The sequence below is a fragment of the Podarcis erhardii genome, assembly GCF_964252035.2.
Source record: "Podarcis erhardii genome assembly, chromosome: 10".
In the NCBI taxonomy this organism is placed as follows: Eukaryota; Metazoa; Chordata; class Lepidosauria; order Squamata; family Lacertidae; genus Podarcis; species Podarcis erhardii.
The window spans coordinates 49463507-49535595 of record NC_138500.1 but is presented as its reverse complement, the minus strand read 5'-3'; the positions used below and the strand labels follow the sequence as shown (position 1 = coordinate 49535595).

Here is a 72089-nt window from a genome sequence, read left to right as displayed (position 1 = left end):
AAATGATGGTTTGAACATCATAACTTAGGAATTCACTGATATTCCTGTCTAGGCCAACATAGATAAGAGCATGACTTATGGCCATCAAACACTCTTATTTTCTCATAATGCTTTCTCTGGAGCAATTTCTTCCCACTGCCTTCTTCAGTCAAGATGCCAACATATCTGTGACTCAAATATGTCTTGTTTAATTGTCATTATTACAGAAGCTCCCAATATCACCATTGTGGAGTGCAAACAGCAGTTGATAGCAGTATTACCCTTTCACATTATAACAAAATAGGCAGCTGTGTCTAACTAAAATGGAAATCCATGCTGTCTTTAATTATAGGAAGGTTCTTCCTCATACGAAAGTACAACAAAACAGGATTGTAAATAACATGCTGTCTGTTGACTCCAGGGTTGCATCCAGCTGCATCCACTTTCTGTACCTGGACCCGCAAAAGTTTAGCTTAAAGAACAGCCAAGAAGCTTTTCTTCAGTGGTGAGCAAATGAATCAAGGGGAAGTAGCAGGCAACACTGCAAGAGGCCATTGCGCCCAGTAGACTTGAGTTAGCTCTTCTTTGCTTCCAAATTGACTGCTACTGCCTCCTTATACACACTCCCATTCTATTCCTTCCCCTCCCTGCCAAAAGAGCTTAAAAACTCTTAAAGTTGACAAAACAGAGAAGGAAACTTGAATATACCGTCATTCATTTTGTTTTACTTTTTTTTTACTCCATTCCATTTGCCTTGGTGGGGGAAAAAATCATTCACATTTGTATATGCCTTGCTGAAAGAAGGAAACAGGGCTACTTTTATTTTAGTCACCTTCAGCTTAACTCAAGTCCCTGGCGAAGGGCTGCTTGTTTCTATATTGCAAAGAGAGCCATTAATAACAAGGCTGTCTGAAAGATGCTTTCCTTAGCATCCCAGATGCTATTCTACTTGCCCTTCGGAAATGAAGGGACCAAACTTTTATTGCTGCCAAGTGTCACGATCAGTAACTTTCAATCAAAGGGGCTGTTTTACTGTTTGTTTGTTGACAAGGGGCTATTTTATTCCTATAAGATGTCTGTGGCCTGGCAGAAGATTTGTAAAATATACACTTGGGGATGAACAATGTGGCTATGAAAGAGCTGTTGTAAAGATTAATGGATAGAAGTGCTATTGCCTTTGGGATAAGAGATAATATCTTCAAGGCTTCATGGTCAGGAAGTGCAGTAATTGTGAAATGAGCACTCAGTTTGGCTACAGATCTCTGTGTTTAAGGTTCCCTGATGCAAAAGAGAACCTTAAAAAGAGGAATTGCAGGGATGATGTAAGCTCCACCTAGCACAAATTTATTTTCTACAAAACTAGAGAAAGTATGGAATCCCTGGACTTGGCTACATTTGGTCACCCTGGTGGCCTGCCTCCTTCAAGCTGATCTACCAAACCTTAAATCCAGCGTGGTGTAGACATAGACTTGAGGGGTCAGGAGTCAAATCCCTGCTTGGGTTAGGCTGGCTGAGCTATAAGACTGTCTCACAGCATTGTTTGGCGTATAAAATGGGAGGCATGTACACCACCCTGAGCTCCTTGGGCAAATAATCTTGCATTGGAAGCAGAGCTAAATTTCAGCTGGAGCTTACCGGCATATCGCCTGTGAAAATAAAAAATAGTACTCCTGAGCAGGTAGAATTTTTCCTATGATGCGATCCTATATGCACCTGGGAGCAGGTAAGGTAAAGGACCCCTGGACGGTTAAGTCCAGTCAAAGGTTACTATGGGGTTGCGATGCTCATCTCACTTTCAGGCCAAAGGAGCTGGTGTTTGTCCACAGACAGCTTTCCGGGTCATGTGGCCACCATGACTAAATCACTTCTGGCACAATGGAACACCGTGAACAGAAACCAGAGTACATGGAAACGGCGTTTACCTTCCTGCCGCAATGGTACCTATTTATCTACTTGCACTGGCATGCTTTCGAACTGCTAGGTTGGCAGGAGCTGGGACAGAGCAACAGGAGCTCACCCTGTGGCGGGGATTCAAACCACTGACCTTCTGATCGGCAAGCCCAAGAGGCTCAGTGTTTTAGACCACAGTGCCACTCGCATCCCAAGTCCTACTTAACTGGGATTCTATTATTAAATTGTCATGCCCCCGCTGTGGCAGGGGACTTCTTTGGCACTCTCTTCTACACCATCTTAATCTGCGAACGGGCTCCCCCATCATTCTCAGACTTGACCCCCATGCCACTGGTGGAAGGAGATTGAATACAACTTGACCTTTGTATAGCTGGCTTTGGGAGACAGGATTTCCCCCAACCCTGCATGAGGTCATGGCTTCATGCAGTCAGGAGTCCAACTGCGCTGCTCTTTATACATCCTTTGGCCAGATCTTCCCCGTAAAAGAGAGAATTTTAAACTTTATTGTGACCTTTAATTAAAAGATACTGTGAGCAGCTTTAAGGGAAGTGAAAACAGATGGTCTTGCTAGTAATTCACTAAATTGGGCTTCATCCGGATTTTGAGTTCAATGACCAGCTGTGCTACGACCACATCACTTGGTAATATTTTCAAGATCGGAGGGTTTGAAGCCTCTGAAAAAGTATGCTGGTAATATGTTTGCGTCTCTTGTATATTGGGCATAGGCTTTATTGTGTCATGTAAATTACAAGCACAGTTGTATTAGCATTCTATAAAGCTCAGATCTTTGGGAGAAGATAAACTACTGACCAGATAATGGCCCAATTCACACATGAAATTTTATATGTGCAGAAGGCACATAACTTTTACTCCTGAATTTTGCAAGGCCACACTTTCTCCTGAATGGCCCCAGATAGTGCAATAAGAGACTTTCCATGTCTTTAACTATGCCTTGAAAGTTCTATTGCTTGATAGTTATAGTGACATGTGCTGCTTTTGTTGAACCACACTTTTTTATTATTCTGCTGGGCTGGTCAGGAAGGGAGATTTATGGATAAATGCCTTTGCCATCTCACACTTTAAAACTGTATCTCAGCGTCCAGTCACTATCCAAAGCATCCTACTTTGTAAAGAAACAGAAAGCAGCACACTCTTGCCTAAGGTCATGTTCTATGGATGTTCTTTGTGCTCCAAGAACCGCTGTGTCTCTCTAGAGAACCGTCTCATTAGGCAGCATCTGTCTTGGATACCACCACAACAAAGAAACATAGAGGTTTTTAAGCGAGGTGCTGGTACTCAAAACACGCCTTTATCTACAGCAGCCATATGTTCAAAATAATGGGTTTCTTATACAAGGAGTGTATTTGGCAGAATGAGAGCAAATGAAATGATGGGCTGACAAGGAAGTGGATTTCATTCCTTTAACAGGCATGTGCAAATTTGAATGAATGTAAAAAGTAGCTCTCACTAAAGCACTGTGTGCGTTCCGGGTCATTGCGCACTTGGGCGAATTGCATGGAACCAGAAACCCATTGAAAAAGCCTGCAAACACCCTGTTCTGCTCCCACCCTATTCTGCCCTTTTAGTAATGCTTCATTGATGTCTTTATGATGTTTCCAGGTCACTTCCAGGTGGGATCTTCTTCTACAACCACCACCACAGGGCTACCTGAAGAAAAGCGGGAGATCTAGCCCGGAAGGGAAGATTTAGTTTCCAAAAAGTGTTTCTCCCTTGTAGGTTATATTGCCTGATATATATATATATATATATATATATATATATATATATATATATATAGTTTTAATTGGTGCTTTTTGTGTTAAACTTTGTATGTAAACTGCTTTGAGGCTGTCTTGATAAGCAGTCAATTTATATCTGTCCTAAGACTTGTGTCTATTAGTTCTACTCAAGCGTAGACCCATTTGAATTAATGGATGTGACTAACTTAGGTTCATTTAGTTTAATGAGTCTACTCAGAGTTGGATACAACCATCTATCTATATACATTCTTTCAAGGATGATGAAGAACAAGAGTTTGGATTTGATATCCCACTTGATCACTACCCTAAGGAGTTTCAAAGCGGCTAACAATCTCCTTTTCCCTTCCTCCCGCACAACAAACATTCTGTGGGGTGAGTGAGGCTGAGAGACTTCAAAGAAGTGTGACTAGCCCAAGGTCACCCAGCAGCTGCATGTGGAGGAGCGGGAATCGAACCTGGTTCACCAGATTACGAGTCCACTGCTCTTAACCACTACACCACACTGGCTCATTTATCTCTTCCCCAGCTCTGTTTTGTTTGAAATAATCAATAGAACACCTTTAAAGATCTTCACAGTGATTTATTTTTATTTTTTTCATTTCTACTGAGGAAGCAGAGAATAGAAGGCCTGGGCTGGGGTTTTTGATCACTGGAGTCCAAGAGAGCTTCCATTCGTAATGGGAAAAACTGAAAGCAAATAATGTATTTTTTTTTAAAAAAAGATCAACCTAAAGATGATTCCCTGTGAGGAACAATCTGCTGGATACTGTTAAGATAAGGTATGTTGAAAGAACAGAAGAAGAAAGAACAGACAATATATATATATTACTAAAGTCCAAGTATTAAAAGCAGTTCAAAGCAGTGTGCATTAGGTTATCTGATTTTAGCTTTGACAATCTAGTCACCAGGTTGATCAAGACTTGTTCAAGGCCTCCTGATGAACTTTGTAGCTGAGCTGGGATTTCAACCAGGATTTTTTCACGGTCAAACCCTTCTCTTTAGCCAACAGCCCACATGGCTGCTACCTAGTGACATCTGCTGCTCTGAGACTGGAGGCTGAATCGGGCTGTAAAGCTAAGATAGATAACACTGGACCGAGGAATGGCAGGATTCAGCAGAAACAGCCTGAGATGAGACCAGTTTTCTGGATACAGCAAAGTTCCCATGCTTTATGGGTATAAACAGCTTCTTAAAATGTTTCAGCTGACTTATTCAGTTGCTTTAACATTTAAACGGTAGTTTCTGTATTTGGGAAACATTGGTAAGTATAGTTGGCACAAATTCTAGCATACATCTACATTGGCTTCAGAATAATTGGGTTACAGTCATTTGGAGAGCATGTTTGCAAAGAAACATCCACCTTTGCCCATTTAGCATCAAACTGTGCATGAAGTAGTACAGTGGTACCTTGGTTGTCAAACGCCTTGGTACTCAGATGTTTTGGCTCCCGAATGCAGCAAACCTGGAAGTGAATGTTCTGGCTTGTGAACATTTTTTGGAAGCTGAACATCCGACGTGGCTTCCACAGCTTCCGACTGAGTGCAGGAAGTTCCTGCAGCCAATCGAAAGCCACACCTTGGTTTTTGAAGTGTTCCAGGAGTCAAACAGACTCCCGGAATGGATTAAGTTCAACAACCCAGGTACCACTGTACTGTGAAGTGCAAATAATGAAGTGATTTTTGGTGCAGGATTTCATACCTCTACGTGTTCTCCACTAAGCTTCAGAGGACTGTTACAGAATTAGCCCAGAGGTTGCAGAGCTTATGAGTATTGAGGTTGCAATCTTATACTCCCTTACCTGGTATTAAGGTCCCCAGAACTCTGTGGACATTCGGAATAGATATGTATAGGATTGTGTTATAGATATGGTAAATCAATACTCTCAAAGACTACAATGATTGTCGGGCTAGGCTTTCAAGTTCTGTGGGTAACTGTGTATTAAGTATCTTACACAGGAAATGTACTTGTTTATCTTCCTTATATAAATAATTCAAACTCATTACCAAAAAATTAATTATATGGCTGTGGAAAATATTCAAAAGATGTTGCCATATCCATATTGAAAGTCCATGCTTGGATCTGAATAAGATAAAATAGGCAGGCCTTCTGCCATAAAACTGCTTAACTGTCTTATCAGTTGCTTACACAGCCACCTTTATCTTTCTGTTCCAGGAAAAGAGAGCATAAGAATATTTGAATGCAAGCACATCCATTGAACCAGTGCTTGGTGTTAGTACTATTTGGAATAAATGGACATGGGTCAGTTATCACAGTTTGTGTGATAAGTTCTGGACATATTTGCAGAGAGCTGGACATGAACTTTTCACTGCAGTTTGCATATCAAGCAAATCCCATTCTGTGTATAATGTTTCTTGTAAATAATGGAAGCCATTTCCTTTTCAATATCTTCTTAGTTTCCTTGTTTATGTACAAAAAGCAGGAGCCCTTATCGAGGTGTTTGGTTTTCTTGGAAGCTTTCATAAAATATACATTGCCTCCCTCCTCTATAGGCTGCAGCTCAAATTCATGGGTTGTCTAACTCCATGCACACAAAGGAAATTGTAGCCATGAATGTGATTTATTTATCTACTGCTTTTCAGTGAATCTCACCAAAAAAATTGTATAAAAGATTAAATAAAAAGCATAAATAATATGTTTAATAAAACATAAAAGTCAAGCTATAGAGATGTTGTTTTTGTTGTTTTGAAAGCCCAGTTTCTTCTACCTGCAGGGCAAGATGATAGGAATGGTGGTGGTGGTGACCAGAATTGGGGTGGGGCTTCAATTGGCTTGCATTTCAATGCAATCTTCCCTGATCTCCACTTTCCAAACCGATAAGGAAACAGAAACACTTGTAATCTTCTAAACCCGTACTTCTCCAAATTTTGTGATGTACCATATTTTTCGCTCCATAAGATGCACTTTTTTCCTCCTAAAAAGTAAGGGGAAATGTCAGTGCATCTTATGGAGCGAATGTGCGGTCGATGGCTGGCTCCCTTTCCAGCCCTGCCCCCTTGCCCAGGACTCCATTGTTGAATGTTCTGTAGACAGAGGCTGTTTGTTTCCCCAGCAACATGTGACTGGCCAATTAGATTATCTGTCTGGAAAATGTAGAAACGGCTCCCTTTCCTTTCCTAAAGAAGCTGCAAAACTGTGAGCTGAACCCCATAAAAACAGGATTTTTTCCCTTTCCAAAGTTAGCTCAACAACTTTGAGCTGATCCTCAAAAAAGGGGCTTTTCCCTTTTGCAAAAGAAGCTGCAGAACTGTGGTATGCAACAACGGCAGCAAGGATACTCATCGCTAAGTACTGGAAAACTCAAGATCTACCCACACTGGAAGAGTGGCAGATGCAACTGATGGACTATATGGAACTGGCCGAGATGACTGGCAGAATCCGAGACCTGGGAGAAGAGAAGGTTGAAGAAGATTGGAAGAAATTTAAGATTTATTTTAAAAAGCATTGTGATTTGGCTGAATGTTAAGATGGAGGCTAGATCATAAATAATTGACCACCACTAAATTAGATGCAATTAGGATGATAAGTGAGATTAAGGAAAAATCATAAACCCTTGGGAGAGCTATTAGATTATATTCTAAAGGAATGGGACATAAGAATGTAAACAAGATGATAAATTGCGGGCAAGAATTGACAATGATGCAAGTGGGAGCGGAAGACGTGAGGGAGTCCAAAGAAATTAAGAAATTATGTTATGATATATGTTACATTGTTTATTATATTTGCATTTGTGTTTAAAAATCTTAATAAAAATTTATTAAAAAAAAAAAAAAGAAGCTGCAGAACTGTGAGCTGATCCCCCCCAAAATGGAGCATTCCCCCTTTCCTCCTCTAAAAACTAGGTGCATCTTATTGTCAGATGCGTCTTATGGAGCGAAAAATATGGTAGTTCTCTAGCCAAAAAGTGTGCACAAAAAATGCCTGTTTTGATGTGCATAACATAGAAAACAAATTTAAATTAGGGGAAATTGCTTGCAAAAATGCATATATTAGGCATAAAATTGCATACATTGGGAGAAATGCATACAAAAAGGCATATGGATTTTCATGCCCACATAGTCCCAACCTTACCACCACTGTGTCTTATCCCAGTAAGCAGAAGTAATGCCTGTTCTGGAAATGTGTCTCTGCCGCAGGGTCTCAGCATGTCAGCCGCTGCTGATTGCACCACACATTTCCCTTGGTGCATTTGACTGGAGAAGGGTGGAAGGTGAATGAGTATATACTTAACAAATTCGATGAAATTCAGGCAGCATACAGAACCCAAAGCATCACCCATTTCCCAGTTGTGTAGGGCAGTAAATAAAACCACATCATTCGACTTGTAAATATCTCATTATTATTCAGAACTGCACAGTGATGTTTAGCAGCAGAAGGCTGGTATCACTCTTTAACCCATACTTCAGGGAATCCGAGGATAAAAATATGACCAATAAACAGATATTTGCAACTAAGGTCATGGACAGATTTGAGCTGTTATACAAAGTCCTAATTAATTGCCAATTCTGTCAGGTATAAGTCTTCATTAATAAATAGATATGTAAGCTTTTGCCTTGAAACCAGCCTTTCCTCATTAGTTGTAGCGGCTTTGCCATTTATATTCATGAACTGCATTTGACAGGTTTGATGATTTTAATGAGCATTTTCAGTGTATTCAGGCAATGCAGGCAGAGAGGGAGAAGGAGGTCCCAGAGACATTTTTCCTTTGCATGATCATATGGATTTCAAATTGTACGGATTTCATTAAGACTTGAGGAGGTGGACAGGATTGTTGCCTCCAAAGATTTGTTGCTAGAATACAGTAGCCAAGTGCAACCCATTGTTTTTAATTCAACTTTATTATTATTATTATTTGCTTTTTATTTTTTATTAGAGCTTGAAAGAAAAAGCTTTAATAAACATTTAAAAGTTGTTCAGTTCAACATTGATTGATTTATTTATGAACTCTCAGCCCACCAATCAGGGCACAGCCCTTCCAAAGCAACTCACAGAATTGAAACAGCATTAAACAGCTAAATGTGCAATAATGACTCCACACCCAGTCTTAAACAGCAACAGTTAAAACATTCGTCACATCAACAAAAACCTGACTGAAATACATATATACTCAGAGTCTGTTTGCTGGGCGGTCGTGACCATTTATGTTCAAGATGGCATTGGACACACTTATACAGGATCCCACTTTCCATACTGTTTTGGTGTTGAAATATTCTTTCATTTCCACTTGGTGCATGCACCATAACTTGCTGCTAAAATCTTGTAACTTTTCATATCACAGATGTTCTCGGTTGTTGTTTTTGGTTGTTTTCTCCTGCTCTTTTTGTGCTGCAGTGCAAACATTTCCCTCTAGGCAGCAATAATATGACAGCATGATGGAAACATTACAGAACTGATAAAGTGGAATATCGTGTGGATGAATCACTAAAGCACTTTAATAATAAAAAATGTTTATTTATACCCCACCCTTCCTGGTTCAAGAACCGGGCTCAGGGTGGCTAACAACAAATTTAAAACACTTAATTATAAAAGCAGCATAAAATATAGTATAAAAACATGAATAACAATAAAATTCAAAAATCAAAAATCAATTAGATAATCCCCAGGGCTAGCTGGCTGAATTGGTCCTACTTGGGCCAGCGAGGAGGCCAGGGGAGAATTAGCTGTGGGGTCTCAGAGCAGGTGATCTTCATAAAAGGGGAGGGGGAGGGAAGAGAGGAGAAGGGAAATGAAAGAACAGGCTGAATTCAAATTAAAGGCCAGGCAGAATAGCTCTGTCTTACAGGTCCGACGGAAGGAGGTTAAATCCTGAAGGGCCCTAGTCTCATGGGACAGAGCATTCCACTAGGTAGGAGGCATCACTGAAAAGGCCCTGGCCCTGGTGGAGGATAGTCTGACTTCCTTAGGTCCCGGGACCTCTAAACTATGGTTATTCATGGACCTTAAGGTCCTCTGCGGGGCATACCAGGAGAGGCGGTCCCATAGATATGAGGGCCCTAAGCCACAAGTATTGTGCCAACAACATGTTGCAGAATACACAGTGGGAAAAAGCTCACCAAGCTGGAGGGGCCCTCAAATGAATATGGGGGAACCATATTGCAGAACTTCCGTGACACTTAGGTAAGTTTACCGGGAGTTGTATGTTAATACAGAGATTAAGTTGAGCATGCCTGTATATGCACTGAAGAATAGAATCAGAGAGTTGGAAGTGACCCCAAGGTCATCTGGTCCAACCCCCTGCAATGCAGGAATCTCAGCTAAAGCATCCATGACAGATGGCCATCCAACCTCTGCTTAAAAACTTCCAAGGAAGGAGAGTCCACCACCTCCCAAGGGAGACTGATCCACTGTCAAACAGCTCTTACTGTCAGAAAGTTCTTCCTGATGTTTAGTCAGAATCTCCTTTCTTGTATCTTGAATCCATTGGTTTGAGTCCTCCCCTCCAGGGCAAGAGAAAACAAGCTTGCTGTATCTTCCACATGGCAGCCCCTGAGATATTTGAAGATGGCTATCACATCTCCTCTCAGTCTCCTCTTTTCCAGGCTAAACAATACCCAGCTACTTCAACTGTTCCTCATAAGGCTCAGTTTCCAGACCCTTGATCAACTTGGTTGCCCTCCTCTGCACACGTTCCAGCTTGTCAACATCCGAGAGTGGGGAAGCTGTATCTAATGATGTGGAAAGTGGCTTTTCGTACCTCAGCATGGCTGCCCCAGCTGTCAAAATAATGAATTGTTTCCATGGCTTGAAGTGGACTGTGTACAACTACATTACAAAAACACTTCCTAGCTATTGTTGTTGGAGGTGTGGGAGGCTTATGGAGTTCGTGTGGTTGCTCTCTAGTAAGAAGGAAAAATATAGCCTTCAACTGTGTATAGTCAGAATGCCTCACCTGGATGTTGCTTACACAAAACCAGCCATCACACATGACAAATAATACAATGAGATGACCGAGTCACTTCTTTGTTCCAAGGCTCTTTTTCAGAGAACAAAGGCTGTTTTCTAGCCTGACACTGACCAATAGGCTTACTACTCAGCGTAACAGTGGCTTCTAGCTTTCATGGCTATGTTCTGCCTCCACTGCTGGAGACGCGTGTCTCTGAATGTCAGCTGCTGGGAATCAGAAGCAGGGAGAAGAAGTTGCACTAAGGTCCTGCCTTTTGGCTTCTGATAGGCATCTGGTTAGCCAGATGGACCTTTGGTCTGACCCAGCAGGATTAGAAATGTATCCACAGTCATTTTATTCTTTGGACCCATTTAATAGACAATCTTGGCAATTTCTGTTGCAGAAATGTCTCCCATGCTACAGAGGTCTGAGTGGTCTCAGCTAGAAGTTGGACATTTCGTGCTCTCAGTCCTGTGCTATGAAATACTCTTCCAGCAGAGGTGTTAAGTTTCAAGCTTCTGTTATTGTATAAGTCTTAATCTAAGCATCTCTTGAAGACCTTCTTATGCCAACAGGCCTATTCAGCTCAAATTTTCCTAAGATTAACCAGTCGTTTTAATGATGATATTGAATTTTTTATGGTAGTCTATTGTCAAAGCTGACACAGTAGTTTCTAAGGCTCTGAAATACCACACACACCCGTTTAGGGTCTTGGCGGCTATTCCAAAGTCTGTGCTCTATGGAGCAGTTGCTGCAACAGGGGCCCACGCCCCCTCCACCAGCTTATGTATCTTCCTTCAATCGGCTGCACACACACAGAGCCAGAGACTATGCCCTGCATGGAAACTGCCTCTGCTCTTCCCACTTCAGTTCTCTCCTGGTTCTGGTTCTCCTGGTGTAGGAGAGGGTGGGAAAACATTCAGCCCTTCACTTGCCTGGCCTACCTCTTTGTCCTCTTCCTCCAGCTCTGAAGCTTCCCCTGCCTCTGATTCTTGCCTCCTGGCTCGTACAGGTCCCTGCAACTTACTGCCTCCTTCTCCTGAGTCAGACTCCAGCCCAGCCTCCCCCAGTGCACACTTGCCAGCATCTTGCCAGTCAGTGCTATTTTTCTGGAATCAGAGGTGCCAGAACTCACCCTGAACGCTTCCCTCGTTCTCTTATAATGGCAATGGCGCCCACCTGAGAGGTGCTGGAACTGAGCTGAAAAAAATGCGCTACTGCCAGTCCCTGACGCTGCCTTGATGATTTAAAGGAGATGGTGGTATGCACTTTTTTCTATCCAAATAAATAAAAGGGTTTAGCAATTTCACTTTCACATTGTTTTAAAAATAACTTGTCCACATTTGAAATCTGTCCAAAAACCCCTTTAAGATGTATGGTTATTTTATAGATTCCTCTTGTGATGCACCATGCTAGATCGAGTGAAATACTATGACTATGATGTGATTTTACTCAGCATGAAATGATAGAGAAGGGTGTGTCGTGAAATACTTAACAAAATGAACCATATGTAGTGCCTGCATATGCTTTAAAAATAATGTACTCTGAACAATAGCAGAAAATGAAAATGGCAAGGGATCAGAAATTTTAGGTCTGCTTATTGTAGTGCAATTTCATGAGCAATCTTACTTTAATACTTGTTACACTCTTAGGTGATATTTTAGTCCAGTTCATTTGTTCCATTTCCACTGCTGCAATCCTACTGATGTATGAAGTACTAATTGCGATGCTTATGACTTTTTCCACATTTAAAGAGCTGTAGGCTTGTAGAAGGTGGAATGCCGTGATTTCCCCTCAAATCCTGAAGTGACAGTAATTTTTTTACTCTTTAATTTTCTTCCATGATAGATTTCTAAACTGTTCTGAAGTTATCGTTATTCAGACTAGATTCTGATTTGCTAGCAATTCATCTACCAAGATGGAAAACTGAACCAAGTAAGCCACTAATCAGAATTGCACAAAGCCTTTATTACAAAAAAAAAAAAAAACCTTGTACCTGAGTTTCATTTTTGGGTGCATGGTGTATTAATACCTGGGCACTTCTGGAGAAAAAACACACTTTTATGTTGCTGGAATTTTGTTTTGTTTTTTTCTTTCTTAGCAAGCATGACTTGAATTGTGCTTATGTACTTCCCAAAGACAACTTATTGGTTACTACAAGAAACTAGATAGGCCTTGGGTCTGATCCAGCTATCACTTAGTGCCTGGTGTCATCACTATCTTGTCAATTTAGATATTCCTCCTCATTAAATGATTGCACAGTTTCAGTTTCCCAGTTAAATGTTTTCGCTTGGTTCATTTAGCAACTGGGCCTTGTTGCATGGCAAGAGCTGGACTCTAGTCCTCAGAAAACCTGCAGATGTTGCTGTTGTGAATCCTCATCACATGCTATGGTCTTGAACAGGCATCACCAACCTTTTTGGGCCAGTGAGAATGTCTGGAATTTTGAGAAAGTGTCGTAAGTGCCAGTCACAAAGTGGCTGCCATGAGGGTGTAAAATAACACAAAACGAGTGCCATGTCTAAAAGAGAAGAAAAAGAGGCAGGACCACAAATCGGTGTGAGTATGCCCTCTATCAGCCACCCCATCAATGAGAAAAGGGCATCTACATCAGCCACCAATGCATTTGCATGCAGTGACAAGCTCTTTTTACTTCTCCTTTGTTTATAGCAGATGAAAGGTGCCTGGCATGCAATGAAATGTGGGCATGTTTAAGGGTATTTGTAAGAGAGGCTGTGTGAGGGCCAGCAGAAAGCTCTAGTTACAAGCCAGAGGTCTTTGACCTTTGTGTGGTTCCTGTGTGTGCATGTTTGTAGCTTCCTCGAATTAAAAGCCCACCACAAGGAAAGCTACCAAAGGAATAGTCAAATATATTATTTTCCCCTAAGAAGTCAGTCAGCAGTGAACTTTTCAGCTTGCTTTGATGACTGAAGAAGAACTTTTCTATTGTGGTTACTATGGTGCTCAGAATCTTCAATTGCTAACTCTTTTGCAGCTTTTAAATTGCAATTCAGGCACAGAGTATATCTACTAAAACATGCATGAGGGAGTAATTGGGGTACTGTTCATTCAAATAACAGAAGAGCGATAACTTTATTCACACACTCCTGAGGGTTTCACTCATTTCAGTAGATACACCCTGTGTTTAGAAAATGAAGACTTCCAGTTGGGTTTTAATGCAAGATGCCAGAGCAATTTAGATGCCAACTTAATACCTATCATTTTGCACTCTTCTGTGCACCAGGCAATAAATTTACTCGATGAGTGGGCAGACCTATAGTCTTTGGCATAAACCCCAGACCTTCATGATTGCCACATAGCTCTACAATAAGACCTTTAATATCAGGCATGTCTCTATGTTATTAGAACATTTGTAGAATGTGAAATATGAGGAGAGCAGTTCTTTCTGTTCTCTTCCTGCAATTTAAAAAGCTGTGGATAGACAATAGACTGTGAGGTAATAATGGCTGTTTCTTTAAAGGTAAGTCCCATATTTAAAATCAGTTAGCAACCAGCTGCCTAGCAAGCAATGAAGAAGACAGAATGTGTGAAATCCATCTTATGATGAGATATTTAGATGGTTTCTGTGATGGCTTCTTGTAGACAGTAGGGTTGTTTCCAATTATTTCAAAGAAGAACCACTGAAATCAATGGACAAGTTGGTAATATCCATTGATTTCAATGGTTCTACTCTGAATTCATTTCATAACTAATAAAAAATGAACTGAATAGACCCTATTTGGTTTATTTCAGTCACTACTAAATGAATGTTGTGGCTAACAAATAGTTACAAATGAGTACAAACTGCCATTATCATTACCTCATTGATCAATCTCATTCCTTGCTTTATTTTGGGGCATTCCTGGAGGAAATGTGAAGGGTTGCTATTTTTAATACTGAAAAGATGCTATGTCTAGGGCATAGTGAGGGAGAGGGAATTGGAGGTGACCATGAAAATCAACACTACCATGAAAGATTTTCAGAGTAAAATGGGAAAGAAAGAACAACAAAGAAAAATAAACAAATGGGAGTAATGGGAGTGAATGTAATTTTAAAAAATGAATAACAAAACCAGATTGATTTCAATTGGTCTACTCTCAGTTTAAATTAATTAATAATGAAATAAATGGTTTCTAATACTGAAAAACAATAGAAGAATGCTGATATTAGTTTCTTGGATTTATTTTCTACAGAAAACCTATTTAACAGAAATATATATTTGAGATTTGATATAGTTCACATATCAAATTTCTTGTAGGAGCTGTTTTTATTGTTAAGATGTAACTTTTCAACAGATCAATCCCCACCCCCTCACCAATGCAGTTTAGAATATTAAGTAATCCTTTTATAGACAGAGGCTACACTAAGGAAGTCTGTAGCAGTCATGTCTGCTTCTACACGATGATCCCATTTTTTAGTTTCTAACTTTGGGTATGGAGCCAGTTGTGCATGCCTTCTAGTAGGTTCTGCATTTACCATATCTTCATCCAAATTAGATGTCAGGGCAATGTGGCCCAACTCAGGTCTTTTGAAATGCCTATAAACGACAGTATTAAGTGGGGAAGGGCAAGCAACATGGTCAAACAAGAGGGAGGAGTTGAGCATTTCCACCCAGATTCTTCCTCTCTATAAAAGCATTTCCATCTCTACTCATTCTCCACTTTGCCAAACTGAGTCCCACTACCAAATTCTTGCATTCAGAGATAAGCCTTGTATTGCTTCTCCCTTCCTAGTTCCCCATTGCCTGACGCTCAGCATCAGAAAGGAGCCTACATGATACAAACTCCTCCACTGTGCTTTTAGTTGAAGCATCTTAAATTGAAAACTGCAAGGATAACAAGGGCTGTCTGGAGATGCAGATTATCTAGACTTCTTAAAATGAAAGAGCAGATACTCTTTGACTAATCCATTTTGTTCTCCCTAGAAGTGGCATGGATATAACAAATTGCAGTCTGAATAAAACATCCTTCTGCCGTTAGCTGTTTTCTTGGGGGAAATTGGGTGGTTATTAATACACCGGAGAAGCAATACATCAGGAAGATGTAATTGCCACTAATTGCAGTGCTTCTTCATAATCAATAAGTCAAACAATTGCTTAGTATCTATTGTGCTGATAATTAGTCTTTTCTGTTTTTCACATCTGCTGCTCAAAGTGAGATATATTTAATCAACAAGTTTCTCCAGAGAGTGATTTATTTCCTGATGGTTTCTCACTTCATTTTGTAATCTCTGTTCACAGAAAGGCAATAAATGGCAGTTTTCCCTCTCTCTCTTACCTAACGGATTGCTTCACATAAAAATAAAAAAGCACATTTACATTGCATAAAATAAAAGGCACATTTATGTTTATGTTGAAATGAACAATAGGAATGCATTGTGGAGCGTATTTGATTGCAGTCAATGAAACATTATGAATGCAGCTTTCTCCTCTTGTAGATGCTCATGCTACTAGTGATTTCAGAGACAATAATGACGTAGGTTTATGGACCACATAGAATAATGAAGAAATATCATTCTGGATTGAGAAAAGACTATCAGAATGTCATCAGTGGGATGGAACTTCTACCACTTCAGAAAAATGGGCAGTACTAAAAAACATCTTGCCTCTTGAGTCAGAAGTTCCCGAACATTTATCAGACACAGGATGGAGGCTCATGCAAAAGCTACTGCTAGACCAGTTTCATAAGGTTAACAATGTATGCCAAAGTTTGCAAATTTCATTGAACACATACGCAAATATTTACAGCTCACTAACGCAATTCGTATCAAACACTTGGGCTAATTTTGATAAATTGAACACCAAGGAAAATTTACTCTACCAAATGTAGAGTACAAAATGCCAAAAGAAGACAGAGTGTACCAGCAACAACAACAAGACAGCACTGAAGCCTTAGACAAACTTTCTATACTCTTGAAGCCAGAAGAACAACAGCAATTTTTCATTTTTTGGTGAACCTGCAAACAACCAAAGAGCAGGTTCACAATGGCATTGTGATGTTGATGCAACAGTATACAAAGGATGTTGACCTTAGTCTAGCTGATGGACTCTTGCACTTCCACCTGTACAAGCTCACCCTGAAAAAGAAAATTTCAGCCACCAAGCTATATATCAAATAATATTCCAGGAAAAAAATAAGACAGCCTTTCCAAATGTGGAAACAGTTTTCAGATTGTTCCTGTGCTTGATGGTTACAAACTGTACTGGCGAAAGATTGCTTTCTAGACTAAAAAGAGTAAAAAATGATCTATGGTCAACCATGTCCCAAGATCGGTTGTCTGATCTAAGCATTCTTTGTTCAGAAAATGATAAACTGTGACACTGACTTTAATGATATAATTGATAAGTTTTCATCCAAAAATGCTTGAAATTAACTGTTCTGACTTTGTATATAGTGTAATGTTATAACATAGTTATGATTTCCCTATGAATGTTCTGTGTGAATTCTATACTTTCGTAAATTTATTAAAGTTTATACATTTATAAACAATCTCTTTATCAGTGCTAAAACTTAAGCAATGTTTTACTTTCACTGAACAGATTAAGAAGAGAACTAAGTTTTGTTTCACATGATCAGATGCTGTTAAGTTTTGGCCTGCCAAGCTTTCTTAGCCCAGGCCTTCCAGTGCTTCAATATGGGCCTTACATCTTATTGGGGAGAAAGCATCTTTCCCTTTGCTATCCGTCTTGCAATATTAGCACATTTAACTGCAGCACATAGTCATAAAAAACGGCAACTCTTCAATCTAATGGGCAGGGTCAGAGTTTGAAATCAAACCATCTAAACGAGATGGGGGGGGACCTTTTATGGCCCAGTGGGCCAGATCTTTCTCTACCCCCACCCCTGCAAGCTAGCTTTGACAGGTGACAGGTCCACCCACCTGCCTGTCATCTGACATCAGGTGACCAAGGTCTGTTGAAGTTGACCTGTGGGGGTCAGAAGAGGTACCGTATTTTTCCTTGTATTGGACGAGGTTTTTTGACACAAAAATCATGTCAAAAAACTAGGGTCGTCCAATACACGGATAGTGGCATGGGGGGAGATGCTGCTGCATGGGGGGGCAATCTGGGGGCGCTGGCTGACTGGAGCGCAACTTCCCTCGATGCTGCTGTGCGAGGGAAACACTCTCTACCTGTGTGCGGGAAACTATCTAGAGAGTGTTTCCTGCGTGCAGCTGCATGGGGGGAGAGGCTCAACCACTTTGGGCCATCTCCCCACATTTTCTTAAAATTGAGTCCCCCCAAATGGGGGGGTCCGAATACAGTGGTACCTCGGGTTAAGTACTTAATTTGTTCCGGATGTCTGTTCTTAACCTGAAGCACCACTTTAGCTAAGGGGGCCTCCTGCTGCCACTGTGCCGCCGGAGCCCGATTTCTGTTCTTATCCTGAAGCAAAGTTCTTAACCTGAAGCACTTTTTCTGGGTTAGTGGAGTCTGTAACCTGAAGCATATGTAACCTGAAGCGTATGTAACCCAAGGTACCACTGTACACGGGGGCTTCTGATAGATGGAAAAGTATGGTGTTCCCTCCAGCACCCAGCAGGATTGAACCTTTTGCTCCACTGACTTCCCACAGTCTCCATTCCCCCTCTTCCCACAGTCTCCTCTCAGAATTGGACCTACCCTGCATGCTTTCTTTTCACAATGGGAGAAAAGCTCCCAGTGTGACTAATTGAAGCTTCCCTCTCATTGTGAATAGGAAGGGGTGGTTTCTGTGCATGTGGTGGTGATAGGGATTGGCAGAGGGGAGTCAGTTATGACCATGGCAGAGACCCAGCCTTTTTTAAAAAACCAAACAAACTACCTCCATGTTAGTGTTGGATTCAAGAATGTCCCTAAGCTGCACTCCTGATCCACAATAGTTTCAGTGACCAGCGAGTTTGAACCTAGTGAATAACAAACAGAGTGGGGGACTTTTATCTAGTCTCTACGACTGGTTCATTTGCTTCTTTCAACCATGTGGGATAGTTTTTAATGAAACTGTCTTGTAGTTGGCTTTTCTATCAAAGTATGTAATATTTCACTTCCCTCTGGGGACTTCGTTTTATCATTGTTTTTGTGTGTCTTCTCCGTGATTCTGCATTAAAACTCAAAATGGATTATGTGTTGTTGTTTCCTTAAATGAGTTTCTAATCCGAAAGAATATTAGCTACACATAATTAAGCTGCCTTTATTTAGAGATCATTTGATGTATTTAGTACAGAATGCTGAAGAGATTCAGTAAATGAGGCTGCCCGCCCACTGTTTATATATCTGCTCTCACCGCTTAGACTTGCACACAAGTATACTAATGAATTCCCAGTAGTGATGTATGGAAGTGAGAGCTGGACCACAAAGAAGGCTGATCGCCGAAGAATTGATGCTTTTGAATTATGGTGCTGGAGGAGACTCTTGAGAGTCCCATGGACTGCAAGAAGATCAAACCTATCCATTCTTAAGGAAATTGGCCCTGAGTGCTCACTGGAAGGACAGATCGTGAAGCTGAGGCTCCAATACTTTGGCCACCTCATGAGAAGAGAAGACTCCCTGGAAAAGACCCTGATGTTGGGAAAGATGGAGGGCACAAGGAGAAGGGGGCGACAGAGGACAAGATGGCTGGACAGTGTTCTCGAAGCTACAAACATGAGTCTGACCAAACTGCGGGAGACAGTGGAAGACAGGAGTGCCTGGCGTGCTCTGGTCCATGGGGTCACGAAGAGCCGGACGTGACTAAACAACTAAACAACAACAACATAGTAATGAATGCACTGCAATATTTGTACTTCTGCAGATATCTTGTTCCTGAAGCTCTGATTTACAATTCAGGGTACGTACGTCAAATACTAGAACTTTTAGTTTAGAAGAGCACTGGAAATGTATGCTAGGGCATCTTCCCACCGCCACCCCCAAAATCCTCTAAGATTTAAATATCTGATTTAGAATTACTTACCTGAAGAAAGTCCTCAGATTGTTTTTTCCAGAAAAACTATATAAATTCATTGACACAAGGAATGTGTCCATGAATAAGGCTGAGGCTTGACACAGTGAATGCTTCTTTCATGACATTCTGTCTCCAGGAGCTACTCTAATAGAAGAGGTACAATGTTGGGCAGAAACACAATGATGAACCAAATCTCCAATTAAAATGAAATGTCAAGTATTCACTTGGAAGTTAGCAAGAGGAAACCAAGATCCTAGTAGTCCAGACTACAGAGGATTGTTTTATTTTTAGATACTTAGCTGATATACATGGCTAGAGATGCGCAAACCTTCCTTTAATTGCTGCTCAACAATGCAGTTTTATACATGTTTACTCAGAAGTAATGAGGTTTATTTATAAGAGGCAGCTGGGTAATGACAGAGAAATCTGTCAATTTTAGTTTCTCTCAGTTTCTCATTTTACTAGTCTTCATTTCTCCACATTTCCACATCAGTTTGTGATTTGCTCTTTTAAGTCCCTATAGAATTTCATCACAATTTTAGCACAATTTTCTCATTATATAGACATTTCTGGATGGATTTTTCCCTAATATACACATTTTTACAAAGCCCCCCCCCCCAGTATTTATATTTCCCCTAGCACAAAGCATTTATTTATGCCATTTGCACAAATACACCAGTGGCACTGTGGGTTGAACCACAGAGACTAGGACTTGCCGATCAGAAGGTCGGCGGTTCAAATCGCCACAACAGGGTGAGCTCCCTTTGCTCGGTCCCTGCTCCTGCCAACCTAGCAGTTCAAAAGCATTTCAAAGTGCAAGTAGATAAATAGGTACCGCTCCGGCGGGAAGGTAAACGGTGTTTCTGTGCTCTGCTCTGGTTCGCCAGAAGCAGCTTAGTCATGCTGGCCACATGACCTGGAAGCTGTACGCCGGCTCCCTCAGCCAATAAAGCGAGAAGAGTGCCACAACCCCAGAGTTGGTCACGACTGGACCTAATGGCCAGGGGTCCCTTTACCTTTAACTTTACTTGCCAGAGAACTGTATTGCGGTAGATGCCATGTCGTTGTTTCAGTCTTTTTTAATGACTCTTTCCTATTCTGTGAACATATACATTGCAAATCATCAGAATGCACATTTCCCGTTTCAGCTTGACTTGTTCTTTTCCTTGTTTAGCAGGTTCTTTTCCTTAGGGAGTTCTTAGGAAAGCTACTTAGCATACATGCAATATGGTCAGGAAATTGTGCTTTGACGATGGCTAGACTTCAAGCCGAGAAGAGAAGACTCCCTGGAAAAGACCCTGATGTTGGGAAAGATGGAGGGCACAAGGAGAAGGGGACGACAGAGGATGAGATAGTTGGATAGTGCTCTCGAAGCTACCAGCATGAGTTTGACCAAACTGCGAGAGGCAGTGGAAGACAGAAGTGCCTGGTCTATGGGATCACGAAGAGTCGGACATGACTAAACGACTAAACAACAACAACAACAGACTTCAAGCCTGAATGCAGCTGCTCTATAACTTTAACACTCTTGGAATGGTGCAGATGAAGCTTCTTCTCCCCTTCGAACCCAAGTTGTTCAGGGCTTTGCAAATTAACACAAATACCTTGAACCTGGCTCAGAAGAAACCAGTGAGGCACTCTCAGCAGTGGGAAAACATTAACCCAAAGAGAAAATACATGATTTATTGACCACTGTAGAGGAAGCAAATTGCCTGTGTAACACAAAGGCTTAACCATCCATAGGAAACAAACCTAAGTGCCATTGTATTTCCTAAGGGTGCTTTCGTTGTGAGTTGAGTTTGACTGTGAACCACATGGCAATCCTAGGCCCTTGAGGCTCTAATGGCAATGACAGATTCAGAATGACCCACAGTATGTTTGGGTTCATGAGATGGGGTGCCCAATAGCTCACTTTGGGACAGAATGAATTTGCCTAAATGCAGATCATGTGTGCTGAATTGTGGATTCAGAGGTGAGAAAGCACTTAATGGTGAACTCAGCCGTAGTGTCAACCGAGAAACATGCACGCAGACTTCTTTCCTTCCACGTGAATGTTTTGCTTCCATTCCTTGTGCCGTATTCCCCCCACCCAAACACAGAATCATAGAATTGTAGAGTTTGAAAGGACCCTCAGGGTCGTCTAGTCCAACCGCCTGCAATTGTGGAATCTCAAGTAAAGCATCCATGGCCAATGGCCATCTGATCCGTGCTTAAAAACACCCATTTTTGTGGTGGTTATTCTGTCAGGGCACTTTTTATTAATGCTGTTCTCCTTTGTCTCTGTTAAAAGAAAAAGTGCTGCAAGGGTGTACCACATACAGCGTTGCTATGACCCAGTTTGAGAGACTGCTTCATATAATGAACCACAAACAGTGTGCTACAACAGCCAAGGAAGTGTCACAATGAATGTCATGCCCAACTTGCTTACAAGAAATGCATCTCTCTCTCTCTCTCTCTCTCTCTCTCTCTCTCTCTCTCTCTCTCTCTCCAAGGGTGAAAGTTTTAAACAAAATTAGACTTCAATATGTCATATATTTCATTTGACACTCAGAGAACTGGTTGGGAGGCAAAATGGAAAGGTCTAGCATGTACCTAAAAATAGCATCCCCTCATACGTTGTCCACATGAACAACACTGTTGAAACACACAGAAGGCTCCCAAAGCTGTTCTGGAAGTTATTTACTTTGGCAACATCGTGTTTTAGTAGGTGTTCAGCCTACAACTAGACACAGATCCACTTCCACACAAATGTATTTTGAAAGGTCACTTCTCCTCTGCCAATTTTGCTTAAAACAAAAATAAACCTGCTATTTCATTTCACTAACTAACTAGTCCTTGAGCAAAGTTGTCATGTTTTCATGGTTTTCACATACCTCTCAACATATTTATATATAAAGAATCAACCTATTAAAAGCACTGGAAATCAATATTTTGGAGATTGGGAGCTTTGCTGTGTATTGCTTGTTCAGAAGCTTGTAGGTCCTTTTACATAATAGACTTTTTATTGAACTTCTAATTCCTTCTTGGTTCAACTCAGGTGCCTGAAACTCCAGTTCAGCTGAAAATCAATTGGACAATTTCTTCACTCATAACAGAAATGAGGAACAAGCTTTAAAGCAGAAATCCTTAAACTTATTTTGTACTCTGAAACTATTCCTCTATAATTTGCAGCACAATCTTTTGCATATTTACTTAGAAGTAGCGTAAGTTCCATTTACTTCAGGAACTGTGCACATAGAATTTCAGCTTTAATACATTTTCCCCCAATGCCAAAACATCCCCATGGAATTTATTATTATTATTTCCATATTCATTCATATAATTTCTGTTATTAGTGGGCAACATGATTTCACTTTGACCTGCATTTCTATATATTAAGGTAGTTAATCTGCAGAATACTAGGGTTGCCCATATTTCAAAAAGTGAAAAGACGCTGTAACAGAGGGCCGAATCCCATCTATGTCTGAGGAATTCCAGATGTATGGCAACCCTAATTGAATACACCATTTGTTTTGGGGAGAAGCAGGGTAAACACAGCCAGTTCAGGCTCATATTATATCCCTTTGTTTTTATGATCATTTCACCCCAAATTAAGTGTTGGACCTGGATTATATATACAGTGGTACCTTGGTTCTCAAACGTAATCCATTCTAGAAGTCTGTTTGACATCCGAGATGCTTGAAAACCAAGGCGCGACTTCCGATTGGCTGAAATGTTCAAGTACCAAGGTGTTTGAGAACCAAGGTTCCACTGTAATAACTACTAATTCACAACTTTCCTGTGTGGATATTATTAACCTGTTTTGATACATTATATGTATCTGACCTAGACAGATGATAGTTGCATAACACTATAATTCTAAATTATAGTCAGAAAAGACATTAATCAAATTAAGTCTACTCAGGGTCTGATTAACAATGCATATCACCCACAGATCATCACTAAATAAGATTATAGCTCTATACCATGTGGCAGAATATCTTACACCAGGTTTAAGAGATGCAAATCCAGACTTACCTTCAGAACCAGTCAGGAAGGAAATTCCACAAGACAGAACTACTCTTAAGAGTTTACAAAAATTCAAGCACACGAACCCTTTCAGTTCCATCTATTTTTCCTTAAAACCCTTATTGTGCTATCTTCAGTCAGTCAATGACATAGATAACAGAAATGGATTCCTCTCTTCCGTCTGAAAGGCAGTGCTATTTTTCTAGAAAAAGAGGTGCCAGAACTCACCGTGAACACCTCCATCATTCTCTTAGAATGGCAATGGCATCCACCTGACAGGGGCCGGGACTGAGTTCCTGTGAGTTCCCCCTGAAAAACAGCCCTGCAGTGAAAGCAGTGTTAGAAACGGAGATATAAAAGCTAGGAGCTAAATGGCACCTTAAACCTAGGTTATGGGTGCAACACTGGAATGTCTAGGCATACTTATAACAAGAACTCAAAGGTGAAAATGAATGAACAGCAGCTAAAATATTATGTTCATTTTTCACATGATCCAGTCCTTCCTCTGCCCACCCCCCTAATATTCTTAAGAGGGTCTCTTAGAACAATGGGAGTTTCAAACACTGAGTGGAAGATATACAATATCAGATATTGAAGTCAAAACTTAGAACCTAATAGGGAGGGGGTGGGAAATTGGATCTGGTTGACGAGCTCCAGATACTGTTCTTCCCACAGGCCAAATCCGACAGGTGGGTGGGGCTGCCCACCTTTCAATCACTTAAGGCAAATAAAGGTTAGGCGTTCCACCTCAAAAGCATACAGATAGTGAATCAGCACAACACTGAATTGTTTAGAGCTGTCTAAAGCTTGTATTTGCAGATGTGTTCTGTACACAGAAGGTTGACTGGAAAACTTTCACAAAACAAAACAACAAAACAAAACAAAACAAAACAAAACAAAACAAACAAAACAAAACAAAACAAAACAAAACAAAACAAAACAAAACAAAACAAAACAAAACAAAACAAAACAAAACAAAACAAAACAAAACAAAACAACAGTCCACAAGTGTCTTTCAAAGTGCTCTGGGTCTTGCAAAGCCCTTCACACATGGTTCTGCAGGTGCAGTTGATCAGCTGATAGGTGATACTGCAACACACACCTTTCACCGGTCTTACCTGCCTGACATATGACATACATCTACAAGGGTATAGGGTAGGTGGGTGGGACATGGCCATAATGGCCTTGTGGGTTAAATGTGGACCATGGACAGGAGGTTCCCCACCCTTGTGACACAATGGGGGGGGGGGACATGTTGAATACTGAGGTTATGAGTGAATGAGGTCTTAAAAACAGGTGAGGTTCCAGAAACATGGAAAGAGGCCTATGTAACTTTGATACCGAAACAAGATTCAGATGTAACATTGGTAAAAAATTATAGGCCTATATCATTATTAAATAATGATTACAAATTGTTTGCATTTGTTTCCTCCCAAAAAGGCTGCACTGAGGGTCCATTGTAGGTTGTTTTGTTCCTGAACGCACAGATGCCAGTAACAGAGGTTATTTGCTTTGTCTAGGTAAATATGAGCAGCTGGCTAAAGAGCTGTAAAGGTTGTACGTTTCACCTCAAATGCATCCAGATAGTGAATCAGCACTATCAGTTTAGAGCTGTCTAAAGCTTGTATTTGCTGGTGTGTTCTGTACATAGAAGGTTGACTGGAACACCTGGAGGGCTGCAGACTCCCTCCCCCTCATAAGAGAGTAAAGTAATAAATTGCTATTTTACTAACACAGAATCAGAGGCATGAGAAAGTTTTGGCATTATCATTTTTTTACTTTTCTGTGATGCTTCCTTCTGAAATTCGGCTAATTATAATCGTAGTCATGTGTATTGAATAATATAGGTAAAAATCCCCACAACAGCATACCCATTTCTCCAAAACAAACTAAAGAAAATCACCGCAACACTGAACAAGTTCACACAGTCCATGCTTAAAGCATGGACAGGAAAAGTAGGCAAACTATCCCCATCCCCACTAACCCCCCTGGCTATCACCCACTATTCCAACACACAGCACAAAACCTCCAGATAAAAACCTGGCAAGCTAAAGGCCTACACTGTCTAAAAGACTTCTACAAAAACAACAAACCCATACTAACACAAGAAATATGTGACAAACTAGGGGACACCCAAATACCTTGGCTAACACACTATCAACTACACGCCTTCTTAAACAGAGCAGCTCTTTGCATATTTTTATGGAGGTGAACCTAGGAAAATGCACTTGGTTTGTGCGTGTGTGTACTCATTTAAAAACCTATTACTGCTTCCAAGTCTAATTAATTGGCATAATGAATACATCTGAAAGTATTGGTGTATGTGCTAGAAGTGGAATTAAAGGAGCAGCACGTACAAAGAATTAGCGAGAGGAGCAAAGGCCCAGAACAACAAAACGCTGCCTTAAAACATGTGAAAATTAACTCCAGTTGGAGAGTAGACTCTGCACCTTTCAGCCAGCTCCTATAACTTCTGGGGCCATTCTAGATAATGGGCTTATAGCATAAGAAATACATAAATTAGCTGATGCTCATTTGTTGCATGGAAAGGATAACCTTCCCTCAAAGAAGTTCTTTGCTTTGGAGATTTATTTCATTTACTAAGTAGGCAAAATGGCTATATGTTGTTGCTGGGATAAAGCCTTATCTGATAGTGGGTCCAAAAGTTAAGAAGGCAGTTTCTGCATGTGCTGCAGAGGGAAGTGGGGAGAAGATGGGGCTCTTCAACCTGGGAGAAGGAAAACTGTTATGTACTGAAGTTCTTACCCTGGGCCAGCAGAGGTATACTGTAGATAGTTTTCACTCAGGTCCACAAATGCAAATAAAGAATTGAAAGTGACGTTCAGTGATTGGATAGTTACAGAAAGTTGTTACTGTTGCTTTTGTAGTGGAGCTCTATATAAGCAGGTTGGCTGAACCCTTCAGCCCAGTTCTGTTCTGGCTTGTGAATAAACAAGAGCTGTTTGAAGAATCGCTGTGTCGTCTGATATGTTCACCCACAACTTAACAAAAACTCTGGCACTAAGCCTGTATTACCTTGCAGCTCTACTCATGTGGAGTGCCAGGTACACAAAAACTAAACCTGATGATGATTCTTTTGCTTACTTCAGTTATAAACCGAATTTCAGGTAAATGGTTTATCAGTTTCCATCATTCACTGTGGTTGTTGCTAAAGCCAAGCAAAGCGAGAAAAATGATGCATCCTGATTTTAGAATTAAGCTGGAAGAAAATCCAAACAATATTGCCCACAGCAATTGAAATTATATATGATGGGGGGGTGAGGGAGAAGAAAACCCAACACTGGAGCAAAAGATTGGAGTAAATGAATGGCAAAAGGTCTGCTATCTTACAAGATATAATTTAATGAAAATAAAGGGGTATCTGCTTGACACCACTCAAACATTTTCCCATGCCGCCATCAAGTGGAGGGGAAATGAGGGAATTAAAGAATAATAACACTTCCAGACTGCTGTACCCATTCTTTGTTTATTTGTTGAGTCATTAAACTAGGGAAGATGAGACCAGCTCTATAGGTGGGAATTTAAAAAAAAATCGCTTAATTCAAGGAATGTCACAAGCACGATAAAAATAATTGATTCAGTATATAATTTGCAGCAACCTGCTTTTGCTTCACATCTCAGATGTTCACTTTCCTCGCAGAAGGCATAAGGTCAGAAGGTCTTATGGTTGCCATTATTTCTTTATTTAATATATTCCGCCTTTAAGCAGAGATTCAAGGACTGTTTATGAACGCAAGAGAAAAGAAAAAATACCCAGATAAAATATAACCATTGACAAATGGCTATTCTCCCTCTCGGTAACTACAGGCAACTTATAACAATGCCTGCTTGTCAGATTTAGAACAGTGGCTTACTGGCATGTCACAGTTGTCATTCTAGCAGCCTGACATTTTTGAAGTGGTGGGGTATCTGATAAGATGCTACAATGCCAATTTTCAAGTCGCCTTGGTCTGTTTTTAAACCCACTCAGCGGTTGTTGACTGAGTCGAACTCTGGAAGGACGATAAATAAGGAAGGCAGAATAAACAGGGCCCAGAGGATGAAAAGTCAGACAAGGCTAGGACTTTATTTCTACCGTGGACAAGGAATTGTCAGTTTCAGCCCTTTCTTAGAACAGGAATAATATTGACTTATCTCAAAGACCTTTTATAATGAGGATAAATGGGATAAGGACTGCTGAGTGTGGGGTAATAATGGTGAGATGTTCATGGGGAACAGGTCAGGAAGCCATTTTAGAAAAAAGATCTACTTTGTCTTAATGTTTTTTAAAAATCCCACAAAAATTCAAATAGCTTTATATTTAACTGGATAGAAAAGGCGACTTTAATCATAATTGGATTTCATAATGTTCACAATGTGTGTGACTCATTCAGAGTTTTGATAATTACCATAAACCTCTGAGAGGGATATTTGAAGATGGAGCCCCTTTTCCATTCCAGTAACCTTATTGCCCACAAAAAATTGGCCAAATCTTGTGGGACATTAAAGAGAAACAGATTTAAAATACTTCTAGATGGAAATGTTTTAGCAGTGACCACTCATTGTTCCACACTTCTATCCCCCTATCTTCCGTTAGGTCAGTGACCTCTCCCTTTTTACTAGGTGACAAGTAGGCAATTATTCATTTAAAGACCTAGCGCTGCAGTCAACTAACCTTTACTCAGTGGAGACCCATTGTAATCAAGGAGCTAAAATTAATCATGGGAATTAATTCCAATTGTCTTTATTTCAATCATTTGAGAGGAGGAGGAGTTTGGATTTGATATCCCGCTTTATCACTACCCGAAGGAGTCTCAAAACGGCTAACATTCTCCTTTCCCTTCCTCCCCCACAACAAACACTCTGTGAGGTGAGTGGGGCTGAGAGACTTCAGAGAAGCGTGACTGGCCCAAGGTCACCCAGCAGCTGCATGTGGAGGAGCGGGGAAGCGAACCCGGTTCACCAGATTACGAGTCTAGCGCTCTTAAGCACTACACCACACTGGCAGAAGGGGTGAAGCATAGATAAGAAAAACAGGGGGTTTAGAATTTGAAACTGTAGAAAGACATGTAACTGGCCTGAAGTCCTTTCTTCAAAGAACCATATGCTGCACTGAGCACAAATAGGGTGTTTTAAACCTGTTTCGAAGAGGGAAAACGTCCTCAGGCACCCCTTTGCATTAATAAGGCAAATGGAAGCACATATGCCAGCCCCTCAAATCCCTCCCACAATTCTCACACTCCTTGCAAAAGAGACAGTAAAAATGATGTCGCTTTCCCAGGAAGTTTAAGGTTTCTTGGGGGAGGGAGCAGAACAGTAATAATAATAATAATAATAATAATAATAGGGACGTGGGTGGTGCTGTGGGTTAAACCACAGAGCCTAGGACTTGCCGATCAGAAGGTCAGCATTTCGAATCCCTGCGACGGGGTGAGTTTCCGTTGCTCGGTCCCTGCTCCTGCCAACCTAGCAGTTTGAAAGCACGTTCAAAGTGCAAGTAGATAAATAGGTACCGCTCCGGTGGGAAGGTAAACGGCGTTTCCGTGCGCTGCTCTGGTTCACCAGAAGCGGCTTAGTCATGCTGGCCACATGACCCGGAAACTGTACGCCAGCTCCCTCGGCCAATAAAGTGAGATGAACGTCGCAAACCCAGAATCGGCCACGACTGGACCTAATGGTCAGGGGTCCCTTTACCAATAATAATAATAATAATAATAATAATAATAATAAGAAGAAGAAGAAGAAGAAGAAGAAGAAGAAGAAGCCTGGCGTGCTCTGGTCCATGGGGTCACAAAGAGTCGGACACGACTAAACGACTAAACAACAACAAGAATAATATAATTTTTTATTATTTATATCTTTCCCATTTGGGCAGCTTCAAGCACATATAAAAACATTGTAAAGCATCAAACATTAAAAGCTTCCCAAAATAATAATAATTTTATTATTTATCTAGTATTTTGAGGCCTCATAGATGTGACTCTCACCATTCTCTCCTCTGGTCCCTACATCTCAGGGTTTAGCTCAGAGAAAATGATAATGATGATGAATTCAAGAGTCTGTGAGAACTCACACATGCATTCATGGATTCTTTTGTCTGTCTGGTTTTTTATGGCTTTTAAAATGGTCCATAACCTCAAACCTTAGCCTGCAAACCTCCCCAAGTTCTCATAAGGAAAGAATGATCTCCCCAAAGTTAGGTATATTATAGATCTTGTCTCCCCTGCCCCCTTTTTTTCTTTTTTGCCTGTGATATTTTTCCAGTGCTGAATCTAAATTGGCCATTTCATCTTCCAAATAGTACTTTTGTAATATACCTTGTAGTTAAAAGTCCCAAAGTGACAGTACCATTGAAACAGTGTCACCACATTTCCTAATTGTGGCACGAACTTGTGCTTCCACAAGCATGTAATAATTACTTCAGCTCTACACAGAATATCCGTTTCACTAAGTTTTCCCCCTTTATCTTTCAGCAGCAGCAGAATTACAAAAAAAAAAAATTGCTAAGAGAAGTGTCAGAACATGTGGAGAAATACAGCCCACCAATTTAGTTACTCAGAATAACAGAAGGCTCTAAGAATTGTTAGCTGTGCAATGAATTTTTTTTTTTACTTATAAGCTGCTTGGAAGCCAGAAAAAGAAAGAAACTTCCAACCACCTTGAAGAAATTAGAATGCTCCCAAATTGAAAGCAATTTTGCTCCATATTTGTAAAGCCACTTAATACTCATTCCCATGAAGAAAATCATTATTATTGGATTGCCTATACAAATAACTGACTCCCTGTGAGTAAGTCTGGGGTGGAGTAGTTTTAGCATCTACCGTATTTTTCACTCCGTGACCATAAGACGCACCTAGTTTTTAGAGGAGGAAAACAAGAAAAAAAATATTCTGAACAAAACAGTGGATGTATGATTTTTTGTGGTTCATGCTGTGGCCACAGACATGTGATTTGAGAGTGAGTTTGGGGTAGCCCAATGCAAAAATCCTGAGGATCCATGTGGATCCATGCTTTGTAACCACGTTTTTGAGCCATTGCAGCCCCAAGCAACAATGGATGTGTGATTTTTTTGGTGCAGGCTGTAGCCATGGACATGATATGTGATCTGATGGTGAATTTGGGGTGAACCAATGCAAAAATCCTGAGGATCCATGTGGATCCGTGCTTTGTAACCACATTTTTGCGCCACTGTGGCCCCAGGCAACAGTGGGTGCGTGATTTTTTTGGTGCAGGCTGTAGCCATGGACATGGTGAATTTGGGGTGACCCAATGCAAAAATCCTGAGGATCCATGTGGATCCGTGCTTTGTAACCACATTTTAAGTGGGGAGGGAAGGAAAAACACTGAGGGGACAAGGAGCACGCGTGGGGTGTGTGGAGAAGGATCTTTTCATTGAGCTGAGCGGGGAGGAGGGAGGGAAAGGGAGCATGCTTGCTTTAAAGCAGCCAACCGGACAGGAGCTGCTTACACCCGTGTAAACAGCTCCTCTCCTCTCCTGCTTTGCTCCTTTAAAGCGAGCGTGCTCTCTTTCCTTCCCTCCTCCCCGGCTCAGCTTGCTGAAAAGCTTTGCTGCTTTTCAGCGAGCTGAGCGGGGAGGAGGGAGGGAAAGAGAGCACGCTCGCTTTAAAGTAGCCAACCGGACAGGAGCCGCTTACACCCATGTAAGCGCTTTGCTCTCCTGCCTTGCTGCTTCAAAGCAAGCCACGGAGGAGGGAAGGAAGGGGAACCATGGATCCTCTGCTCGCGACTGCAGCAGATCCCCCCGCCATCCGTAGGCATTTGCTCCATAAGACGCACAGACATTTCCCCTTACTTTTTAGAAGGAAAAAAGTGCGTCTTATGGAGCGAAAAATACGGTATATTGTATCATGCTTGTGACTGAGCTGGTATGACAGAGTTGCATCCATTCCTGTGTGTGCTATGAGGTTGCTCTCCTCTCCCTGTGAACCTCCCAAATCTGTTCCAGAGGATTCCCCAATCTCTCTGAAGAAGATTTTGAGGTTGTGTAGGGTGCTGAATCAGGGAGGAAAGGGACGTTACACTGCCAAAGTGGAAGTGTGTTGTATGTGTGGAGGAAAACCTTAAGCATGTTCCCAAAAACAGACCAGAGGCAATAGTACTTCATCCAGCAGAGGTTTACTTGTGTTAAAGGCAAATGAGGTTAATGGTCACAAATCCAAAAACATTCAGGATTGGCACAGTCCATAAAAAAATCTAGTTGCAGCATTTACAAAAACTTATACTCTTAACTCATAATAAGACCAGTGCTTTTTTTCTTTTCTTGTTTAGGGGTACTCTCATTTTCCTACTCATATTGAAATACTGCTCCTCAATGAGGCCAATCTTAAAGTCACAAAATGTTTAGGGCAGGAATGTCCAAAGTCCTTTGCGAGGGCCTAATCTGGCCCACTGGTCAGTTTAATCCAGCCCCTGTGACAGTTTATTTCCTGGGGTAAAATCCTAAAGAAAACCTCACAACTTCAATCCTATAAAAAGGTTAACAACTTTGGTCGGCCCTTCACCTCATCAAATCTGGCCCTCTTTGAAAAAAGTTTGGACACCACTGGTTTAGGGGTATGTGTACCCCTGCATCCCCCCCCCCCAGAAAAAAAGGACGGAATAAGACTAAAACTCAACACTAAGCATGCTGTGTACAGAACACCACACCAGAAAAGAGATAGAAAGTAAAACCCAGGTTCCTTCTGGCTTATTATTATAGTCAGCATGACCTTAATTGAAAGAGACAAGAGAACTAGTTCAAACCAGCTTCCCAGAAGGTATAACCCAAACAATCATGACCCTTCTGCCTGCTTCTCTCACACAGAGAAGCTTCTAGTAGCTTCTGGAATCCTCTTGTATTAATCAGAAATAGGAAAGATATCCACACATCAGATCAATACTTTCTTCACAAGAAATGCAAACTGACATTGTGCAAGTGGAATGAAAGCACTGGATATAAACCCGTGTTGGGAACTATGCCTATTACCGCTTTTGTTCTTGGTACTAAACAGGACAAGAGCATCTCAGTCAGCCTCTAGGTCTTGGTCACTGTCATGGATCAGAGAGCTCCAGGCAATCTCTGTGATGTCTCAGGACCAATTGCAGATATATTTCAAACTGGACTGAAGATTGGAGCCCAGGTCAAAATGTTAGGATGGCCAGCCATGCATTGCCCCCAAAGAATACACACATCATAAGGCCAGGAGGGGAGAGATTTGCACAAGCAGAACGACATATTGAGCTATGAATCCATAGCTCAGAATATCCCCTTGGTTGGGGAACTGAAGCAGTTTGTCACCCAGCTTCTTGCTGAAGTTGAGTAATTACATGCTTAGACAGGCAAAGAGAAGCTGTCAGTTTGACTGGGATTAAAACCTCACATGGCAGTGGGCTGCAGAGAGGACTGAGAAGGAGACTGAAAGGAAGGCCGTAGGTTAACAATGGAATGATCAGATATGCTTGTATGTCTTTAATCAAGTGCCCAAATACAGGTGTCCCCCACTGACATTGGGTTATGTTCCAGGCCCCTGCGTGCATAAGCAAAGATCAGGCGGGGGGTGGGGTGGATCTTCTTTAAAAAGCTTCTAAATGCCCATTTCCCCCCTGCTCTTCACTTCTCTGTCCTGCTCTCTTTCCACACAACTCTCTCTTCAGCTAGAGTTGCAAGCTGGCTAGGGCTAAAAAGTGCCAAACACTGCAGTAAAAATAGAAATTACATAGTTAAAATAGGGTACTATCCTCAGTTTATCAATCTAGGACACCAGCCACAGAGAGAGCTGCACTGCCGAGTTCTAAGAGGCAAAGCAGATGAAAGGAGCTTATAGCAACTTTTAAAATCCTGAAACTTCATTGTACCTTTAAATTGGGCTTTTTAGAAGACCAGCAGCAGTTAGAGAAGAGACTGTGATTTTGAATTGGACAGGTGTTTTTTTTTTTTTTAAAGGCATAGCAGTGAGTGTGGATAAATTTGCTTCAGTCACCAAGGGGAAAAACCCATGTTTCAATTAAAAAACGTTATATTGAAGATGCTCGCTCCCCATTAACTGGTATTTCAGTTAGCAGTATGCTATGAGAGAGCAGAGGAAAGCTCATTATGGATTTTTAGGAAAGAGTCTAAAAATAAGACAGCAGGTATTTTTGATTAATCTATGGCACAACCTACATTTTTGATGTATGAATTGTTGCATTCATCACACATCATAAAGGATGCCGTGGAAACACGTGTGAAGTTCATAACACTTTGAATTACACAACATCAGCATTCACACACACCCATAGCTGTCAACTTACAGATTTGAAAATAAGGGATCAGCAGCCAAAATAAGGGATTTTCCAAGCACAGGTATGTTCAACTTCTGAGCCCCTCCGAGCCAAAGGCAGAAAGCCCAGCCAGCAGCCAAACGCAGCTTCAAGCGGTGGTTCCCCACAGCACAGCAACCCGGCAAAGGGGATGCAGCAAGGGAAACCACCGTCACCTCTCCGCTGGGAAGCGCTGAGCAAAGGTGAGTCCCCAGGCAACGCGGCCAATTTGATCAACACAAGGCATGCAAGCTCCACCCCCCAGTCGTTCTTAGACTCCTTATTGGGTGAACAACGCAGCCAAGCAACACAGTTGGAGCCTCCCTCCTTCCTGGCTGGCAGGGAGGGAGGGAGGGAGGGAGAGGAGCTGCTTCCTTTGAAACCTGGGAAATTTAAGGGACATCATCAATAAGGGACAGCAGCGGGACTTTCCCGCCAAATAAGGGACGGTTGACAGCTATGCACACATCAATTCAGGTAGAAGCTGCTTCTCTGTGCTGATATTGCCTGTGTCTGATCTGTGTGCATGCACAAGTCTGTTTGTGAAAATCACAACTACATTTGGCATTTTGTGGGGTAAGGCAGGGTACACGTTTAACGAATAAACTGGAGGTGGGAGAGAAGAGTGTCAGTAGTGAACTAAGGTATTTTTAGACTCTGAGTTCTAAGCAGTAGTTCCCAAACTAGTCATGATGGCTCTGCTCTGCTTCCATGGTCAGAGGCAGTATGAGTCTTTGGTCTCATCAAGAAAGAACAGAGTTGGTGTTTCTTTTTGTTTTGTTTTGTTACATTCAAGATCAATTCAGTGATGGGGTTCTGCAGAAGATAACAAGCATAAATTGTCTTTAAAAACCAGACCTCAAGATTATAATATGCCAAGGCAATTGAGTTTAATTACAAACATTCTTGCTCTTTTTATTGGACCTGGATAACTCACACTGGTTTTGGAAGACAGTCAAACCAAACTCTCATTATTGTTTGTCACCAAAGAAAAAAAATGCAGTCTATGCAAATCAGAATTTGGGTCTCTCATGACATCTCTTGAAACAGTTCAAATAGAACTAGTGTCCCTATGAACCAAGGGACGAGTAATGTCCTGTTCTCTATTCCAGGGATAGGTTGTCTACTTAAGCATTTACCAAATTATAGGGCTGGCATTTTCAAAATGAATTCATATTTACAGACAGCCAACATTTAAATGAAACGAACAGCTGTGATTTTGAGTATCAAGCCACTTTTGCACAATTGAAGAGATAGTTTTATTGAAAAATTCCCAATAATTTGGTCTTAAGTGCTCATTTTTCAGCATTAGTTTAACTGATGCTCATTGTAGCATTTGATACACATGCTGAATAGTCTGAAAATTACTGTACCAGAGGATAAGGTACAACGTGCAATGTCTACAAAATAGCAATGAAAACAAATTCATTTGTTCTACCTATAAAACCTGTATTCTCTGTGATTTTTTTTTTAATGGGCTGTCACTATTTACTTGGTTAACTGCTGCAGGTTTAGAATTTTGAATAACCAGGAAGCCAAACATTTAGTTTCACAGGGACCAATTTCCATCCAGTTGTTGTCTGAAGAATAATGCATATGTTAGGGGCAGTGCAAGCCGTTAACAGGCACAAAAACTGCCCATTGTGCAATTAAACAGCAGGAAAGGTCTACTGTTTTAATGCCCCAAATGTTGGTCTCCTAGATGCACACCTGGAGATGTGGGGAAAATGATGAGGATGCTGAAGTAAATGGACTCTCAGTCTGAGTAGTAGCAGGGCTTTTTTCCAGAACCTGCTCCTTTTGGCTGACTTTAGATGGCCAAATGTGTTTTTAAAAGGATTTGAACTTTGTTACAATTCATTCAGGCTACAATATGTAATGTGCTTTATTTTTAGATTTGAACCTGATTCAAGTGGATAGGTTAGAAATCAATGTAGCAAGACCTTGGTAATTATTTTTTAAATGAGCAGATGTCATAAAACAAATGTGTCAAGAAAAAAATAGTGTGTTTATATAATGCTTTTGTCAAAATGTTTAATTGAAAACTATCTAGGACCACGAATACACCTAACGTTATTGAAGAATATACAGAAATATACATCCTTCATTTGATTCCAGTAATTAACACCAGTAAAATGCAAAATAACCAGTTTTAACCTCTTAGTAAGGGTGGGTGTTTGAAGAGGTAAAAGGGTGATTAACCCGTGTGATATATATATATAGTATCAGAAAGAAGATACTGACAATGATTGATGATTGATAAATCCTTAGGAAAAAAATGTTTTTTGTTAGTAACTGAAATGGGGAGAAAGTGAGGCAAGGTGGCAATTGGTTGAAAATAATCAGATTTTCACTCATCTGCACCTGAAAAATCTGACAAGAGGTATCAACATTGAAATTAGTAATCATACACAACAGTTTCAGAATCCTGGAATTAAACACCTGTTTATTGATAAGAACAGAAATACAGAAATATTTTAAAACAGCAAATTAATACGTACAATGCAAAATTTATAAAATATTTTAACAACTCATTGTCAGCTTTGATTCTACAATATGAATAAAGAGGGGGGAAAGCCTAGTTTAAAATAGGTTCCGTCGTGCTAAATCTTATGAGGTACCCTGCTAGACCGGAAGACATGCATTTACCTTTTCCACATAAATGCTTCTTTTTCACAGGCTTGGCTCCAAAGCGCAGTGCATGGAGTGGTAAATGTAAAACCAGCCTTTCCTCTCTCTTCCCTATCCAGGAAACTACTATTGAAAGTGCGGAGACTTTCCAAAGAAACATGTCATGTGGCATGGGGAGACCAAACAATCCTCATGTGCAAGTGGAAGGTACTTGAAATCCTCCTAGATGGAGTCTCACTGATCATCTCAAGGCAAGTGTCTTCCCAAAATGGTGCAGAATCAGCTGTACTTCTATGCAGACACAAAAAGGTATTTGCCTTAAATACCGTATCTTGTCTTGAGCAGTTTAACGGAAGACTTTTTCAATCCTGACTGCTCCAAATGACCAAATAATGAATGTGCAGCTATAAGAAAAAAGAGATTAGTACATTTCTTAAGCCTTTTAATCTGCTCATATATATATTCTCTGCATGTGAAGAAAAGCGCAGGGCTGTCACAGTCTGGGAGGCTTCAAAACGTTCTTTATCAGCTGCAGGGCAGGCTAACAAAGGCAGAGGTGCAGAGAGGAGAAAAGCAGGTTGTGTGATGCTTTGTTACTTTTTAATCCATTTCTCTGAGTAGTTTACAATGTTGTCCACAGGTATTACTGCAAGCTGGGCAAAAGCTAAGAGTAGCAAACAAACAATGCTACAGTATACAGTTGTACCTTGGATCACGAACGCCCTGGAACTCAGACGTTTTGGCTTCCGAATGCTGCAAACCTGGAACTGATTGTTCTGGTTTGCGAACGTTCTTTTGGAACCTGAATGTCTGACAGGGCTTCCGCAGCTTCTGATTGGCTGCAGGAGCTTCCAGCCAATCAGAAGCTACAATTTAGTATCTTCGGTAAACCACTGTTTTTATTCGCCATGTTGCGAAGTGGGCTGAGAGAGGAGACTATAATAATCATGTAGTTCACTGCTATGGGGGCAGCAGAATTCATTGTTAATACTGCAGGTCAGAGGTGACTGGTTTGGATTTCTAATACCTAATACTGCCCCCTCATATCTCTTAGATTGCAGCAAAGCTAAAACTACTTCCAAATGTCTCACTCTGACCACCTATGAGACCAACTCAGCATTTGTATTCCACAGACTTGCATAAAGACTGGTTGCACTTCTAAAATGTTCTAAACTTAAGAGAAAATAAATTTTGCACATGAAGTAAGACACAGGTTGGAGCAGGAATTCCTGCCTCTGATGCAACAATTGTTTTTTAAGCTCCAAAAGAAAGAACTGCAACATTGTGCTTTGGGACCCAATTTGCAATATTTTATTTATATTGGGTTGTTAAATATTAGCAGGAGCTTTAAGATTCCTCAAAGAGAGAGAGAAATCCAGTCACTTTCCATTTCCATCTTATACTAACCCAACAGCAGCACCAGAAGCCCAAGCTACCTAATTTTGGTTTTAAGTTTTGCTGGGGTGGGGGTAGCAGGTGATGAAAATTATTTTCTCAAACAATGATGCTGGATAGAATCTCTTTAAAAAAAAAAAAGTGAAACAACACTCAGGATTTTGTTGCAGCAACCAAACTGTGCAATTAGCACACCTATCTCTAAACCTACCAACTACTAGATTCTATTAGTGACCCATGGTTTCATTTTATTTACCTTTTTTCTCTGAATCAGACATAAACATTACTGCCATATCAAATCTTTTTGATTCAGACAGCTTCTGCAGAATTTCTAAGATGAGTGAAGGTTCTTCTTTCCTGTGTGAGAGGGAAACATTAACATACACCTATAAACAACTTCTTTTGATTGGATAATTTCATGACATGTATATGGCATTATCAAACTCAAGTAAAAAGTGAAAAACAGAATGCATGGATAAAATTAGTCAAGTATTAAAACCAATTTATATAACCAAACACTACAACAAGCTATAAATCAGATACGATTGCCAATAATCTGATAATTTTGACATATCCAGAAAAGCAACTTGATGAACTTATGTTCCTATGGGCATCCAAAATAAGAATATTTTGTATACAATATCCTGAAACTGCTCTCGTTTAAGGTGCAACTGTGGTATTTCATTTTGTTCAAAGTAGCATAGCAGCAATCATTTTCGCATAAGAAAAGTATCCTATGTGAACATCGTTCCAGACTGTTTTCGAGATAATGGATGTATTTTGTGTATTTGCCTCCTACCAACATTACATTAAATTGATAGTCATCTAGTCCTCATTTCCTTGTTTCTGAGGAACTTGATCTTATCTTGCCAGCACTCCTTCAACTCCCCCTTTCTGTGTGTGCAGCATACAGGGTCTTACTAATATTACTAACAGTAATACACATGCTGTGCTTTCTCATAAGCACATCAAAACAACTAAGTCCATACTGCTCAGTAGTAGGGGACATGCTTTGGTTCTATATGACTCAAAGCTCAGTTCTTGGCATCACCGTTAAAATGATATTTTGAGGCAGGTCAAGATATTCTAGAATACTGATTTCACCTGAAACGACCCACCTTAAGCAGCTGCCTAAGAAAAACTGAGCAAGCATGGTGACAAAGTTCCACAAATTTTAAGTAGCCTTGGTACAGTCATTATCTCTAGCACATACAGAGGATTTGTATAATCTTGTTTTGATCTTCACACTATGCTTCAGAGACATTCTGAGTGTCTTAAGAGCACAGTGCAAAGCCAGGCACACAATTTCCCATTAACCTGGAACCTGGGAAGAAGGTGCTGACTTTTTGACATTGTGCTGTGCCTCCAAAGTCAACAATGAGATGCTTCCTCTGCACTCAAGTTACATGGCTGGATGGATAGATGGGACAGTCTCATGTTAGACTTTGTGCCACTCTTCAGAGGCATGGTATGATGTCAGAATAAGTGAAGGAACAATTGTTAAGGTGCCCATATATTTATTGCCCATTGTATTGTGAGTCAACTATGGATTTTCATCCAAATATTCTGAAAGGTGTTCCAGCTCTAAGCAACACTTTGCTGCTGATTTTTTTCTTACTTTCCCCAAAATTGCTTTGTAAAATATCATTTCTCTTACAGATTATTCAAGCGACACTAATTCCAAGTACTGGCATATTGCTAGTATCAGGCAGAACAACAAGCAGCCAGAAATATGCTCTGGAAAACAGGAAAATTGCTTTTCAGCCAGGAAATGAGTCCAGCTGTTCAATTTACCATCTAAAAATCCATGAACTGAAAAACTTACCCAGTATAAAAATCCTGTAGAATTTTCAAAATTTGGCTAAATACATCTGGATCCAAGGATTTTTGGAACAGATTAGGATAAAGTGAAGGATCAATTTGCTTTGAGAAAAAAACAAAAACAAAAACAAAGCAGGCATTACACACTATCAGAATTCATTTTCTTGCACAGTGCCTATAGAAACAAAAGCTTGATTGGAAAGAAATCAAATCAATTAAAACGTTTTATTATACCAGCAGTTTTCAAACTGTTCTATGGAACAATGGATTTCCTTGGGAGTTTACCATGGTTCTCCAATGAGAGTGATAGTAATGGTGGAACACGCCTCCTTGATGTACAGCTTGCTCCTTTTAATACTGACTGCCCCTCTCCCCATACTGGGCAGCATCAGGGAATGTTGGATTTGTTCTCAAGGTCTCTCAGTTCATATGAAGTTACAGTGAGGCTCCCAGGGCCAGTGTGAATGGAATGTGTGGCCTAGAACATGCTGTAAGATCCTGTGACAGTGTACAGAGACTATGACAGGGGAGACCTAGGATTCACAGTCTGCTGCTTGGCTTGGCAGCAAGCACCTTGGGCCAGATGCTCTCTCTCAGCTTTACCTACTTCAAAGGGTTATAATGAAAATCAGGGGGGTGGGGAGAAAAGAATCTAAGGTCCTTGGAGGAAGAACAGGATTCAAGGTAATCAACATATGGTCAGAGGATCTTCTACTGTCCTGCTGATGTGGAAAGAGTTCTCTGAAGGTTAAGGGTTTTAAGACTCCTATACCACAGATAGCTCTACAAGTATATGCAGTTTAATAAGCACTTTTAATACTACAGCTGATGCATGCAATCCTACAGATAGGATTTCTTATGTAACTTGGGGAAATTTCGTCTTTCCCCTCCAAAAGTACCTCTGATTATATAGACACACAGACACACAGACACAGACACAGACACACACACACACACACAGAGAGAGAGAGAGAGAGAGAGAGAGACAGACAGACAGACATAGAGAGAGATATTACCCAGGCATGCACATTGCCAGCAAATATCAGCAGAAGAGAGCAGAGCAGGGGCTGAGTTTGGTTGAACGAAAGGAGGCAGGTGACTTCCTGCTTCCTTTCAGTCCAAGATCGCTAAGTGGAAGATGGGTGTCCAACTAAATACTACCCAAATCCATTTTAAGGAACTGCAGGAGCTTCAAGGGCTGTAGCACAAGGGCTACAGAGACTCACAGGGAAAGGGAATATGCTTGGTTCTAATACTTACAGTGGAAGGTTGAGTCCTGAAGCCAAGTGCAGTGTCAGCACTCAAATGAAGCACCTATGATGGTTTTAGGGCTGCTGGTGAAGGAGAGGAAGACCACTCCAAATCCCTAAATAAACATGGGGCTGCACAGCCAGCACTGGAGCTCCCCGTCCTCTTGCTATTATCCCCCCAAAAACCTGTATGGGACGCCCCACACGGGACACAATGGAATTGGCTTTGGAGACAGCTGCAACCTCTTTGCATGAACTGACTGAGACAGTGAGGCTGCTCAACACGCCCCTGAAGCTTCAATAGGAAAAACTTACCCTAAAGGTACTATTCATGGGTAACAACAACAAATATGTAATGAAATAAACTAAATAAATCACAAGTTGGAAATTGCTTTACCCTAAAGGAAGGTGTTAAGATAGACTGCACTGAAAAGTTATAAACTTGGTAGAAGCCATACTTAGCCATGAAGAAGCTTACCTTCAAGTACGCGTATAATTGATCTGGGTAACCTTTTAATTTTCTGAAATCTGATTCCAGCTGAAAAGAATTCACAGGAACTGAAGGCACAGGGAATGTAAATGTGGGGAGAAGTGTTTGTTTTTCTGTCTTAGTTGGTTTTTTCATAGCACAAGACTGAGATGTAGATGATGGTTTCTCTTTCACGGTGCTTTTGCTGACAGGTCTAAAACATTTAAGGCAGACATGAAGTGGATGATTACCTAGCCTCTATTTGGAGACAGGTTTTACAAAACACGGTTATATTTATTCAAACCAATCTTCAAAACTGGTTCCAGAGTGATTCACACAATTAAAGGGTCCCATCAATAAGACACATGTTAACAACAATTGGCAGACAAAACAGAACTATCAGCAAAACATTTAAAATTCCTAAAACTTAAATGCCACAGTGAACAGAAAGATTTTCTTGCACCTGACACCTAAAAGAGAACATCAGCACCAAGTGAGCCTCCTTACAGAAGGTATGTCAAAAACGGTGTGTCAAAACTGAGAAGGCCCTCTCTCTTTTTGTCATTTTTCTCAACTTTGACAGAGAGGGAAGAATAGGAAGGGCCTCTCTCAGCTGTTGATCTGAGAGTCCAAGCTATGGAGAAGGAACTGATTCTGATACTTGGTCCCAACCCATTTATGACTCCCTGATTTAGAGTACAGGACTCTGTTGAAGTAGTAATTGATCTCTCTGAGTTTGTGCAGGAGTCCCAAGAAAGTCTGACTGAAATGAAAAGGAAACATTATAGCAATTCCTGATTCAACGTATGTAATTTTTACATAGTCTAAGCCGGTGTGCACTTACACAGTGGAACTTTGTCTCCTCCCACACCAGCCCTCTGCTGCCCCCCCAAAAGAAAAGTGGATCTGGAAGATTGGGGGACCCTCTGGACATATTTGGGGGGCACATAGAGGACTGCAGATAGGAGTTGATAAATTTCAAGTTCCACTCTGCAAGTGCATTACCATTGTGTAAAATGGAGAACATAACTGGATGTCACCTTGAAGCTGCACCTGGCCGTTCATCACCAGGTTAAAAGAAAACAAAAAATCCAGAACGGTGGTGGAGACTCCCCTTAACAGATCAGAATCTGTTATAGTAAAGGACAGGGTCAGGATAAGACATAATGTAAGATTCAGTCTATGTCAATCATGCAAAAAGCTTGCATATAATCGATATATGTGCATGACTGGTGACACTTCATTGGATGTTGTCAGAATGAATTCTGTTCCAATACTAATCCCCACTAAGTAGATTGCGTAGAAAACTGCACAATCTTGTTCAACGTACATTTTCAAAGCCTAATCTTGCAAACAATAGCAACAATATTTGAATACATGATTAAGACTATATACATCAACAGTACTACTTACACTTGATCTGACATACATTTTAGATTTACTTGCAATGTTTAAAGGGTAAAAATGCTTCAACAATTGTGCAACAAAGTTGGTTATTAATATAAAAGTTCAGAACTAGAGATTTACTTAATACCAAATGCTAATGCACCAAATATTTAACGGTACATTTAATTTGTTGAGGAAAAAAGTGGTAAGAAGCAACAATTCTTTAAGCCCATAGTGCTCTGAATATTATAAACATCAAAAGGGATTTTCACAACTAGAAAAGTAAAGCCTTTCCCTATAATTTCATAACGTGAAAGGGGAAAAAAAAATGTCAATTGTACAAACCCTCTCAACACTGATTACAGTGTAGCCATTTGCTCTCCTGTAATTTATCTGTCATTCCATTTGGCATATATTCAAGGGTTGGAACTTTGCTACAAGAATAAAATGTTTACTGTATACCATATATTGCAGGCATGTCCAAAGTCCATTTTGGGGGCCTCATCCGGCCCACGCAGTTTATTTCCTGGGGTAAAATCCTAAAAAAAACCTCAGCAACTTCAATCCTAATATAAGTTCAACAACTCCAGACCTAAAACAATCAACAACTGCAATCCTTAAAAAAGCTCAATAACTTTTGGGTCGGCCCTTTCAAATCTGCCCCTCTTTGAAAGAAGTTTGGACACCACTGAATACAGTATAGTGTTTCCTAAAATATATGAGGGGAAAGTTATAAACTCTTCTATATGTGTACTTACATAACATGTATTAGACCTGAAAAAACAGCCTTGCAGTTTTACTTTTAAGATTCATTCAAAAAGACATACACTGTTAAGCCACCATGGTTTTTAGCATCAACTGTCTTGAGCTAAAATTATTCTAACCTATATGTAACTAAAAGAGCTGATAAAAATCATTACCAAAGTTCCCATTTGTTTTTTCCGTTCATAAGGCCTCCGACCTCCATTACAATATGGGTCAATTCACAACTCATAGTAAGCTAATAGTTTATAGTTTATTGTGAACACATTTGTTTGGAGCAAAACAAACCGCTAGTTCATATTTAATACTAAAATCAGTACTTACTCTATGGTTACAGAATCTCCGATTTCTTCTATTTTCAACAGCTTTGCTTTGGGAGTATCAGCTGAAGAAGAAAAATCATCTTTGCTTGGATTCTTTGCAGATGCTGAGGTATTTGTTGCTTCTACACTTGCAGAAACAGACTGATTAGGTTGCGGATTGGGGGTAGCCACTAAATTTGTGGGCAGAATCTCACCATCCACTTCTTCAATGATTATTCTTCTCAAGGGTTTCTAAACAGAACAGAACCATGCAGGGAGTTGGTTACAGCGGTTTTAACAACTGGGTGCATTCTCAAAGAGTACCTGTGCCTGTCATAGCAAATATGAAAATCCCGATACTAAGAAGTTGTTTGTGGCATAAAACTTTTGTAGGCAATCGCAGGAAGACACACTCACCCTTTTAGTACACACACACAGCAACGGAATCTGCCTCTTATCAATTGATCTCACCCCAAATGTGTATGGCAGTATTTACAAGACCACACCTTCTAATATATATATATTTTAAATTCTCTTTGTATCTTCCTCTCTTATGCCACTAGACAGAGATATGGCTCTCCATTCAGATTCATGTAAACTACTTACGATGCACTTTTCTCTCCTTCCACACCTCTACCCTGTGGAAATTACTCTTGATTTCATACCAGCAAACATCCTGCCTGTAACTTCCCTTCCTGAACAAACTGATCCTCTTCTTTACAACACTTCAAGCCCACACAAGTTTGCCCTGCTCACACTAACCTTATCCTCAGGGTAAAAACACCTGATACCCTCATCATTTGTACTTACTTTTGATCTAAGATGCAAGGGTTTATCAATGGGTTTCACTAGATTTTGTGCTTCTGTTTCCTTTTGTGATAGTCCAGGACAGTCCGTGCCCGTCCACAGCCCTTTTGCAATTGATTCCTTTAAAAGATTAGTAAATAACCATCCATGAAAATCGGAATGAATTATAACTCAGAAAAATACTCAAAGTAATTTAAGGAAGTAACTGGGGAGATACTGAAGTACAACACACTTACATTCTTAAGTTTCATTATTTCATTTACTGCTTGCTTATTTCCAGGTTCCAGCTTCAAAACGGTTTCAAAATCTGATGAATTTACATCAAGAAACACCAATTTAATGTAATGTAACGATAATTAGTTTTAACACTTAATTTACACATATTTATCTGCAATTGTTAAGACATGATCCATTATCAAACGTTAACTATTTGGAAGTCCCACTGAATCCAACTAGTCTCCCAAAGACAACTTTCCCCACTATAATAAATGTGATTTCCATGACTATGGCATGCTCAAGTATCTAATTATTAATGAACTACTGAAATGCAATAACAGTAACTAATGGTCATTCTTTTTTAAAATGTAAGCTACCGTGAATGAAATTTTGCACTCAGAGCAATAGCGAGGAAATGGGAGCGAAGCAAAATAGCTTTACTTCTTTTGAATCAGCAGTACCAGCCTTGACTCCAATGAAGCAGGATGCAAGGCCCAATTTCAAATACCAAATTGATTAGATTATCAATTAGCAATTTAGACAGATTCTGCCACATCGCCTTCAGTGCGAGAGTCTCCTTATGGAAATAAAAGTAAGTTTCAGTGCTATTCCCTGGGCAAAGGTTAAGTGGGTAGGAACACATCCATGCGCCCCCTTACAGGGGCCCAACTATATCAGGCAAATGTGGTAGCTCAGAAAATCTAGATGTTAAAAAAACAATCTAGATGTTAAAAAAACCCAGTTACTTTCTGCCCAAGCTTTGCTGCTATCATACTGGATTGCTGTTGGTGGACCAGGGCTGTTGCACTGAGAAATTACGATCGAGCAAAAACTTCATCAAAAGATAACAACAAGCACACATCCATTAAAAATCCCACCTTCCATAGCTTCTTTTAGCTTTCCCAGTGCAGCTCTCGCTGTCCCTCTTCTGGCATAAGCTTTTGAGTAGGAGGAATCTAGCAATACAGCTTGAGTACAATCTTCCTCTGCCTCTTCATATCTCATCATCAAGAGAAAACATTTAAAAGAATTACTTAGTAGTGCAGATCCCATCAGATATTGTTTCTTACAGTCTACAGCAGTACCTTGGGTTAAGTGCTTAATTCGTTCCAGAGGTTGGTTCTTAACCTGAAACTGTTCTTAACCTGAAGAACCACTTTAGCTAATGGGGCCTCCTGCTGCCGCTGCACCGCCAGAGCACGATTTCTGTTCTCATCCTGAAGCAAAGTTCTTAATCCAAGGTTCTATTTCTGGGTTAGCGGAGTCTGTAACCCGAGGTACCACTGTACAGTCACTCCAACAAATTCTGACCAAAGTTTGCATATTTATGTCACATATGAGCAAATATGAGAATTATATGCTACTAGAAGCTGTGTAATTCTATCTCTAGAGCTGAACAGACCTTTCTCAATATGATTACATTAAAGAAGTGATTGGATTAAAAAACCAGTATGTTGCCTAAATTTAAACTTTTTGTTACTGTTATTTGGAAAGTTCAAAAACATTTAGTTGAATATGTTACAAAGAGTATCAACTTATAGCAGAGTTGCTCTCTGGTCTTGACAATGTAACAGCTACAGTCCCAATCTGAACCTGAATAACTTCTCTAAAGCAGATCTTTCCAAACTTTTAATGTTGATGACACACTTTTAATGTTGATGACACACTTTTTTAGACATGCATCATTTCACGACAGAGTAATTCAATTTTACTAGCAAACCTGAGGTTAAACTAACCCTTTTCCAGCCCCGGTAGGAGTGGAGCGTTCACGTGACACACCTACACACTGCAGCTGACAAACTAATTTCACAGTTTGGAAAGCTCTGCTCTAAAGGAATACTTTATTCTACTTCACTGGTTGAATATTAAAACTTGATGAATAAAATGCAATGAGAATGGGTGAGGAGATCGTAGCTCTGAATTCCTCCATTAAGTCATTCTTGTAATATATGAAAGTAGTGCTTACATTAGCTACTTGCTTATGTACAGTACACAAGTTTTAATTTCACACAAAAAAACATTTTCAGATTAGTTCGGTGAAGTGCAAAACAGCATTAGACCAACCCAAGCTATGACATAATCTCCACTATGGGAACAAAATGTTCTTGTGGGAACAAAATGTTGTGTTGTACTGTTTATTGGTGTGTTATATGAACATTAATTAAGATTAGAGTGCAATTAGCAAAAAGCTTTGCTTATGAATATGTATTTTAAAAAAGATTTCAAAAGACAGAATTGATTTAAATGCTAAGAAAATACGCAGATCATGCGGAATTGCAAGTTCAAGAGCACACACTTTTGAATTTTCAGGTAGGCCATAGCTCTGTTGGCTGGAAGAAGCGCATTGGTGCCATCTGCTGCTATTCCACGTGTGTAGCATTCTATTGCTATTTCATATTTCCCTTCTTTGAAATAGCCATTTCCCTGTGATATTTGGGGAAGAGAAACAGTGTATACATCAACAATTGCATCTTCATACAAGTGAGCAACACTTCAAAAATTAAGACTTTATTCAATATCTCACACACTCCTACATGTGAAAGAAGGGAATAGAAGTAGTGATAGGGTATGCTTTTTCAGACAGCAATGCAGATTTCAGAATGTCTGGCATATGGCAACACAATACAATCATATAGCAGCCGGGGCATGGCTGAAACTACATCAGAATAATGTAAATCTAGCATTTTAACACTTGGTCGCTTTAAAGAAACCACACAACTAACTAAACACTAGACACTTATTCCATTTGTCACAGACGTGGGTTCCAGTTCTGCATGGTGCAGAACTGTGCAAAAAGGCTTCCATAATGCAATGAATTCTGAACCACTATAATATTCCACCACAACTCCCACAACTATCTTAAACATTATATGTTCTATTTACCAAATCTTTTTCTGCCATAGCCTTTTGCTTTAGTTGTTCCGCCTCAGTTTGTTTCTGTTCTGTTATTTCAATGTTGGTAAAGACATCTGGTTCTTCAGTTTGGAAGCCTTCTTTCGACAGGAGAGCCTAATATAAGACATAAGATATGCAAAACATTTATACTACATAGCAAAAAATAAAATCATGTTCTTTGGGTTAATTTAAATTATTTACCTGTTCGATTTTCCTAAGTTCAGTTTTTGCTTCAAAGTTTTCTGAATCCAACTCCAAAACCTTTTCGTAATCTGACAGCAGGACATAAAAATGTACATTAATAGGGTGAAAAGCACGAACCTTTAGGAAAAATGTAAGCTACGGCTTGCTAATCGTATCAGCAGTGCTTCTTGTATAGGAAATGCACTGGCATACCTCACTTTAAAAGCAAAACAAGTAAGTAAATAGTTCTCAAAGTAGCCTCCCAAAATTTAATAGCATTATTACCCAACTACATAAACTAGAAGATAACACCAAACACATTTATATTTCATCAATAGGTATCACAGTCTCTAGACTTCATTTTGAGGGAAGACGGAAAACAGATCTCATCACATTTCAGAACACTGTTATTCTCCAACAGTTTGTAATTATGTTTCACCCTGGGCGATTTTCAACTTCAGCAAACATGAATCTAAGACAATATTGTTAATTTTATAGAATCAGGGGCATGTAAATATGAAAATATTTAACCAAAATTAACTGCAGGTGGAGTAAAGTTCAATGAAAATCTGCAAAATGACCTTTTTAAAAGAAGTCATTTCTCCAACGTAATTTTTTTTTACAGACACTAAAGAAGGGGAACAAATATAAGAAGTCTCTTCTAAGATTGTACAAACCAATAATGTCCAATGACATTTGAGATACAGCATATTTTACTTAAAATTAATAATATATGGTTGTTTCCCAGAATCTTGTTCAACTGAGAAGTTTCTCAGGATGCTGTATACATTAATTAATTGGCTGAACTCTTCTATGAATGCTTCAGAGACAGGGCAAATTGAAGAATTAACGCTGAAATTGGTATATGGCCAAACCACTAGGTCAATCCATAAATCAGAAAGTTATTTATCTAGAGCAGGCATGTGGGGAACCTTGGGTCCTGCATACGTTGCTGAACTACAACTCCCATCAGCCCCAGCAAGCATGGTTAATGGCTGGGATGAAACGAGTTGAGGCTGAGCAATGTCTTTGAGAGCCAAAACGAATGAATATTAAACATACAGAAACAGAAAATCCAACATACCTTCCTTAGCACCGTCAAAATTTTGCAAAGCAAAGCGAGCTGCTCCTCTTCTGGCATAAGCCTTTGTATAATTTTTGTTTAGGGCAAGTGCTAAGTTACAATCAGATTCAGCCACAGAATACCTGCAACAATATTGTAGGTTTGTCATCCCAAATGCATGTTCCTTAAAAGAATGCAAACAGAAACCCATGCAATTCGCAGAAATGTGGGTATGAACATTTCTAAAGTTGCACTGGTGCTGAATTGGGCAAGACTGTCAGCTATATTATACCCTTCAGTATATTCTGTCCCCCACTGTCTGACAGGGCAGCCACAGCATGCGACTCTGATGTTTCCTACCACCCCCTTCAAGGAGCCAATGCTCATAAAATGGGACTTCAGAAATGTTTGCCTCTGCACTTTCAGGATGCTGAGCACCAATACCAGCTTCTGATAAGGCACTAATTTCCCATTTTCTTTGTTAATTAATCTATCAAATGGCAAACTAAAATGGTTGAGCATTGAGCATTGTCAAGTGTAAAACCAAAACAAGGCTACTGAAAAAGAAGAGAGGGGGAGCTGAATGTTTAAGGAAATCCTGAAATACCAAAGTATCCAAAACAAGCCTTACTTTTTCAGTCGGAAAAAAGCAGATGATCTGTTTGTGGGCAAAACAGGATTGTAAGGATCTGCATTCATTCCTTTTGTGTAACATTCAATTGCAGCATCATAATTTCCTTGCTTAAAATAATTATTACCCTGTTGAACAAAATATAGCGATCAGTGATGTGAATATACTTCAAACGGATTCCTCCGCCCCCCCTCCCCCGCCAAAATGTTAATTTTCTTGTATTGTAGGAATTGTGTTTGCCAGCTTTCAGGATTTTGTGGCCCATGTTCAACCAAATTCAGATGGAACCCTTGAAAAAGAGCTCAGCAAGACTCATGTGCATCCTAACCTACACCACGGCTTATTTTGAAGATAAAATGAGGAAAGGAATATAAATGCAAATAAATAATAGAACAAAATTTTGGGAAGATGGCACATATTCATAATCTCTCTAGCCCCAATTCACACTTCTGTTTATAAGTGACTTCCGTAACCACAAATTTTAGCAGTTTTCAGACCTCACTTTCGATCACACAACCTGCACTGGGAGATAAGAGCTGAGCAGGACGGAAGAGTGTGACTGTCACCAATTTTCCAAAACATCTATAGCTTTTACCAGGTTGGGTTTCCTTCTTCTTGTTGTTTTTACAGAAAATGGAACGTGATTTAAAGTAAGTAAATACCACAATTCCGAACTGCCTATCTCAAGAAGATCATCAACATAACAAAAGGAGATCAAATCACCATGCTGCCCATAACATGTCTTAAAATAATTAGATAAGGAATGAGTCACAGTAAAATATCCAAAAATGTCTGAAGTTAATCTCTTGGTTTCAAGGTTTAATCTGAAGGTGCATCCTAAAGGGTGTTAGGAGAAAACAAAAGTGTCCCTCATTCTGAAAGACCAAAATAACCTTTTCTTTCTCAGCAAGAGCCTTTTCTGTGTCTATGTGTATTCCATCTTCTTCAGAATCTGATTCTAGAGACACTGAATCATGGGTGCTATCTTCCTTATCAAGTTCTTCAAGTATCTTATCCTGAAATGACACACATATGAAGAAAATTACAAATTAAAAAATTAAAGGGTGAATAAACAAAGTAGTAAAAAAACATTGAATGTCTTATTAAATATTAGTTATATCACTAACATTCATCCATGTATTTCACCCAACTCCTATCCAACCAGCTAAAGCAAACTGTCTTTTCACTTTTTAAATAAATATTTCCATTATCAGAGCTAATGTAATATCAGAAAATGGAGTAACTGCTTCTGAAAGCAAAACTTTTCTGCCCAAAGCCATTTCAGAAGGAATGTTAGAAATGAGTTTCTGGGAAGTATTTTTTTGAAATTCCACTTTGGAGTGGACAAGGTCATCCGTCATTACCAGCCTTCATGGACTGATAAGGGAGAGAGCTTTGAGCACTTGTTTTGGCTCAAGAGCTCAAGTTACAGCATTTTAGAAATGCTCCCTTGGAAAAGGGAAAAAGTGGAAACCCATTCCTTCAAATTAAGCCTGAATACTTAAGCTAATTTAGTTCTACTGACTGTTGTATAATTGACAGCCTGTTTATACATACACTGAATGAGGTGGTAGAATTTGGGTCTGTACCACTTCAGAGTGCGGGAAAAGGAGTGATGTCATATTTTGGATTACTTCCCCATATTAAAAACTTACTTTAGCCTCTCCACAATGTGCTCACTAAATGTGAAATAAATGCTTTACATGAAAGCAGACCACCCCCCCGGCACACCCACCCTTCCTGAAGTCTGTAGCGTCACATGTTACAACTAGAAATCTACAACATTTTTCTACAGTATATAGAATGCCCTAAGACAACCCAGAAATACATTTTCTTGTGACTAAATCTGCCTTTGGTGAAATTTACTTTAGCTAAAATCTTAGGCTAGGGTACAAGAATGTAATCTGGACAACGGTGCTCCTGTGCAACATCTATTTGTTTTAACTGGATAAGCACAGATCAGAAATGTTAATTAATCTATGTCCATCTTAATTATCTCATGAATTAGACTACAGTCTAATAAAACATACAGACAATATGTTTCACCAATAAACTGTAATATTCTTTAGTTGAACCTTCGGAGGTATTTGAGTTTTGTTTCAGTGCTGGCTAGTCACGGTAACCCATGTTCTAGTGACCTCCCATTTGGATTACTGCAATGCACTCGTTATGGGGCTACCCTTGAAAAGGGTCCAGAAGCTACAGCTAGTGATGGATATTACTGCCAGTTTATTGACTGAGGCAGTAAGATGGGATCACCTATCCTAAAAGCTCTGCACTGGCCACTTGTATAATACCAGACGTGATTCAAAGTAGTGATGGATTACAGATCTTGGGGCTCTGCTTGAGGTCCCCAACAATATTTAGGATAAGAGATGTGCAGAAGGGAATTCGCTATGGTAGGTCCCTGAATCTGGAATGATTTTTCCAATGTTTCCCATTGTTGGACTTCAGATACCAAATGAAAACAGTTACCTTTGCCTTGGCCTTTCCAGTTTTACAAATAAGAGGTGTTCTATTGAGCAACACATGTATTTTCATTTTAAATAATTTGCTACAAGTTTTTTTTTTAATTGTATATATGTTTTATGGTTCTTTTATCATTCTTTTGTTCACATGGTTGCTGTACATTGCCCTGGGCTCTTCCTAAGTAAGATAAAGGTGTAAATTTTTTAAAAAATGATGTTTGAATTTGTAAATTGTATTTTTAAAATTTCATAGCATGCTTTAATGTTACATACTTAAATCCCACAAAACAAAACTCTGTATTTTCCCTAGCATTTTAATAACTAGATTCAGCTTACCACATCAAGCTTCCCCCATGCCTCATAATCGTAAGATTTTATCTTATTCTTTTTATTTTCTTCAGTAGTTTTCTTAGAGATGGCTTTAACTTTGTTTTTCTTCCTTTTCTTATAAGCTTCATTTCGAATTGGTGGTAAATCCTAAATATCAGAAAAGGTTGCTATTCAGTATCAGAAAACTTAATAAATAAATTGATTTGCCCTTTTCTAGTTGCCACAGTACACAAGCAGATTTATTGGCCATTGATGAGGATGTATATTCCCAAATGCACTAAAGGTATGCGACCCACTTAAACAATCTCTATGCTGTGTGTAGTTCCATTCTTCCCCTGCTCCCAAAGGGATCTCTTCTCTCAGAGAAAGTAGCTGTGAATGGCAAGGGAGCTGCTTAAGCTGGGGAAAAAATCGCAATATTACATATGATTCTATCTTGAAAAGAATGACACTATGCATCATTGTTTGTTGAAAGTTAGGACCTATATGTTTCAGAGTTTACAAAGAGTCTCCTTTTGCTTTGTAAAAGAGGAAACCTAAGTATATGACTTCCCGCCAAAGAAACATGCTAAGCACAAAATGGCAAAAACTACATCAGTAATACAAGTGATTTATTTGTAGTTTCACTTGAAATTTAAAAAGGACATATTTCTACTTGTAAGCATCCCTGTCAATCCTAGTATCAGATAACTGAATTTACCTTGACTGGAACTCCACTCTGTTGCCGTAAATTGCAATCCTTTTCTTTAATATCCTTTTCCCAATTTTCTAATTCTTTCACAAAATCTTGCAACTCTTCTGCATTTTGTCTTATTTGCATCTGTAACTCTATTGCTTTATTTGGTGAAGTCATCTGGTAATTAAAAGGTTTTGGGAAATGTCAGGCTACTAACAAACATTCGCAGATACTAGATTAAGGAAAGAAAAAAAGAGAAAAGTGCTTGAGTACTGAAATAAGCAACATCATCTGATGATATGATAAATTTAGTGGGGAAAAGCAGGCTACTATCATTCTAAAAGCCCCTTACTAAAAAAATAATGAAACTAGACTGAATTATACAGAGCCACAGGAAATTAGACTATTAAACATATGCCCAGTCCACTAACATGCAAAGTTGGGGTGTGTGTCTTATTTTCACAATAAAACCATCATGTACTAAACCCACCCCTCTATTGCATTGCACCTTGCATTTGTTGAGTACTCCACATACTTTTCCTCTTTCTTAAGCTACAAATGGTGAAAACTGCCAGAAGCCCCTTAAAATACCAACACCAATGAATTTTCAGTGCCAATTAAAAACCAACCTATGTTACCAAGGGTGGGGGATGTCAACCATCTAGCCGGATTTTGATCCATAATTATTGCTGCGACTTTATTGTTGTTGTTGTTGTTGTTGTTGTTGTTGTTGTTGTTGTTGTTGTTATTATTATTATTATTATTATTATTATTACAATCACCATCATCATTTGTATACTGCCCTATAGTATACCCCAGTGTTTCCCAACCGGTGTTCCGCGGCACACTAGTGTGCCGCGAGACGTTGCCTGGTGTGCCGTGGGAGGGCACACTCATTGAGGGCACACTCAGGGTTAGGCGCGCCTCAGGCCGACATCCGTCGGGGTTTCGCCCGCCCAGCTTGGGCCTGGGACCCGGCTGCAAGAAGTGCACCGCCAGCATTTAAAAATCGCCCCGGGACAGCGGAGGACTTCTCCGCTGTCCCGGGGCGATTTAAAAGCCCCCGGGAAGGCAGGCAGGGGGGACAAAGACTTTTGCCCCCCGCCCGCCTTCAGAAGAGGTCCAGGACCTCTTCTGAAGGCTGGCGGGGGGTGAAAGTCTTTGCTCCCCCCTGCCTGCCTTCCCGGGAGAGCGGAGAAACGCAGCGTGTTTCTCCGCTGTCCCGGACAGCTTTTGAAGGCAGGCAGAGGGGAGCAAAGACTTTCGCCCCCCGCCCGCCTTCAGAAGAGGTCCAGGGCCTCTTCTGAAGGCGGGCGGGGGGCAAAGGTCTTTGCTCCCCCGTGCCTGCCTTCCCGTGAGAGCGGAAAGTCTTTGCTCCCCCCCTTCAAAAGCCGTCCGGGACAGAGGAGAAACGTGCTGCGTTTCTACGCTCTCCCGGGAAGGCAGGCAGGGGGGAGCAAAGACTTTTGCCCCCCGCCCGCCTTCAGAAGAGGTCCTGGACCTCTTCTGAATGCGGGCGGGGGGCGAAAGTCTTTGCTCCCCTCTGCCTGCCTTCAAAAGCTGTCCGGGACAGCGGAGAAACACGCTGCGTTTCTCCGCTCTCCCGGGAAGGCAGGCAGGAGGGAGCAAAGACTTTTGCCCCCCGCCAGCCTTCAGAAGAGGTCCTGGACCTCTTCTGAATGCGGGCGGGGGGCGAAAGTCTTTGCTCCCCTCTGCCTGCCTTCAAAAGCTGTCCGGGACAGCGGAGAAACACGCTGCGTTTCTCCGCTCTCCCGGGAAGGCAGGCAGGGGGGAGCAAAGACTTTCACCCCCCGCCCGCCTTCAGAAGAGGTCCTGGACCTCTTCTGAAGGCGGGCGGGGGAACAAAAGTCTTTGCTCCCCCCGCCTGCCTTCAAAAGCCGTCCAGGATAGCGGGAAGCGCTTCCCTGCTATCCCGGACTGCTTTTAAAATGCTGGTGGTGGGGAGCAAAGCCTTTCGGCCCCCGCCGGCCTTCCTGGACCTCTTCTGAAGGCCGGAGGGGGGGGGAAGGCTTTGCTCCCCACCGCCAGCATTTAAAAGAGGTCCCCGGAGATTTCCCTATAGGCTTTCTTCTTGCGAAGCAAGCCCATAGGGAAATTCATCTTGCGAAGTGCCTCAAAAAACGGAAAACCCTTTCGTCTTGCGGGTTTTCAGTCTTGCGAGGCATTCGTCTTGCGGGGCACCACTGTATATATAGTCAATATAGGCACAGAGTTAATTTTTTAAACATTTTCTAATGGTGGTGTGCCTCGAGATTTTTTTCATGAAACAAGTGTGCCTTTGCCCAAAAAAGGTTGGGAAACACTGGTATACCCTATACCCACAGGTTCCATTCATTTACTTTTTTTGCTCATAGTTGTTTTGGCCAGAGTTTATAGTGATGTATCATTTCAACGAGGGACGTGGGTGGCGCTGCGGGTTAAACCACAGAGCCTAGGACTTGCTGATCAGAAGGTCGGCGGTTCGGATCCCAGCGATGGGGTGAGCTCCCGTTGTTCGGTCCCTGCTCCTGCCAACCTAGCAGTTCGAAAGCACGTCAAAGTGCAAGTAGATAAATAGGTACCGCTCTAGCGGGAAGGTAAACGGCGTTTCTGTGCGCTGCTCTGGTTCGCCAGAAGTGGCTTAGTCATGCTGGCCACATGACCCGGAAAAACTGTCTGCGGACAAATGCCGGCTCCCTCAGCCTATAGAGCGAGATGAGCGCCGCAACCCCAGAGTCAGTCACAACTGGACCTAATGGTCAGGGATCCCTTTACTGTACCTTTTATCATTTCAATGAAGGATGGGGCAGAAATGTTTCAATAAATAAATAACAAAATGAATCATTGCACGGTGGCAAGGGATTGCTTTCTCTGCAAAGGCTCACCTGGTGCCATTGCTATGTATCTTCAGGTGCCAGCCAAAAACACAGTTTTTAAAGCAGGCAACTTTAGCTTTTAACGACCTATATGGCCTTTTGGAGTGGGCAGGAAGTTTTAATGTATACACCCCCTGGCTTTAATGCATGCATGGTTTTCTTTTTGGATAAGCTCCTCTGGCAAAACAGTGCCCAACAAGTAAATTACCCTGTAAATAGTGCCCTTGGACCAAACTTTTCTTTTCTTTTTCATACTGCAGAGGTCAGACCACTCCCCCTCCACCCCTCCTGCTGTATACAGGAATACAACAGACACGTGTTCAGAGACACGTAACAGTTCGTTCTTCAGCAACAGTGCTTGGACAGACTTGGAGGCGATGTTCCCCTCACTAAACTCAAGGCGAAGTTCGTTATAAAGATACGACAGCTACGCGTAAGACGACGGGAGTCTGACAGAAACCTCCCTGGGAAATTACCTCCGAGTCAAACCGAACAGTGAACGTGAGAATGGCGCAATCTTGTTTGGTGTGTCTCCCCCCCCCCGCCCCGGTTTCAAGGGGGCTCTCGAAGGCCTCGGGCCTCAGACTGCCAAAGGGGAGCCTTCCCCGGGCCAGAGTCCCCGCCACCCTTGCCGCCGGCCGGCCCCGAGACTCCCTCCCTCAGGCAGCCGCCCCACCTGTCAATCGACGGCGCCCGCAGCCTCCTCACCTGCGCGGAGTTTGGTCCCGCCTTTTCGCGCTCCCCAGCCGTCACTCCGCGGGCCAAGCGCCGCACTCCTTTCCCAGAATCCCGCGCGCCACAGAGCAGTGACGTAAAACTCCCCTTGCGAAAAAAGGTAGTTCTGTGGTAACCATAGAAAGGACCCTCGGCCTTATCTGGCGCCTGCGCAGTTTAGTTTGCCTGCTGCCTCTAGTGCCATGGATCCCGTCTGATTCCCCTCCCCTCTTCATTTCCGCCTTTCCGCCCTCTCCTCGCTTCGTTCGGTGATTGGTTCAAAAGAAGCAGCCGGAGGCAGTTCTATCTTTCCTTCTCCACATCTCGTTGGTACCAAAGCGGCGGGGCGGAGCGACCTCGAGAGGCTTTTCCCTATCACTACGGTGAGTGACCTACGGTGGCCGGCGAGGCCTCCCGCACCATGCTGTTTCCGACGCGCCTGAATGGCTGAAGGAGGCTCCTCCGAGATGCCTCCTCCGGAGCAGCCGCAGGATCCGGAGAGCCGCGGCTCCGGCGGAGAGCGGGACGACGACTTCGGGTACGGCCTGTTTCCCGAGAGGAGCCGCGGAGGCGGGAAAAAGCAGCAGTCCATGCTTTATAAGGCCGTCTTCACCAGGAACCACAGGTGCCAGGTGATGCTGCAGATCGCCCTGGAAAGCAGTAAGTGCCTGGAGGCCGCGTCCCCTCTCTGGCCGCGCAGTGACGGGCGAGCCACTTGCCTTCCGCTCCCAAGGGACCCGCGGCTCCTTCCCGACCACCTCTCTCTCTGCCTCTCTCCTAAACACCCGTCAATTACTTGCACCTATGCTGGGTTGCACCGCAGGCGAGGCTCTTACCGAAACTTTAGCTGCCTCTACAGGGCAGCCAAGGGCACTGTGGGTTAAACTGCCTAGGGCTTGCCGATCAGAAGGTCGGCGGTTCGAATCCCCGCGATGGGGTGAGCTCCCGTTCCTCGGTCCCTGCTCCTGCCAACCTAGCAGTTTGAAAGCACGCCAGTGCAAGTAGATAAATAGGTACCGCTCTGGCGGGAAGGTAAATGGCATTTCCATGTGCTGCTCTGGTTCGCCAGAAGCGGCTTAGTCATGCTGGCCACATGACCTGGAAGCTGTACGCCGGCTCCCTCGGCCAATAAAGTGAGATGAGCGCCGCAACCCCAGAGTCGGCTAACGGTCAGTGGTCCCTTTACCTTTACAGGGCAGCCAAAGCAGTTTCCATGCCCAAACTGGGCCTAAACCGCAATTGAAATGGATCTAGAAAATCAGTTTCCTGCAGCGGTGTCTGGATCTGGCCCGTGACCACACGCTCATGGATCTTGCCCAAGAAGGGCAGATTGGCAATCCACAATCAGATCATGGATGAGAAAGGTCTTGCTCTGAGCTGACCTGGCACTCAGCAACAGCAGCCGCAGACCTGAGAGCTGGCTGATAGAACAACCACAATTCCCCAGATTTCTCCCTGTCTCTTTCCCAAGAGAGGTCTGTGCAAGCCTATCCATGCCTATTCAGCCCAAGGAATGCAGGGGGGCTTACTCCCAGGTAAGCGGGGTTAGGTTGGCAGCCTAAGTGCGCCATCGGACCCTGTTTTGTTGCCAGGACAGACACCTTCTATGTCTGAAGTAGTAGCAAGAAGACCATTGCCTGTGGATCAACCACTGGCAGCCTTCCAGCTTGTTCTTTTCAAGAAGTCCAGAAACTGGTTTGCAGTAATAAACAGTCTATTACCTATGGGTAATAGGCTGTTTATTACTGTAAACCAATTGTGTGTGTACACACACATACAGTCGTACCTTGGTTCTCGAACAAAATCCATTCCAGAAGTCCATTGACTTCTGAAAATGTTCAAAAACCAAGGTACGGCTTCCAATTGGCTGCAGGAGCTTCCTGCACTTAGTCGGAAGCCGCGGAAGCAGCATCAGACGTTGGGGTTCCAAAGAACGTTCACAAACTGGAATATTCACTTCTGGGTTTGTGGTATTTGAGAGCCAAAACGTATGAATACCAAGGTGTTCGACAACCAAGGTACAAATGTGTGTGTGTGTGCACACACATCTATCTACCATCTATCTATATATCATTATTTACTAGAAAATACCAAAGTACAAGTGCATGGAGTAAGACACAAAAAAGAAGAAACAAGAAATAGAATCCATGTAGAAAACAAAGCAGAAAAATATATATTGTGTGCATTACAAAAAAAAGGAGGGGGTACCTTGTTATTGCAGTTAACCAGACCTTAATCTAATACGGTACTTATAAAAAGAATTATTCCAAATACCGTCAAATTTGCCCATGGCAAGTCTACATTTGTATACAGCTTGTTCATGTGTAGTGAGTTTGTTCATATCTTCAATCCAGTTATTAAAGGGAGCCACATTGTTTCCCCCCCAGTTCATCAATAACAGTCTTTTTGCTGTAGTGAGGGTGCAGAGAGGCCATTCATATTGTCTGTTTCCCATTGCCCTTATTCTAAAGTTTTAGACATGCACCCAGCTGTAGTTCTGATCTTACAAAGCTGGGCACCCACATGGGCCACACTGAAGGCCTGCAAGGGCCACATGTGGGCTACAGGCTGCCCGTTTGTGGTCTAAAGCATGTGACCAGTAGCTCATTTTGTCTGCCCAAGTTTTGTGCTTAAGAATAAATGACTGCATTGCTTGATCTAGGTCCATATGCTAAACTGCTACTTGATGCTATGAAGAATACTGGCTGGTAAGATTTTTTTTTTTTTACCCAAGCTTGTTGCATGTTTACTGCATTTGTGTTCCTACTTGAAGGTGACTTTAATACTAAACAGCTGACCTGTATTTGGGCCTTTTAGCACTGTTTTCAAAGATCGACACTTCTCATGTGAAGAGTGTGATGGGTGTGTCAGTGGAGGATTCGATTCTTCAACATCACAGGTAGGTACGGAGCAATCTGTTGCAGCATTGGAAACATCAGATAACTTGATGCTTTGACATGTTAGTAAAACAAAATAGTTGCAGAAAATTATGAGATGTTTACTGTTGAACATTTTGAGTTCATAGTTCTCGGAATCAATGCTTACTCCCCTCTCCCCCATAGTATTATAGTAATTTAATAAAATGATTGCACAAGCCAGAAGGATGCAGTTCAAATTAAATAGTATTACTAATTAAATAGTAATACTAATTAAATAGTATTTGAGCAGTAAGACCTCTTCTTAATTGGAAATACAAATCCACAGGCCCACTCACTGCTCCCAGAGAAGTTATTCCTGTTGGAGTGGAAGGGCTTATTTTGTTCTAGGCAGTAGACTCACCTGGTAAATTACAGGCCTTCTACAAAAAGGGAAGACTGTTGGGCCACAGTTGGGACTTAATCTTGACAGCTGATTAGTGGCTTGAATGGGCTCAAAATGCATTTGTGTGGGCTCATAATGAGTCTTCAAATGCATGAAGCAGGAGTGAGCAGTGAGCCCCTGGGAGGGTGCACTGTCAGTGAAAGCACACCTTCAAAGGGGCTTGCTGATAAGCACTGATAGCGAGCCCTCTTGGCTGCATGGGAAAGTTCTTGATGGAGAACTCTGGTGCCCATCTGGTGCTTGCTGTTAGTGCCGGTCATCTAATCAGTGCTGTTAGTGATTTCCCACCTGCAAAGTAGCAAATGAAAGCTCATTTTTGGCTCCCAATTGTTCCTTTGTAGCTGTGTTCTTACTTGATGTCATATATGAAATCAGTTGTAGGGCAAGTGGCTTGAGGAAAAGCTTCAGAGGCCAACTAGAAACATGTCTTGGGCCAAATAAGGCCCACAGGCTGCATGTTTCCCATTCCTGCTATAAGCAAAGGTGGAAAAACAGAAGCTATGTTGTACTTCTCCCTTTCTTGACATGCCTTGATACAGCAGTGTGATAACTGTGGATGAATCTGCACCATCCCTTCCCCATTTGCATTATATAATAGTAAAGATATTTGGAGAGGGAAGTGAGAAAGGAGATTTCACTCTCTTCCTATCAACCACCAGAGAAATACCAGAGGATTTTTTTTGAGGCTTGCTTTAAAATAGAATAAAGCCTGTGACTTGTAAATTAAATTATCTTCTGAATGTCCCCCTTATTTCCTTTGTAGATTGTTCTGTGCCAAAACAATATTCATCACCAGTCTCATATGAACAGAGTGGTTGCACATGAGCTTATCCATGCTTTTGATCACTGCCGTGCACATGTGGACTGGTTCAATAATATCAGGCATTTAGCTTGCTCAGAGGTAAGTTGTAAATTAATAGTGCTGCTAAGAACATATTTAACATCTAAGCAAAACATACTCTTATCAGTGCAATTCTTCTTAGTTTTTTCCTTGGCTCCCCCCCCCCTTCATTCCAAGTTTGTTTTTGTCAAAAGCGGCAAGATGGGGATTGTTCATGCTGGTCACATCTAGAAATTCCATAGACGTACGTAGTAGATCACAGGGTCATTACAGTTGTATTTCAGAAGTCGAACGCCTTGCGAGTCAAACGTTTTGGCTCCCAAATGCCGCAAACCTGGAAGTGAGTGTTCTGGTTTGTGAACTTTCTTTGGAACCCGAACATCTGACGCAGGTTCCACGGGTTCTGATTGGCTGCAGGAGCTTCCTGCAGCCAATTGGAAGCCGCGCCTTGGTTTCCAAACGTTTTGGAAGTTGAACGGGCTTACGGTACGGATTCCATTTGACTTCCGAGGTACGTCTGTATAACAGTTTTGTAATTTCAGTATTTCAGAAATTGATTGACCCAGTGGGGTTTTGTGTAAGTGCTAGTAAGAAGTTACTCCAACTAACACTCTAAAAAAAAAGGATTTATGTGCCATTTAAAATTAGAATAACTAGTGTACAATGCTAAAACATAATAAAGCAATATAAATGTAAGATTCTAATCAATTATCAGTATCTGACATGATTGAAAAGCCTTTGTCAGTATTCCTATTTTAGTTGTTGCAGCTTTAAAAACTGTGAATGAGAAAATTCAAACAACCAGCCTGCCTTTAAAATTTTACTCAGTGTGAAGTAGCAGGGAACAGTCACAAGGTCAGAAATCTTCTAAGTAAACAAACAGTACTTTTTCAAAGTCTTACTTTGTGTCACATATGTTCTTACGGCCTGTTGTCTTGACTGGCATATAGCTAGTGCCATCTTAGCCAGAGAACTGTTGGGAGCCATGTTAGGAATTGTTGCAGTTCTCTGAGTACTTTATTTAGTTTTGGTGTGTTTCCCTACATAGATTCGAGCTGCTAATCTTAGTGGTGATTGCTCCCTCCTAAATGAAATGACCCGGTTTAAATTTGGATTGAAGCAGCATCAGCAGGTAAGTTGATCATGACCTGTAAATGAAGAGGAGGGCCAGGCTTCCACAGTGTCTCCATTTGCAGAGGAGGTCCTGTTTAATTTGGAAATTTAGATATCTGAGATTCAAGTTACAGGAGTTCTGTTAGGTATAACAAAGTATTAGAATCTGCTGCTATTCTTCAAGGAGTGACATTGCTAATAGACATCCACAATAAACAATGTGACACTGGCTTTTGAGTTGAGTATTTTGGTGTCTTCCCAGGTTTGTGGAGAATATGGGAGATTGACAGTTGTTTGTTTTGTTTTAGTTAGCAATACCTTTCAAAACACTTTCTGTGGCTTATCATTGGTAATAATCAGTTTTACGAAGTGTATCACTTGTCTAGACTTCACAGTCTGTGTCCTGACCTTGGTTTTCTTACCTTCCTCAGACCTGCGTAAAAGACAGAGCTGTTCGCTCCATCTTGGCTGTTCGGACCATCAGCAAAGAGGTGGCTGAGAAAGCTGTGGATGAAGTCTTTGAATCATGTTTCAATGATCACGAGCCGTTTGACAGAGTGCCTCACAGCAGATCAGATGCAAAATATGCACATAGAGATTTCCAAAACCGTGACCGGTACTATGCAAATATATAGCCAAAAACTGTTCATTTCTAGCTACATTTTTGGGACAATTTTCAAAAGATTAATTGTGAGGATAACTGGAAGTCCACAAACAACAAAGAATATTCATGTTGTCAAATTCCTGTTCTGTGTTTTGTTTGGCATACAAATTGGTCCAGCAGCCCCCCCCCCCAATGTACACATAAACATTTATGTGAGTATTCTACTGGAAATTAATTTTGCAAATGCTTTGGTTCTCATCCTTGGTTTAATAAATGCTGTTTCGTTAATGTTTTGGCAGTCCCTCTATTTCTACTGCTCATAGGTGACAGCTGTTGCTTATGTAGCCAAAGCAGCACAAAAAGTCAAGTATCAGCAAGCTTTGGGAAACAATGAAATGTAAAAAGTTGGGGGGTGGGTACACCATAATAGTGTATTGGGATGGTGGGGGAACCTCCAAAACCAGGTCTATGAGGATGGAGAATGTTCAGTTGACATGAAATTATATCTTCATCTATAAACACACTCACACCCACACAATATATTACATTTTTTTAATGGAAGTTCGGAGGAGAGCGCCCACTGTTACATAGCCAAAATTTGGGGAGGAACCAACAGTCTTGTGGGGGAGGGGAACCCTAGGTTTTCAGAAGCAGCATGGAGCAGGGCACCAAATAACCCTTAAAGAAATTAAGTGGTATGGAATATTGAGAGTTGAAGGGCTAAAACGCTGGAAAGGGGAATGGAATGGCATGGTTGGAGAGGGAAGGAGAGAGACATATGGAATCGCCTAATTGGCCAGGGTGGTCATTTCCTGTTTCATATCTAAAATGTTCCCAGGGACAGAAGTGAGAGCTGCCCATAGAAACTAATGGAGAAAGTCAAAGTTTTAATATAGCTGCGAATGGGCACTATATTTGCCTAAAAACCTGAAAGGTAGCAGCAAAGGAAAGTGGCCTTGCTTTTTCTAACTTTGTTCTTACTTAGGTTGGAAAAGGCCATGAAAGAATGATTTATGAGTGTTCACATTGAATACTCACGTAGCGTAAGGCTCCACCCTGCAGTGTTGTTCAAGAAAATCAAATCCTTCTTTAGGTTCATTGATTAGAAGAAAGCAAGCCTGCGATGATACCCACATTGCAGGTTAGTCAGAGTAGGATACATTAAAGTGTAGTGTTGTTTATGGTAATATCCTTGTTGCAGATTGGAGGGCTGTCCTGCAAGAGAGAACCTTATAGAAAGCCGGCATGTAGTCCACAGTTAATATTGCAGCTTGGAGGTGAATGCTCATGAAAGTCCATCTAATATACACAGCAATCTTTGCACAGATATCCTGAGATGGTGTCAGAGGTTTTGCAGAGAAACTGAAGCTTCCCCTTTCAGCTGCAAGGGCTTGCAGCCCTCCATAGTCATTCCATATTAAATGCAGGGTCGACTAAAATGGGAGGATTGTTTATTTATACATTGTCATCACTGAGCATAGTGTAATGCTAAGAAGTTTAAGCAGAGATGAAATTGCAGTCTAAATTACAGATTGTCTAGCACCCCTAAGAAGCCTGCACTGAGCATACAGTGTGAAATGATTATAGAATTTATGGAATCCTTCTGAGAAAATAATACACTGCCATTACCCATGGCTATTTATATTTGCAGGAGAAGACCTCAAACATAATTATTAGAGGAGTTTGGCTTCTAGGGATTCCCAGGGTATAATAAATGGAAGCATTGCAGGGGATGCAATATTGAAATTCTACAAGAGGTCTGAGGCCATTTCAAATTAGGATGTCAACCTCTTCCTCATTTTCCCAGCCCGAGACCTTAGGATCAGAGCAGCTTTGCCAGTGATAGTTAAACATTTGTGTACCTTGTTAGTCCTTGCTTGATTCTTACCACTCAACTAAATCCTTTCATTTTTACTATTCCACCAAGTCCCTTAGGCCAGAGATGCCCACTTTTTTATTAGGGTGGGGGACATTCTATGCTCCACAATAGTGAAGGACCCAGAACTGCATTTTGCCTTGCAGGCTTTACATCTATTCAAACACCATAATAAGGTTGGCAGTGCCTTGCAGTAAGGTCTTCCTGGCTATAGACCACCTGTGCTCAAACATACACCCTAACAAATTGTAGTTAGATCCATACCCTCCAAGTGTCCCTATTTTCCAGGGACAGTCCCAGAATTACAGAAGCCATCCCAGTTTCTGATTTGATCCCAGAATGTCCCCGTTTTCCTTTTTCCTCCCCTCCACGTCTCAGAGAACAGTTAAAAGTCGCGCATGTGTGTAGGTGCAATAAATAAAATTCTTGCACCAAATTAAAGAAATGGTGAAGCTGGCATGCAAAGCCCTTCCTATAATTTTGAAGGAAAATGTCACCAATCTACTTTAAATTCTTTAATTGCAATGCTTCAGCAGCCAGCCGGTTTTAAGGAAATGTGTGGAGTGTTTATTCCTTTAATGTAAATGGAGCCTTACACTGTCTACTGAGAAGGAAGTCCCAGTGCATTCAATGGAGCTTACTCCCTGATAACTGGGTAAAGACTGTGCAGCCTTACACTGCTTTCCTAAGCAATCCCTTAGCCAGAACTAAGTCTCACTGAGTTTAATAGAATTTACTTTCTGGTATGTTTCTGATAAAAGGGACATGGGTGGCGCTGTGGGTTAAACCACAGAGCCTAGGACTTGCCGATCAGAAGGTCGGCGGTTCAAATCCCCGCAACAGGGTGAGCTCCCGTTGCTCAGTTCCTGCTCCTGCCAAGCTAGCAGTTCAAAAGCACGTCAAAGTGCAAAATAGATAAATAGGTACCGCTCTGGCAGGAAGGTAAATGGCGTTTCTGTGTGCTGCTCTGGTTCACCAGAAGCGGCTTAGTCATGCTGGCCACATGACCCGGAAGCTGTACGCCGGCTCCCTCGGCCAATAAAGCAAGATGAGCACCGCAACCCCAGAGCCGGCTCGACTGGATCTAATGGTCAGGGGTCCCCTTTACCTTTTACCTTATGTTTCTGATCATTCTCAGAGTTTCTGTTGTTGTTGTTGTTATTATTATATCCTGCCTTTTTCCCTGACAGGGACTCAAGGCAGCTTACAGCTAAGATTTTATTTCATTCCATTTATCTGTGGAAGGTGTTGTACATGATCCCTTCCCTCGCACATTTTTCTTTACAACAATCCTATAAGGTAGGTTAGACTGAGAGGTTGTAACTGTCTCAAGGGAGCAGATGCATATGTGTATATGACTTGTGTGTGTGGCCAGATCAAACACAGGAAAAGCTTCCTGATGCAGAATAGGATGTCCCTATTTTCATGGGAGAAATGTTGGAGGGTATGTAGATCTTGAATGTAACCCCCCCCCAAGTTTCTTAAAAAAGCACTTAGTTTCTAAAAAAAACCACTTCGTTAAAAAAAAAACCTTGCATTTTACTATGCTTAAATCAGGATTTTGAGGGCCCTTGAACAGCCACATAAATTTACCCCGATCATCATGATTTACTGGTTCACAACACCGAATAACTACTCTGTGTGCAGAAGGAAGGTTAATGTTGATCTGTGCTCACAAAAGTCTAATGCTGAAGCAGAGTGTAAGAAACTGTGTCAATTATCATTGCAGGGGTAATTTAGGTAGGTGGAATGTAATTGCTTGATGTTGCTGCACTTCTTCAATTTCTTCACTATAATGCTATTATTGATTTAGAGAAAAAGAATTCCAGCTAATGAACAGATCTATGATAACTGCATTGCTATTGTTTTGGAGTGTGTATGGGGGGGGGGTGTACTTTGAGGAGGGCACAAGGGGGGTGAGAATGACATGTTATGGCTTATGTAGCAAATTCTTCTAAAAATAGCAATGTAATAGAATCACAGTCGGGATGGGTGTCAGAACACGGATCAAGTCCCAAACTCGTTGATACAGTCTGCAATAAAATGGATCTAAAGAGTCAATTGAGGTTGGCTTTGCCTTTTAAAAATGTGATGTGAATCAGCACTTTAGATTTTGGGGGCTGATAGTACCTTTTAGGAATCATGTATCTTTTGGTGTGAAGCCTCTGCATTTTTGCTCAGAAGTAAGTCCCACTGTGTTCAATGGATATTACTCTCAGGAAAGTGTGCATAAGGTTGCGGCAGCCTTAGTTATCTAGCCAAGCGCTGCTTCACATCTTTCCCTCCTATATTTCATGTGGAGAATTTCTAATCTTGTTTTCAAGAGGTAATTTTATCAGCAACCTACTGTTGCATAGCTGCTGGCTGCAAAGTGACTGAATATCGGAACAAAAGCAGTTAGAAAAATACTTTATACACCTATGGAGAAAATTGCACACTAAATTCTAAAAGTCCCCTCCTTTGATGTAATCTAGCCGACCTTCTGCATTGTCTAAATTCCCTGGGGCTCAGCTTAGCCTTGCAATAGCATAATCTTGCTTGTTAATATTCCTTTGCTCTTTGCTTCTTTTCCAGGGCCCCAGTTTAGATTATGTTTTGCATGACACTGCATTTTCAGAAGACACAAAAAAGTCACACGTCTTAATATCTTGCCCTTCATCTACCCCTCAAGTGTGTTAGACCTTTGTCGCTAATAACGATGATACTATGTTTGTGGAATTGCACACTGATTTTAATATGCAAACAGTCTTCCCTTTTGTCAGCTTCATTGGATGGTCTTGAGCTCTGATATTATGAGAGGAAGATGTCCTAAAGACAGGAAGAAAATCAGCTAGTTTGATGGCAGAAGAGCATTTGAAGCATAAGAAACAGGTCTACAGTTCACTGAGTGAGCTCCACAGTCTCCAGCATCTCCCGGTAGAGTGAGGAAAGAGACAACCTGTCAGAGACCAGGCTGAGGAGTACTGCTCTGATGAGGAATGGTGGGAGCCTCCCCCTGCCCCTGCTCCTGACCAGGATCCTGAAGCTGCCCAGGAGCAGTGGAGCAGTATAGATTTGGAACAGTGGTTTGCAGAGGGGCATAGTTCTGAAGACAAAAGTTGGGAAGAACTGGGGGCTGAACAGCAAGGTGAAGAAGAACTGGAAGAGAGAGAGCTAACAGACGCTCTCTCGCTGGAAAGTGTCCAGCCTATCACTCCAAGGTCACGTAGAGCAGAGAAGGTGGCTACACAAAAAGCACGGTGGTTGCGAGATAAGGTTGCAAGACACAGAAGTGACTAGGGGGAAAGTGGGTGGAAACCTTAATTGGGAGCACCTTTACTCCGATACAGACTCCTTGTTCTTTAGCTGTGACCATTAAAATCTCTTTAAATGGTAAGAGACTATTTTTGCTTTGTTCTGCTCATCCACGGCCAAAGGGAGGGAGGAAGCCGCTTTCCCAAAGCCTGACACAGCCCCTGTCTGAAACTCTGAACACCTAATGCCAGTCAGTTGAGACAGCCCTGAGCTAAATGGACCAATAGTCTACATAAGGAGACCATAAGACAAGTACTGGATCAGACCAATGGCCCATCTAGTCCAGCATCCTGTTCTCACAGTGGTCTGTGATGTAAGGCAGTTTCCTATGTCAACAAAGTGATGCTGAGAAACAGTGCACGAGAAATGAGGTTTAAGAAGGGCACTGTCTGCAGCCCAGTCCTATGCATGTTTATTTAGAAATCAGTCCTGCTGTGCTCCATGAGGCTTACTTCCAAGAAAGATGCAGTCTTAAACACACATAGGGGAAAGCCCCACTCAACACAGTGGGACTCACTTCTGAATAAACAGGCATAGGATCACATTCTTATTCCACAAAGTCAACTGCAGCATCAAAAGAAAGGACAAAAGATAGCAGAGACCAAGGCAATGAAGGGTCAAAAGTTTCTAGAGGCTCTATCAGAATTAGTGGTTGAAAATATCTGGTACTTGGAAGTATTATGAAAGGAAGGAAGGAAAGAAGGAAGGAAATATTTTTTTAAGACCCAAAATGCAAAAGAAAATTCTATCAAAAATCATTCCAGATCAGCAGACATGCTAGGCTGAATGAATTACAGACTCACTTAGAAGAAGAATTATGAAAAAAGTTGAAAAGCAAAAATGGTTTGACAGGTGTATACAGAAATTTACTGTGAGGATGAATGGATTATAGATTCACACAGAAAAATTATGGAAAAGGTTAGGACGAAAACAATTCAGCCTATCTATATATAGAATCATGCTGTATTGTTGGTTTGGTGATGTAGAATTTGGCTGTGAGTGCAGAAAGTGGATTTATTAGACAAACTCCAGTTACAGAAAGGTACATTTCTGCCTCCTTCCTGCTGCAATCCTTGCACCTACCTGAAAGGCCATTTCTGATGGTCAAAGGAAATGTGACGTGGGAGGTAGAGGGCATGATTCAGCATGGCAGATAGGGAGGAACTGGGGGAGACAGTGATCCTTTCGTGTTCGTGGCAACATGGTTGTGCTAGAGCAGGGATACAAAACCTGTGACTCTCCAGTTGTTGATGGACTACGACTCCCATCAGAATGCCCAGTGGTCAGAGATGATGGGAGCTGTAGTCCAGGAATGCTTGGAGAACCACAAGTCCCCAATTCTTGCACTAGAGGTTCTTTGGATACAAGGAAGTTTCTTTAGAAAAGGCAACAAGCTCTTAATTCCTCAGGCTTTGCTGAAAGTGGGAAACGTAGCCATGCAGACCTGTCAGCTCTAGGGAAGGCAGGAGTCCTGAAAACACATAGGAACCCAGATCCCCTAAAAATGATGATGTTTTGGTATTTCAAGTGTCTTCTTGTTATTTCAGTCACAGAGAAGAAGCCTGATTATGCTGATGGCCTTTTTGCTTTAACTTGAAAAGGCAAGAGGACAGCAACCAGCAACTTCTTGTAGTGCTTCTCAGCTCACAGAGTCACTGCATTATTTTAACACATAACATTAAACAGCTTCTCTCCCCCACCATTGCTAACAGGTGAAAAGCCCAAGAACAATCTGAATTCCTGCCATCCGTACAGCAGAGGGAGCTGCGGCACCATTGGAAAGAGCTCTGCGGCGAAAACAAAGCAAGCCTGAAGCGACTTCAGCATGCATTTCCATTTTTATTTAAATCTGCATTTTAATCAAATTTACATAACTCTAATGTTAAAATAGATTAGAAATTAAACACACTTCCACTGCATTGTTCAGCTCCCAGAGAGTTCAAAAATGAAATATTTACTTCCTCATAATAATGATCTGGAGAATGCAAGCGGAATACATTTGGCTGGCTGCTGTTGCAGTTGCAGTGAGGATGTTTTGATTAGGAACCTGCTGTGCTGGAGAAAGTCATGCAGGCTGAAAACTTTGGCATCAAATAGGTCTCCTGATATTGGATGTGATCCTCCAGCCCAGTTCCCCATTTGTAAATGGGGAATTTATAGCGGCTGCATTCTGGGGTTGCTGTGAGGACCACCAGACTGAAGAGAATAAACACAATACCTTTCAAGCTGGATACTCTTGAAGACAATGTAAGCACCTGTTCAAAGTTTTGAAACTTAAATCAGTGGGGCATGCTACATGATCCAAAACACATTTATTGAATTCAGTGGGACTTAGTCCATATAAAGTGTGCTCAGCTCTTAATCTCTTCTGGTTTGCATCTTGGCATTAGTTTATAGAATTGGTATGGGAGATACTGAATATATTGTGGTCACTTCACAGCCAACTTTTTCCAACCCAAGTAGTGGTGCATTACATCTTTCCAGCTGTATGTTGAGAAAAGCATGTGCTTTGATATGGTACCTGTACAACATCTTTCTTTCTTTTTCGGCCACTGGAACACAAATCAGGAAGCCTTGTGCCACCTTGCAGGCTCCAGGAACTCAGAAAATTGCAGGCCCCTAAGATACATTTGGATGCGGGTGGCGCTGTGGTCTAAATCACTAAGCCTCTTGGGCTTGCCGATCAGAAGGTCGGCAGCTTGAATCTCCGCGACGGGGTGAGCTCCCGTTGCTCGGTCCCTGCTCCTGCCAACCTAGCAGTTTGAAAGCTCACTAAAAGTGCAAGTAGATAAATAGGTACCGCTCCGGCGGGGAGGTAAATGGCATTTCCATGCGCTGCTCTGGTTTTGCTAGAAGCTGCTTAGTCATGCTGGCCACTTGACCCGGAAAAACTGTCTGCAGACAAACGCCGGTTTCCTCGGCCTGTAAAGCAAGATGAGCGCCGCAACCCCAGAGTTGTCTGCGACTGGACTTAACTGTCATTGTTATGTACTGAAGTTCTCACCCTAGGCCAGCAGGGGGAATACTGTAGATAGTTTTCACTCAGGTCCACATATGCAAATAAGGGATTGAAAGTGACGTTCAGTGATTGGATAGTTACAGAAAGTGGTTACTGTTGTATTGTAGTGGAGCTCTATATAAGCAGGATGGCTGAACCCTTCAGTTCAGTTCTGTTCTGGCCTGAGAATAAACAAGAGCTGTTTGAAGAATTGCTGTGTCGTCTGATATGTTCACCCACAACTTAACAGTCATTGGTCCTTTACCTTTACCTTTTTAAAATACATTTATAAATATGTGAATTGTATAACTACTGCTTCTGCTGCTTGAGTCTGCCAAGCTGCAGTTTCCACCATATGCTGTGGGTAGGCGAGAAGATAAGAATATACTTTGTGGAGGGAACTGCTAGCCACTTTGAGAGAGAGAGATTTAAAAGCTTGGTCAGTCTAAGACAGGTGCTGATGGGAATAAAATACTCCAAGAGACTTGATAATAAAGCTCTATAGGAGGCTGGCACTAAATTGTGCACTGTCATGAATTGTATGGTGGTCTTTTCTCACACTTTGGTGATGCCTGCAATACATTTCATGTGTTTGAGGCCATGGCAAACGAACTCACACTATCCAAACGTTGCTATTTTTTTTCCTAGAAGAAAAGGTGCCGGAACTCACCGTGAAAGCCTCCCTTGTTCTCCTATCATGACAATGGCACCCACCTGAGAGGTGCCAGAACTGAGTTCTGGTGAGTTCCGGCTGAAAACAATGTCTTGCAACTACAAGGAGATTACATAACACAAACAAGCGACAGCCCATGAGGTTGGCAGAGATAACAGCGACAAATTCCGCACAGATTTCTTCTGTGTCCTATCATGGGACACAAAACTGCCTTGGTCACACTGCCTGATGATCTCTGGCGGGCTAGAAACAGAGGTGAAAGCAGTTTCCTGGTTCTGCTGATATCTCAGCAGCTTCTGATACCATCCACCATCATAGGAGCCAACTCCGAGGGGCTGCGGGGCCCTCACAATAAAATATCTGAGCTCTCCCCCCAGTTGATGGGCATTCCCATTTGAATGGTGTGTGTGTGCTGCGACATGTGGTCGATTATGTGGGGGGCGGGGCAATATTTTATTCAAGTTGGCACCCCTGTCCACCATGGGATCTTTTTGGACCATCTAGGGAGGTTGGAACCTGGGGGCATTGTTCTGTCCTATAAGGGATAAGCTTTTCATTGAGGCAGGCAGAGGGCAAGCACCATATGCCACACTGTATAGGATTCACCCCCTATAAACCCCCATGCAGCCCCCTCAGAGTTGGCCAACAATGAATGTAGCCCTCAGCCATTAAAGGAGTAGCCACCCGTACCACATGATTTGAGAGAAAATTATTCCAC

General features: G+C 41.4%; 2 protein-coding genes across 7 annotated transcripts; one reads left to right on the top strand and one right to left on the bottom strand.

The window, feature by feature from the left end:
- Positions 1-36205: 36205 nt before the first annotated feature.
- RPAP3 (RNA polymerase II associated protein 3) lies at positions 36206-56789 on the bottom strand. Of its 6 annotated transcripts, none has more exons than XM_081877949.1 (17): positions 56646-56789; positions 53086-53238; positions 52392-52532; positions 50481-50603; positions 49588-49715; positions 48978-49099; positions 47912-47982; positions 47699-47824; positions 47112-47239; positions 45694-45815; positions 44836-44906; positions 44603-44719; positions 43815-44044; positions 41352-41556; positions 39628-39725; positions 38059-38159; positions 36206-36811 (listed from the first exon to the last, which is right to left on the bottom strand). In XM_081877949.1, the coding sequence occupies exons 2-17, from the start codon at positions 53236-53238 to the stop codon at positions 36726-36728; spliced, it is 2022 nt and encodes a 673-aa protein (XP_081734075.1). In that variant the 5' UTR covers positions 56646-56789; the 3' UTR covers positions 36206-36725. The 6 variants fall into 6 exon arrangements, with proteins under 6 accessions (XP_081734075.1, XP_081734073.1, XP_081734074.1 ...); XM_081877947.1 differs by having other exon boundaries at positions 53086-53293; positions 56646-56755; XM_081877948.1 differs by having other exon boundaries at positions 53086-53293; positions 56614-56722.
- A 152-nt stretch (positions 56790-56941) lies between these two features.
- On the top strand, positions 56942-62818 carry ATP23 (ATP23 metallopeptidase and ATP synthase assembly factor homolog). The gene is made up of 6 exons (XM_081878113.1): positions 56942-57311; positions 59314-59359; positions 59469-59550; positions 60736-60873; positions 61862-61945; positions 62358-62818. The coding sequence occupies exons 1-6, from the start codon at positions 57095-57097 to the stop codon at positions 62559-62561; spliced, it is 771 nt and encodes a 256-aa protein (XP_081734239.1). The 5' UTR covers positions 56942-57094; the 3' UTR covers positions 62562-62818.
- Positions 62819-72089: the final 9271 nt, after the last annotated feature.

Bases quoted from the DNA above. Each gene is read 5' to 3' on its own strand.
- RPAP3 (XM_081877949.1), bottom strand. From the start codon at position 53,238: ATGACTTCACCAAATAAAGCAATAGAGTTACAGATGCAAATAAGACAA. The intron at 47,825-47,911 runs GTAAATAATTTA...GTCTTATATTAG, and splicing joins AACTTAGGAAAATCGAACAG to GCTCTCCTGTCGAAAGAAGG. The intron at 36,812-38,058 runs GTAAATAAAATG...TTTTTCTTATAG, and splicing joins GTCTGATTCAGAGAAAAAAG to CTGCACATTCATTATTTGGT.
- ATP23 (XM_081878113.1), top strand. From the start codon at position 57,095: ATGGCTGAAGGAGGCTCCTCCGAGATGCCTCCTCCGGAGCAGCCGCAG. The intron at 57,312-59,313 runs GTAAGTGCCTGG...TGCTTGATCTAG, and splicing joins GCAGATCGCCCTGGAAAGCA to GTCCATATGCTAAACTGCTA. The intron at 61,946-62,357 runs GTAAGTTGATCA...TACCTTCCTCAG, and splicing joins GATTGAAGCAGCATCAGCAG to ACCTGCGTAAAAGACAGAGC.